The 72,089-nt window shown below is 38.4% G+C and overlaps 1 protein-coding gene across 1 annotated transcript; it reads right to left on the bottom strand.

Moving 5' to 3' along the window:
- Positions 1-40,742: 40,742 nt before the first annotated feature.
- NAA11 (N-alpha-acetyltransferase 11, NatA catalytic subunit) lies at positions 40,743-50,066 on the bottom strand. Its single transcript, XM_002716995.5, has 2 exons — positions 49,167-50,066; positions 40,743-41,870 (listed from the first exon to the last, which is right to left on the bottom strand). The coding sequence occupies exons 1-2, from the start codon at positions 49,854-49,856 to the stop codon at positions 41,838-41,840; spliced, it is 723 nt and encodes a 240-aa protein (XP_002717041.4). The 5' UTR covers positions 49,857-50,066; the 3' UTR covers positions 40,743-41,837.
- Positions 50,067-72,089: the final 22,023 nt, after the last annotated feature.

Here is a 72,089-nt window from a genome sequence, read left to right as displayed (position 1 = left end):
TGAGAAAGGAAATATAGCATGATAAGTAGATGTGAAGTGATACTCATAAGTGGTCCTGTTTATAGCTATGGAGATTGAAGTCATGGATTTTGGAGCAATTTTGGAGAATTACTGGAACTTGCAGCTGGATTACTAGAGGATAGATAGGAAAGGAAAGAATTTCTAAATATTTGCTAGAGCAACTAGGTAGACCATCATGCTAGGTATTGATATTTTCAAAAACAAATATTGTAGATCTTAAAGGTTTTGTTTGAGGCATGTTAATGAGATGCTGATTAGAAATTCAAATGAACATATTAATTTTTTAAAAATATTTATTTATTTGAGTCAGAGTTACACAGAGAAGGAGAGGTAGAGAGAGAGAGAGAGAGGTCTTCCATCCGATGGTTCACTCTACAATTGGCTGCAATAGTCGGAGCTGTGCTACTCTGAAACCAAGAACCAGGAGCTTCTTCCAGGTCTCCCACATGGGTGCAGGGGCCCAAAGTCTTGGGCCATCTTCCACTGTTTTCTCAAGTCACAGCAGAGAGCTGGATCGGAAGTGGAGCAGCTGGGACTTGAAGGGGTGCTCATATGGGATGCTGGCACTGCAGGCAGTGGCTTTACCTGCTATGCCACAGTGCTGGCCCCGAAAATATTAATATTGAGAGGTCAATTGAATTGAAAAATCATTTTCAGGTAAAGATCAAGGTTAGAGAAATAAACCTCAGAATCAGTGGAAATGTGGATATTCTCTAAAGCCATGGAATTGTATGAAGTCACTTGTGAGAGGGTGTAGATAGAGAAGAGAAAGATCCCTGGGTCCAAACTCTGAAGCTTTCTAATATTTTATAAAATAAGGAGCCAGCAAAGGAATGGCTAGTGAGGATAAAGGCAAAACCAGTAGAATGAACAGCTGAGAGCTGGACACAGAGAGGCTTTCCTGGAGGACTGAATGGCTTAGCTATGTTCAGTGTGGCTGAGAAGTCTATCAGGAGGAGACCAGGAGTGCTACTGTTGGACAGAAAACATACAAATTGTTGGCAATCACAATGTGCAATCTCAGTGGATGGTGTTACAAAAAAACTGCTGAAATAGGTTGAGAAAATGAAAGGTGGCACAGGGAGGCAGAGACTGTAAACAACCTTTTCAATAAATTTTGCTGTGAAGGAAGTAGTACAATGTGGTAGTAGACATTAGAATGTCAAGGAGACCGTTTTCTTCTTTTTTATTAGGTATTTATTTATTTGAAAGACAGAGAAAGAGAGATGGGGGAAAGGGGAAGAGACAGAGAAAAAAAAGAGAGATTGATCTATCTTCCACTGTTGGTTCACTCACATCATGTCCACAGCACTCAGGGCAAGGCCAGGAGCCTGGACATCCATCCAGGTCTCCCACATGGGTGAAAAGGTCCCAAGTAGTTGGGTCATTAATTGCCACCTTCTCAGACATATTAGCAGGTAGCTGGACCTGAAGAAGAGAAGCTGGGATTTGAACTGGCACTCAATATGGGATGCTGGCATCACAAGCAGTAGCTTAACCCACTGTGCTACAATGCCAGCCCTAAGGAAACTTTTTAAAAATGCACAGATCCAAAGTTTCTTTTGATGCTGAGAATAATCCAGCGGAGAAGCAAAATTGGTAATGCATTGCAAGTAGAGTTATAATTGCAGGTAGAAGATTTTTTACGGAGTCTGAGGTGTGGTATAGGATAAATTGGAGACTTGGGATTTAATAGGAAGGGTGCATCTTCCATTTAACCAGGCAGGACAGTGGAGATTACACCTAGAGATACTTGGTAGATTTAGTGTTGGGAAGATGAGGGAACTTCTGTTTAATTGTGTCTATTTTAATTAGAAAATCTAAAGCAAGATTGCAAGTATGGATGCCTTGGAAAGCAATGGAATAAATTACATACACACACACACAAAGAAAATCACCAAGAAGATATGCAAACTTCATAGGATATATATGGACAAGACTTAGCAGAGCCAGTTCATGCCATTTCATGCATCTGTGATAAAAAGTGGCCTCACTCTCTATGGATGCCATTGAAATGGGAGAAATTGGGGAAAGGGATATATAATTTTGCTAAATCTAAAAAAGGCATTTTAGCAAACTGGTAACAGTGATATATTTCAACTCTTTGTGTAACCAGGGAGCCTATAAATAAATTCTGTGTTACGTTCATTTAATTGGAATGATGATTTTCACTTACTTATCCATCCACAGTACCTGAAACAGAGTACAGGTAATGTTTGTTAAATGAATGAATGATTTTGGGGATTTGGAAAACAAGAAATAAAGTTTTTCTAGGATGGTTGGCATGGTACATAAAGGTAATAAAGCTTTAACAAATGTAATGTTTGTCTTTATATTTAGAAACAAAGATTCAATTCAGAGAGAGTAAAGCTAAAGCAGCAAACTCTTAAGAAATCTACCTCAGTTTATATTCAGCTTTGAAAACTACTAACCATAGTGATTTGAAATGTAGTGTAGGCTTAATCCTACACTACAACTCCATATTTCTTTTGGAGCAGAAGAATCCCACCAGAGTCAATAGAAAACCACAGTCCTTGTGTAATGGAAGCTAAGATGAATCAGTAGAAAGGAGCCTCATCAACAAAATATCTTTCTGTTTAGTTCTTAAATAGAATCCTGAGTGCCATAAGTTTTCATTTTTGTATCCCTATCAGTCAAGTCTGATTCAAGAGTATCAGACTTATTATATGGAAAAAATCTGGTTAATTACATAGGTAACAGCATCTAACAACCTATGGTAGTTATTGTGGTTTCTAGAAGAATGATGAATGTATTTAGGACTGTTCAGCTTGAATAGTAAAGTGTTTGTTAGGACATAGGTGACTAGTTCAGCAAATTCTCTGAAAGAGTGCCTGTGAACGTTTTAATAGAGTGCATTTAGATCAGTTGGATATCACACTGATAGCTTTGCAGCATTGGGCAGAGCCAGTAGATGGTGGTCTTAAATTGCAAGTTGCTTTTACACTAAGCCATGTCAGAAAGTGAGATAGCTAATGCTTTCCACAAAACGTCAAAATTCCCTTTTCTATTCATCAGACGCTATATATTGGAAGAAGGTGGCCCAGGAGAGCATTCTGAGGCAACATGTTAATTGTTCATTTTCTAAAAGCACAATTCTCTTGAAATACACACAGACAATTCATCATGGTACTTTAAAAATTCTGCAGTCCTTTTACCAGAATTCAATATAAATGGCTTTGTCTATTGCTTTTCTTTAAAAACATAAGAAAGTTTAAATTTCTGACTTTTAATACTATCTATTAGAATTCTGAAACAACAGTGCCAACTCTGAGCTGCAGTGGGGAACTAAGGTAAGGAAGTCATCCACTTAACATTCCCTATTGTTAAATGTGCTTTTGAGACTCAATTGGAAGAGCATTACAATGCCTTGTAATTATGTAGCCTGACTAGAATTAAAGCCTTTAGAAATTAATTTTGAGTTGAAATATTAAATTAAGTAGAATGTTTTATCATAATGGCATAATTTAAAACTAACTAAAAATAGCATTAATAATAATCATGATCACTCTCCGTTCATTAAAAGAAGAGATGTAGCACTAAATTATTGAATGATCAAATTTACGGTGCCTAAGTTAGTAAAGATTTTGTAATAGTGTAAATCATGCTACATGATTTCTGTCCAGTGACTATAGCAAATTAGTCACTATAGTAAATTTTAAAGGGTGTTAATAATACAAACACTCCAGTGTTGGAAGCTTTGGTAGAATGCTACTACATGCGTGCTTGAACATTCAAATATTCCAGTTTTCCTCTTAACACTTTATTATATAACTGCCATGGGTAGTAGCAGGGATGGACAATTACACCTGGAACAAAAGAAAAGGGTAAGCCTTTTATTTTTATAGGCCAACGATTTATGAGAAGTGATTTCTGCTTCCCAACATTAACCTTCGTCCTCTTTCTGTTCAACAGTCTTCTGATTTTCCTCTGAAATTGTACTGTCTGTGTTCTAAGCAGAACATATGTTGCCCATTTTCTTTAATAATTATTTGATCAACTCAATTTATGAAAATTCTACAAACCCAAAATAGCAGGGAATCATTTGCTTTTAAGCCTATTTAAAGTCACATATATAGAGATAAATGCACGACTTTCATGATTGAATCAGCTGTACTAATATATGAGTTGTGAAATGGGTATGTCATGTAAAAGCATACACACTAATCTCCTGATCAATGAGAGGGGGGTCGGTGATGGGGGATGATATGTTTATTCTTTGTTTCTTAAGGAAAGATTTTCAGATGTGTTGAAGTGTGTAAATGCTATTTTTTATGTGTAATGGTTTTGAATGCCTTTTTTCTCTTTAATCGCGGATATGACTTTTAGTATCTGATCCATAAAGCTTCACATTTGAGAACCTCTAAACTCACATAAGATGACAGCTTTTTGGGATGTGGGTAACTGTTATGACTCAACCAAATCACCCTTTAAAATTTAATTCTTGAGGTTCAGTGGTCAAATTACTATTTGAGATGCCTGCATCCGGTATCAAAGTGCCTGGTCCTGGCTCATCTGTTCTGATCCAGATTCCTACTAATATGCATCGTGGGAGGTAGTAGGTGATGGCTCAAATATCTGAATCTTGGCCACTCATGTGGAAGACCCAGATGGAGTTCTAGGCTCCTGGCTTCAGCTTGGCTCTGCCCTGGCCTTTGTGGGCATTTGGAAAGTGAGCCAGTTCATGAATCAATCAATCTCTCTCTCTCTCTCTCTCTATATATATATATTTCTATCTAATAAAAATGAAATTAAATAAAAAATTTAAAATAAATTTTAATTCTTTTCTGGTTTAAAAAGTAATGTTGTTTATGAGTATTTTGTAATATAAAGAATACATATTGCACATCTGTTAATATATAATGGAAGTTTTGGGAAATTGTAGGTAAATATGTTACCTCACCAAATTTACCATTATGAATTAACTTCAGAGATTGTCAGAATTACTTTGGCTAAGAATATTAGTTCCGAATAAAATAAACACTCAGTACTTTTCTTTTACTGGCTGTGAGTTTCTCCCATATCTTTAGCATTATCCCCAAATCATTTTGGTGCAAGGAAACACCATGTTGCTGCAGAATCTCATGAAAAATATAGACTGAAAATGGTGTGATGTGAAAGCCCAGTAATGTACGCTCCTTCACAGAGTTGTGAGGTATTGTTACCAACAAGCTAGTTATTAACAGCCAAACATTCTCGATCATTTACTTACACGTTCACATCACTTTATAAACCACTGTGTGAATAAAATCAATGTACTTGGTATATCCATATTCTCAAGCTCACTATGTATCTTAAGATAATTGTGTACATGTATGTTTGTACTGTATCAATTCAACAGCTTGAATATTCAGTATAGAACCACACGTATCATATTGGGACACTTGATTGGACTCAGGAGTCGAACAGACATCTGAAAACATCTATCTGCTCATTAGTATTGTTTCAGTGACTCCTTTGGCTTTTATATAACTCAGGGAATAGGAAATCATAACATCATAAATAGTGTTAATCTGGAACTATCGATGTAGCCAGAGCAATTTTAAGCCAATAATTTCTCATTAGGCTAATGCTTGTAAAGTTTCTTATCCAAAGAAGTTTTTTTTTTCATTTTTCTTCTTTTGACTATTCAGTGGCCAATGAGGTGTAATAAGTTTTAGCAAATTGGAGTCGAGGTCTCTTAGGTTAGCTTTATTCTTCGCTGTAAATTACAGCAGCTTTATAACTGCTTAACACAGCTCTTGAATCAAGAAATGTCACACCTGAATTTTTCTGTTCAGGTTGAATGGCAGGAGAGAGAGAGAGAGAGCGAGCGAGCGAGAGCTCCTGGAATTCAGGATTAAATCTGCTGCTCTCAGATTCACAAACAGATTTATATTTTAACTGTTGGGCAGCTGAAGTGACAATCAAGCAGAATCTTCATAGACTAGCATCCTTTCCCATTTTGCCCCACTTTTCAGATTATAGTTTGACAGATTTTAAAATCTGAATTGCACCCTGTGTACCATTTGTATTGATGCTAACTTGGACTCTGGATCTTGTTTCAGGTATTTCATGTCCAAAACAATAAAGTGTGACTTCAATTACTTGCCTCTCATACTTCCCAGTTGTTATTTTAAGCACAGTAAAGTCAGTCAGAGCTGAGGGAAGGCTTCACATTTATTAGGCAGCAGCCTTGTAGAAGGAGACATGTGACCATAAAAAGGAAACTTATGGAGAAGTATCTCTTCCCCTAGCAGTTTTCAGTAGGTCAACAAATGGGAATTGTTTGCTGTTTTACCGCTTTCCTCCTTGACAGTTTATTAAGAATGTGGTGGGTTTTTTTCAGACTGGATTAGCAAAAACAGAAAAGTAATTAATACATAAAGTACCAAATATGAAATATTACTCTGCACAGAGGCATTTCACACTTCATTGATTTCATGAGTAGACCAGAGGTGGCAGAACAATAATTAATATGTTGTAAGGGAAAAATTATTATGCAAGGTCAGCAGCATTTGAAGACTTTACAAAGAAGACGAATTAAAAGGTAGTCAGAAACTATTTCTTAACTCGGGCTTTAAATTGAGTTTTAAGTGACTATATAGATTTTATATGAGAAGTTAGAATTTTTCATCTGTTGGTAAAATTATACCCTGTGTATGCAAATATAATGTATATCAATATATCAACATTTTAGGGAAAATATGATTATACTATGTATAGGTATATGATATTCTATGTATAGGTATGACTGGATTTATCTTATATATATGGATATCATGACTTGCATTCTGAATTTGTAATGAAATTCAAAATTCAAGCAAAATCCCTTTTATATGACCAACCAGTATATATTTTATGAGAAAAATAATTTAAATTGCAGAAAAACAGAAACAAAAACACTAAAGTGAATCATCTATAACCGACAATCCTACTATGCTAATACAAAGATGTTAATGTTTTTGGTGTATATCCAAAAATATTATCTTTTCCTTATGAAATATTTTTAATGGGATACTGTAGTATTGTTTGTCCAGTGCGCTTTATCTCTGATTAAATGATTATTTCCTCCTATCATTGAACATTTTCCAGCAATATTTTTAATGGTTACATAATGCTCTACTGTTGTTTCATAATATATTTAAGCAATCCTCTGTGGATAGACAAACAAATGGTTTCTGACTTTTAACAACTTGCAGTGAACATCACTGGTGCTGTATCTTGATCATGCCCTTTGGACACATCTCTAGAAAATAGGATTCTGATTGTTTATACATAAATTGCCAAATTGTCCTCTGGAAAGGTCATCTTAGTTCATTACCAACACAGTGTCTGTTTCAAATTTACTCTCAGTTGTGATTACAAAGCTCTTCTTTGTTCTTATGTCATGTATTAAGTAATGGATTTTCCAGGATTAAGTGAAGATGATTGAGAGAAAAATCTCTTGAAATAATTTCAAAGCAAAATATTTCTAGATGGGGTGGAAATTTGGCACACAATTAAGTTGCTGCTTGGGATGCCTGCATCTCCTATCAAGGATTTCTGGTTCAAGTCCTATTCCTCTGTTTCCAATACAGCTTCTTGATAATGCAGTCCTGGGAGGCAGCAGATGATGGCTAAAGTACATGGTCCATACTACCCATGTAGAAGATTCAGATTTCAATTCAATAAAATGAAAATAAATAAAATTAAAGATTTATGTATTTATTTAAATGCACAGTTACAGAGAGAGGGAAAGGGAGAGGGAGAGAGAGAGAGACAATCTTCCATCTGCTGGTTTACCCTCCAAATGGCTACAACAACCAGTGCCAGGCCAGACTAATGCTAGGAGCTTCTTCCGGTCTCCCATGTGGGTGGCAGGAGTCCAAGCAGTTGGGCCATCTTCTTCTGCTTTCCCAAGTGCATTAGCAGGGATCTGAATTGGAAGTGGAGCAGTATCCCAAATGGGATATCGGTGTCACAGGTTGTAGTTTAACCCTCTATGCCACGATTCCAACCCCTAAAACAAATAGAAATAAAAAAACATTTCTAGCGACCGTCTTAAGACAAAAATAAGCAACACCACTTAGTACTGTATTTTTATCCCAAATAGTAAACTACTGATCACTGTTATATACTATATATAAGTGATAACTTGTCACCAGTTCTGTGCACTTTACCTTAATCTTCTGATTCTTTATCTTCAGAATTGCCATGTGAAATACATTTTTGAATTTTGTTTAGAATAGGAAACCAAGAATTCAAATAATTCATAAATTGTCCAAAGTTGTACAACGAGTTGATGGGAGCTTAGATTTGAATCCAGAGCACTGTGAATCACAAGATCCTATTGCAGCTACTAGAAGGGTTTTAATCTTGTGATTCTGAAAATGTCATACCTCACAATAGCATGCATAGTGGCTTATGTGTGTTTTCAACAACAACCTTTCTCAACATAATACCATTGAAGGTGTCTGCTTGGAGAAATCATAGATTTTTAACATCTGGGCTTGGGTCATAAACAGTGGGTCTCTCGCTGCTCAAACATGAGGGCTCAGGAGGCTGCAGGTCAGCAGAGGAGGCTCTCATCCTCCCTCAGTGCATATGGCTCTTGGGATAAACAGCAACTCCCAGCCCTCTTCTTGTCTCGTGACTTCTCACATACTTGAGTTGGTATGGTAGGATGACTTTCTTGTTAACCTCCTTATTTTTGGGTGAGTGTGAGATGATATAAAGATGCAAAAGGCCAGAAAACCGAGAGCAGGTGTAATGTTGGATTTTCCCTGCAAGTTTCTATGGCCCATGACTTCACGGTGTGAAGTTGGACCAGAGGGAAGTGTGATGTTTCTTTGGAGACACAGTCGTGGGAGGTCCGGGAGGGGAAGGGGAAAGATCGGTTCCAGACCATATTCAACCCCAAACATAGTGGGACTTGGTGCAGGCAAAGGAAGAGGGCACTCTCTGTTCTGGACTTGGAGCTCGACAAAGTACCCAAGCGGGGCCAGCAATTGCCTCGCTGTGGCGTTCCAGTCACATCCTGAGTCTCTGTCCTACTCATTACAAATCTTTATCCTTTCCTCTCCCTCTGCTCCCTCTCTCATCAGCAGGCTAAAGAGAGGGATGCATCTCTCACTTAAGCTTGGGGCTTTTTGGCATGGAGCTTGATTGTCTCGGTTTCCTCTTGGCAGATTTAAATTGTTAGAGAAATGAAACTCGTTTGAAAACAGTAGGCCCTGGCAGGCACTCTCCGCGGCATTGCCCAGGACTCCAGGAACAGTTGTCGCCTTGCTGCATGGCATTTGTCTAGGTTGGGTTTGATCTTACTCTCAGATTCCATATGGCAAGAAGAAATTCAGTTTTAAAGGTTTGAGCATTTATGATGGTGGGGATTGAGATCAGAAGCTTAAGTGGGAGACAGGTTACTGCATTTGGAGTTTGCAGTGTTGTGAGGGTTTTTTTTTTTTTTTGTAATACTGAAATTAAGATTTAATAAAGATGAGAGATTAAAATTTTTATTTGCAAAAAACTGAAATAAATTTAAAGGGATTTTTTCTTTCCTCTGAGTATAAAAGTGTATTTGACCATTGTGCACTTAATTTTCAAATCGTTCCACCATTATGGAAGTATAAGAATACTGACAACTAATGTGTATGTATGTTGTTTTAGAAACTAAAAGAACATTCACATATATTACTCAGTTTGAAAAGCAATTTTACTGTAAATAGGAAAACAATCTCAAATTGTATTATTTCCAGCAATATTAATGCTAACATAATCAAATTATTGCATTTCTTGATTTACTTTGTATATGTGTAACATTTTTCAAAAAACACTAGTAAAATGTAATATGCTCAGTTGTTCTAGTGTCAGGTTCTAGCATATTTACAAATGTGACTTCTAATAGCATAGAGTAATTGTAAGTAATTGGAGCAACAATACCCCTGGGAAAACAAGGTGAGATAGATAGATAGATAGATAAACAAAACAAATATGCAACAAAACCATATATAAAATGCAAAATATGAGCTGTCATTTTGTCTTTCAAATTAATAAATCTTAAAAAATGTGAAAACTTGCAAGTTTATAAATATGCATAGGAAAACCTAGGGCCAGTATTGAGGTACAGTGGGTTAAGACTGCAACATGGGTGCCTGTTTGAGTCTCAGCTACTCCACTTCTGGTCTAGCTTCCTGCTAATGTGGGCTCCAGCCACCCAAGTGGGAGTTCAGGATGGAGTTTCTAGCTCCTGGCTTCAACCTGGCACAGCCCTGGCTGTTGTGGTCATTTGGTGAGTAAACTTATGGACTGAACATTTCTCTCGTTTGCTCTTCTTTTTAATTAAATAAATCAATATTTTCAAAAATCAGAAAACTTACAAGGTCATAGATGTGCAATATTTTAAAAATCAATTTCTAGTAAACTCAACCCTGCTCCTTGATTATGTAATTAACATGTCATCTTTTTTCCTCTTGTATCACCATGTGAGTATGGAAGTGAACACTGCAAATCTGGAGTTGTGAACATAGAGTGCATTTCAGAGTCATAAATTGGGTATACTTCTCCAAAGAATACCTGAAATCTCAGGAATAGCAGTGTTTTCAACCACTAAGTTTCATGTCTACTACTTCTGTTTCTTTTGATCCTTCCACCCACTATCATTCCTCTTTGGCATGCAGTCTGTCCTCATTTCAGAATCTCAGAAAAGCAAACACTAGATACCCTTTTAATAAAAGAATATGCATAGTGGTGCATAACAAACTATTAATGAAAACTTTCTCTGTTTAGTAGTTCATGGAGTTAAAAATCAGTTGTCACTTAACACCACAAACCTGATTTTTGACCTGTGTTTATTCCTTACAGACATGACTAACTACTCCAGCTAACCCAGGTTCTGCAAAAGCTCAGACAGAGTAGGACTAAACCCAGGTAGGGGACCAATCTGGTGCAATCTAACCATTTGCAACTTTCCGCACTTCTTATGATTGTGTATAAAGGACCTGCTGTTGAATGAGGGATTAGACCGATTCCAATTATTGAGGCTTTTTAACTTTGCAGATGTCAAACCTGTTCATTTCCAGAGCAAGGTTTTTCCAGATGGGAATTAGAAAGCAAGATTTGACAAAATCTGCTTCTCCATTACTCAACACAATGGAGTATTACAGTAACTCTTCCGTTTCTGCTAATCCATTCATTTCAGGTTTGATTTACCTTTTTTGCCCTGTTCTTAAAATCTCTGTAGCTTTATAGGATTATATGTTACTATATTCAGGTTTTGAATGAATCATACTGTATGCATTTAATATGATTTCTCTGATTCCAAAGCCAGGATTAACCTGTTGTTTTGATTTAAAAGATATTATGTTCAGATATCATGTTGAGTGTTAAATTCCCCTAGTTATCTACTACTATACATCTTTTAAAATGGGTAAAATAAATTGTATTTGTTGAATGTATTGATGGAATAAAAAGAAAAAGAAAACATAGTTGTATAAAAAATTCAAAATGTTAATACTTAGTATAAACTACTGTGAAAGTACAGTGAAAATCTCCTTAGTACTGAATTCTACATTACCTCTGTTGACAACTTGCTAAGTTGAGACTACTGAAGCTGACCTCATTTCAGTTTTTGTTTATTTTCATTTGATTTGAAAGGCTAAGAGACAGAGAGAAGCAGAGACAGAGACAGAGACAAAGTCCTAACTCTGCTGATTCTTTCTGCAAATGCCTGAAACAGTTGGGGTTGCACCAAGCCAATGCTAGGAGTTGTGAACTCAATCTGGATCTCCTAGTGGGTATTAAGAATCCAACTTGAGCCCTCACCTGCTGCTTCCCAGGGTATCTATTATCAGGAAGCTGGAGTCAGGCGTAACGATTGGATTTGAATCTCTGCACTCTGGTATGGAATGCAGGCATCTCAAATGACATTTGGATCTCTGTGCAAAATGGCCACCCCAGTATACTTCATTTGAACCATGGTAAAGAATAAGTTTTGTGACTGGTAAGGCCATGAATATTGGGTGTAAAAAAGTTGGTTGATTTAATACTTAGAAATCACAGGGAAAGACTGCTCTTTTCTCCTGTGATGCTGACTTTTCTTAACTCTACTGAGACACTATGGGAAGTAGGAAGATGCAGAAGGGATTCTCATATTATTTGAGGGAATAAAAATCTAATAATATCAAAATCTTGGAGATGCTTAGAATTAGACACACGCCATTCTAAACGTTTACATATATCAACTCAACTAATTCTCACAATGGCCTTAGAAAGTTGATACCACTATTTTCATCATCATGTAGATAAGGAATGGGAGACACAGGAAGGTGAGGAAAATTGCTCAAGCATAAATGGGTGGTAGAACCATGGTCCAAATTTGGGAAATCTGGATGCAACTGATGCTCTAAACCACTCTACTCACTGTGTTTATAAAGTCGTACAACTAGTCGTTTGTCAACCCAGAAATTATATCAAATAAATACAACTCAATCAAATGAGAATAGATAAAGACCAAATGAGGAATTGGATAAACAGCTGGTCTATGTTTCTTTCCTGCACAAACTCTCTTTATAAAAGTAGAAATTTCAGATATGAGTTTCACTGCACACCAGCTGCTGAGCCCATTTCTAGTACAGCTCATCTGCTAAGCTTATGAGCCTGTGAATCATAAACCTTTTGGACATACTACTGTGTAGTCTCCTTTTGATCACACTGTACACATGAGGGAAAGAAATATAGAATATGGAATACTCTGGTTGTGCATACCACATTCAAATAATTTGCCAGTACTTGTGGAAGGCACGTACTGATTGTCTAAATCAGAGTTTGCGGAAGATATAGAAGTTTATATATACTTATATATACTTTGCTATAAACAAGAATAGGGACAACGAACATCCAAACTGAATTTTGGCATGTTGAAAAAATTGTTTATATACATGTCTATTTGCAAACTAGCAACTATTTATTAAAATCAATGTCTTTTAGTCTTTGAAATTTCTGCTATTTACTAGGAAGACCAATTTCTTTTGTTTTGTTTGTTTGGTGGCTTTGTTGAAATCATTATGTATGACCATATATCCAGTTTCTTCCAGAGAAGTCCAACATTACTTTCTATCCCTAATGAAAGAGGATATCCCTAAGCATTTTGGTATATCTGAGAATAAAAATGAAGCTATAAATGAAAAATAGCAGTTCATATTTTTTTCTAGGAATATATAGTTTGCATATACATGTTTATATTTTCAACTAGATTCTAAATTCTTCAAAACAAAGCATATTGACTATTTTTGTATAATTTACCCCTCACCTCCCTCTCCCCCATATGATGACTTAAGTGATATGGATATAGTAGATGCTTAATAAATATTTGCCATGTGAATAAATTGCTTTCCATTACTGAAGCTGATTTTGGAATTAGGTTTTAAAGTGTGAAAGGACTCAGAAAGAATATACATAATAGACAAGGTTTGAAACAGGGTCTGAATGTAAATCAAGCATCTGTGTCAAGTGCCTGATTTTGAAATTGCAAACTGCAGTTGACTGTAAAGCAAATAGGCATGTCAGTGCATCTCATCCTGCTGAAGAAGCTCAAAAGGTAGAATGAAAAAGAAGAGGTGAAGTCAGCATTTGCTTTCTGGCCACATGCTCTGCCTTTCAAGCCCTGACTGAGCTACAGCATAAGGTGTGAAACTAGGACAAATGTTCCAAGTTCTTAAAACTGAGTATTTTATTTAACTTCATCTTGCTTAGGAAATCTGTTTTGGGATTTGAGTCTTTTGAGAGAGATGGGTGACTAGGGGATGTTTAGGTTGTTAAATAGAAACAAGAAAACTGCATGATCTTTGACAACAAAAGCCCAAACAAATGGTGGCATAGAGTAGTAGCTTTGATTGTGGAGATCATAACCACAGTACAGTGTTTGGTTCCAGACACACAAGGAAAGACTCTTGGATAAGAACACTAAGGAGTTGGTTTCCTGTCCCAAATCATTATCTCCCCAATGTTAAATACTGGAAATTTATTTTGTACCAATTTTATAATTTTCTAGGATAAATTCAAAATTTGTAAGGATTGGGAAATACGCAGTATAGTCAAAACAGGTGACAAGGGCAGAGGCAGGAGAGAAAATGTTTGAAATAGTAGACAATCTATTTGTGGTATAAATAACCTTCAAATGCAAAAGATCTTTCTTGCTCAATGAAAAAAGACAGCTTAGAAAAACTAGGTAGCCAAGAATGAAATATTATATCTCTCATAATATTTTCTATTTCCATCATTGATAAAATAATGCAGAACAGATTGATTATAAACATGAACTCTACTTATTGATTAGCATAAAATACATAATTTGTCCCTCTACTCTGAGAGTTCTGTTCCTCTGAGAGATAACAAGCATTGAAATTATTCAATTAGATGAAGCCTCTAGTTGCTTTTAGTCAATTTATAGTTAATATTAAGAGATGTATTCTTAAATGTCACATTTAAAAGAAAACCCATTTTTTGCTATTAAATGTCTTTTCTTAACCAAATTTCCTCCTTCTATCACTAGCCCATTTTGTGTAATTCTGTGCTGAAATAAAAGTAGCTCACATATATTGAGCCCTGTAGTACCTGATAGGGAATCTTTCTAAATTCCTATGTTAACTCATTTAATCTTCATAATAATGTTCAGAGAAATGCAATTATCTCCATTTTAGATAGAGGAAATTCAGGCACAGAAAAGTTAAGCAACTTGCCCAGGTTTTGCACTTTATAAGCTGTAAGGCCAGGCTTCATTTTGCGGAGGTCATCCTTTTAACCAAGGTGCCATTCCTTGACAGAGAGGACAATGTTTGTTCATCTTCGTATTCTCACACCTTACCTGGTATCTAGTATTTCACTTAGAAAGCATTTGTAAAACAGAAAATGCATTAAGCTTTAGACTGTACATCCCTTCATTTTTTTTTAAGATTTATTTATTTATTTTTTGAAAGGCAGAGTTACAGAGAGGCAGGTCCACTCTGCAAATAGCTGCAATAGCCAGAGCTGGGCTGATCTGAAGCCAGGAGCCAGGAGCTTCTTCCCGGTGCCTCACACGGGTTCAGGGTCCCAAGGACTTGGGCCATCTTCTACTGCTTTTCTAGGCCATAGCAGAGAGCTGGATCAGAAGTGGAGCAGCTTGGACCTGAACCAGCACCCACCTGGGATGCTGGCACTGCAGACAGCAGCCTTACCCACTACACCACAGCACCAGCCCCCCCCATCCCTTCATTTATCCTCCCAATTCTATAGACAGATCCTCATCTGTCCCTCTTTATCTAAGTAAAAGCTCCTCATTAATGTCACTATTTAGTTGATGCCAGTTGCAAGTACAATTTTAACCTTTTCATTCTCTTGCTCAAAAAAATCTATAGGGGCCGGTGCTGTGGCATAGCAGGTAAAGCCACTGCTTGCAGTGCCAGCATCCCACATGGGTGTTGGTTTAAGTCTCTCAGCTGCTCCACTTCCAACCCAGCTCTCTGCTATTCCTGGGAAATCAGTAGAAGATGGCCCCTGCACCCATGTGGGAGACCCAGAAGAAGCTCCTAGCTCGGATCAGCGCAGCTCTGGTGATTGCAGCCATCTGGGGAGTGAACCAGAGGATGGAAGACCTCTCTCCTCTGCCTCTCTGAGGCTCTCAGAGGCTCTGCCCCTGCCTCTCTGCTCTCTGTAACTCTGCATTTCAAATAAATAAATTAATCTTAAAAATCTATAGATTCCAAATACTTATCTCTTATGTCTGGCATTCAAGATTCTCTATGCTTTGTCCAATCCTACTTTGCTTTTATCTCCTACAGCCCTGAACATATTCAGTGGGCCAAATTGTACTACTCACTGTTGTCATAGAATGTCTTATGATTTGATAGTTGTTGTATGTTTTCCCTCTGCTATTAGGTGCTCCTGAGAGCCTCATCTGACTCACACCTGTGATTAAGGCTATTAATTTATCAAGGTGTGAATCAAATGTTATCACTTTAGTAATGCTCTCCACTGATTTTACTTGACCATATTTCCTCCCTCATTTGAACACAAGTGGTACATTACCACATTCTGCTCTATATTAAATGCCTTTTCCTTTTCCTTCTTGCTAGGTTATACATCTCTTGAGAGAGGATTATATCTTACTCCTCTTTATTAATATGTGACAGTAGGACACACAAGGAAAACCATGGATAAACTGTCTGGCTTCCACCAAATAATCAACATTTTCAATTCTTCTAATGACTATTTTGAGAAAATGTGCTATCAGAGAGTGAAACTTTAGAGCAAGAAGGGCAGCTCTTGGAATGATTTCATTTACCTGCCATATTTTACCACTAAGAAAATGGAGGCATGGGTGGGTCTTTGGCAGAGTGGTTAAAATGCCATTTGGGACATATGCATATCATATAGAAGTGCTTGTGTTCAAGTCCCAGATCCACCCTGCATTCCTGGTTCTGGCTAATACAGACCCTGGGAGGCAGTGGTTAAGGCTCAAATAGTTGGATTTCTGCTACAGATTTGGAAAATCTGAATTGAGTTTCCAGCTACATGCTTTAACCTGGCCCAGCCTTGGCTACTGTGAATATTTGGGGAGTGAATCAATTGATGGGAGACATGATTATTCTCTCTCTCTCTTTTCCCCTCCACACCTTTCAAATAAGCAAAATAAATAAATAAAAATTTTGAAAACAAGGCTTGAGGAAGTTGAGAGCTTCAGAGTGCCAATGGCTAAGCTCCATGATGCCTGTGCTTAGTCCTATGCCATTACTCCCATATTTAATGCTGTCTCATCACATTTCTGAAGGTGGAGAGATTGTTTATAGGAGAAAGGACTTTGTAAATTTCCAGTTTACATAGACTGTCTTCACAGACCCTTTAATGATTTGTCCAGCAGAGTAAGAGTATTAAGACCTCAATGTCGTAACTATAGTTTGACTTTTTTTTTACAGTCTTTTTTTATTTGAAGGGCAGAGAGAGAGAAAAAATCAGAGACAGAGTTTTTAAAAGAAATTTATTAATATATTAGATCCTCAGGGTCATAGCAAATACACGATAATTACTACAACAATTCTAATCAATTCTTATGTTAATGTGATATTAATACAAAGAGAACAACAATGTTGTTCTTAAGTAAAATTCCGAGACCATATTGATATTTTCCTTCCTCCCTCCTTCCCTCCCTTGGTCTCCATCTCCCTCACTCCATCACCCCTTCCCTCCTCCCCTCCCTTCTCTCATCTTTCCCCCTTTCCTTCCCCTCCTCTTCCCTCCCCTCCCTCTCCTCCCTTCCCCTCCCCTCCCTTTCCTCCTCTCCCCTCCCCTCCCTTCCCTCCTCTCCCCTTCCCTCCCTCCCCTCTCCTCCCCTCCCCTCCCCTTCCCCTCCCCTTCCCCTCCCCTTCCCCTCCCCTTCCCCTCCCCTTCCTTCCTCTACCCTCCCCTCCCCTCCCTCTTTCCCCCTCCATCCTTCCTTGCTTCCTTCATTCATTTCATCTTCCCTTCCTTCCTCCGTCATTCCTTTTATAATTTTGAAATGATATATCTTTCATTTATGTTATCATCAAAGGATAATCCTCCACTAAGTAAAGAATTCAACAAGTGAAAAGTAAAAAGACCATAGTTCAGCAGGAATATAGCCAAAGGCTATCAACAATAATCAAATGAAAAGATGTCCATTTCACTAATACAGCAAATTTTAAGTAATAACAGGTCAATAAAACTATAGTAGTATATCATTCTTAGTCATTGGTTTGACAAAGATATAAAACAAAGTTTGACAAAACTATATTTGCACATTACTGATACACACAGGCATTTCTTTTGGTTTTGTTATTTGATTCTTTTTTTTTTTTTTAATTTTAGCTCCCTCATATAAAGGAGAAAGTGTGGTATTTGTCTTTCTATGTTGGGCTTTTTTCACACAACATGATGTATTCCAGTTGCACCCATTTTGATGCAAAAACTAGAATTTCATTCTTTTTTAGATGAATAAAGACAGAAAGTGATTAATGCTGGCAAAGATTTGGAGAAAGGGGAACTCTTATACACTACTGGTGGGAAGGAAAATTAGTGCAGCTAATGTGGAAAACAGTATGGAGATTTCTTTAAAAACTAGAAGTAGCCTTGCCATATGATCCAGCAATCCTGCTACTGGGTATATACCCAAAAGACATAAACACATTTTATAATTTTTATAATTTTAAATTAATGTCTGGCTAATTGTTATTATAGAGATTGGTTATAAAAGATATGTCCTTATGTGAAATCTTGATTTATACTTTAACTTTTTTCATATGTAGTCTATATAAGTAGATATTACCTCTTCACACCTCAAAAAACCCTAAAAATTAAAAAGAAAAGCTGTCAGATATGCTGAGTAAGTATTCTTCCCCAGTTTATGGTAAAGCAGCTAGAAGGAAGCACTGGCAACTATTTGGATTGTGATATTAGCCAAGTCAGTAGCCATGAGGGTTCTTACTCTCATATTGTAGATAAAAAGACATTCTGCTTCCTCAAGGGAGGGTAACTAGGGGCTGGTGTTTGATGCTGTTGTTAAATTGCCACTCAAAACATCTGCATCCCATATTGGAGTGGTGGTTTCAGGCCAAGCCCTCTGTTTCCAACCCAGCATCCCAATAATGCACTTTCCACGAAAGAGCAGATGATGGCTCAAATACCTGGGTCCCTGATACCCAAGTGGGAGATCTGGATAGAGCCCTCTTCTCCTGGTTTCACCCTTGTCCAGCCAAGGTTGTTGTAGGCATTTGGGAAGTGAATTAGTAGATGCAAGATCTCTGTCTCTGCCTTTTAAATAAAATGAAAATAAATAAGTAATTTTTGAAGAAATTAAACTAAGAGTAACTCTCACTTCTTGATGTAACTCAGCATCCTAGGTATTGCTTCTTGGCCTTTTGACTAAGATCAAGTGTAACATCCTAGGTAAAATTTTATGAGCAATGAGACTGCAAGTGACAAGTTCTAATAAGTCTAAAGTCCATGCTGCAGAACCAGCCACCAATGCCAATGAGCCATGAACTTGATCAGCTTGGTTTCCCCATCTACTTTCAGATGATGGGGATGTGATGGTTTAACATGTTATACTACTAATGATGATACATTGCTAATGATGATCAGTTGTACCTTCTCAAATGAGATATCAATACTAATAGGAACAAGTACTCCCAGGCACTGAATAAGTAAAACTATTTTGAGAAGCTGTGATTATGACATGGAATGACATTGAGATCTGCTTCTTTTGAAGAAAGGAAGAAGAAGATTTTCCCAAGATGTTGCATAAAATGCATGCTGCATTTGTATGTGGAGGAAAAGAATTGGCTGTAGAAGGAGCACTGCAGTGAAATTTGGTTTCAAACCTTGCCCTACATTTTAACCCAGGTTTCAACCTAAAGAGAATTTTGTCTATTTGAGATCTACACTTCTTATAGCAGTGATGCACATACCGCCACAATCTGATCCAACTACCTTGCCACTTCTGTCACTTCTTCCATCCATATTTTCACCTCTTCCAGTAAGAATGTGCTGCTCACTATGCTTAGAACATGCTGATTTCACAGAATCCAGTAAAGATGCATTTATTAATGCCTACCATATGCTTGGAATTTTGCTAAGAACTATTAAATAAGGAAGATGAGAAGGTGCCACTTCGGTACTTTTAAGATTTATTTATTCATTTACTTAAAAGGAAAAACAGAGAGAGGAGAAACAGAGATCTTACCTACACTAAATCACTCCCCAAATGGCCACAACAGCCAGGGCCAGGCCAGGCCAAAGCCAGGAACCAACAACTCCATGTGGCTCTTCAAATGGGTGGCCTGAGCCCAGCTGCCTGAACCGTGGTGCCTTCCTTGCCTTCTCAGGCACATTAGCAGGAAGTTGGATCAGAAGCAGAGTAGCTTGGACTCAAACTGGCAGTCCAAAAGGGAATCCTGGCATCTCAAGAAGCAGCTGCCCCTGTGCCACAACACCAGCCTCTGCTTCTATCCTTAAGTCATTGAAAATCTAGAGGGAAAGAAAAGAAAGTCCACAAATTTCTCTGATATGAAGTAGAGTGAGCAGTGCTGAGCATAAGGTGTTGAAACGCAAATTGAATTTATATAAGGATATCAAAGGAGTTTGTTAAATTGAATGTCTGTGTGCAATTATAATTGAGTTGAGGTCCCAAACAAGTTTTAAATAGGGAATTAATGATCAAGCACATGAGGTAAGCATTTTGAAGGATAAACTGGAGATACACATATTAACATGAGGGAAGCCATATTGTAAGTCAGTTGTAATAGCTGTTCATGTTGGCTATGATAAGGGCCATGAAGGTAATCCCTGGGAGTAGAAGTGAGAGGAAAGGGACAATTTCCAATAACATTGCAATAATATTGCTATTATAGTACAGTGGTCCAGCCTGTGATTCTAGAGTCATACATGGGTTTGCATCCTGTCTCTGCCATTTATTAGCTTTGTCACCTTAAATAAATTAAGAAATTGATCCATGCATCAGCATCTTTATCTATAAAATTAAAGTCATCTTGGCACCCAAGTCACAAATGTGTTTTCGGTTCATATGAAATAATCTTTATAAAGTACCTGGCACAGAGAAAGCACTCATGAATGTTTAACATTATTGTGCATGACTTTTATAGAAGGTGGCTGAAGAATATGGCCGGCATATCCTTTCCTCCAACTGTTTAAAAAATTTTTTCCATTTATCTCTCTACTATTTTGAAATCTACTCACTGCATTTCTTTGGTGAATAATTCCTTCACTAGTCCTGTACTTAGTGATTTTTCTTACCCTAAGTACTTAAAACATTGCTCTCTTGTACTAATCAAAACACTTCTCAATTGTTCCTTTTTGTCATTAATTTTTTCTTATTTAAATTATTTTTTCTTATTTAAATTAATTTATAAATTTCTTAAATGTTTGTGCTACTTACTTTCTTATATATTTATGTGTTTTCACTTAATTTGAAAGAAAGGGAGAAACAAACTACGATCTTTTATCCACTGACTCACTCCCAAACTGCCCACAATGTCCATCCAGGACTGGACCAGACCAAAATTAGGAGCCCAGAACTCCATTGGATCCCATGTACTTGAGCTACCATCTGCCGCCTCCCTTGGTGTGCATTAACAGGAAGCTGAATTCCAAGTGGAGTAGACAGGACTTGGACCAGACACTGTAATGAGATTGGGCATCCCAAATAGCAACTTACTCACTGCTCCAATTGTCCATCTCTAGTGCTATTTATTACATTTCTCCAAAGCACCTGGATAAGTTTGTACATTTGTCCATGTTAAAATTTGTTGGTTAATATGTCAATTCCTATTTATCAGAATTCAAATAAATTGTAACGCAGATTTACTAGAGGGCATGATTTTACTTTAGTCTAATTTCTTGGTACTAGAACCATCTTCTAATCCTCAGCTCAAAGTCTGTAAGAAGACAATGCAATAAGTTAAAAATACCCCTGCATATGATTGTGATAAAGGCTGGATACCAATGGAAAAGTGCAAAATTGCCAGATAAGACTGGAAATCACCAAGGAACCATCTACCCAAGAGACAAGGTAGGAAGTAGCTGACTCTACATATATTCATGACAACTTGCAATAAGTTCTTGAATTTACTTCAGTTTTGTAGGGCAAAGATACCCTTTTCAAGAGTAGTTAGTATTCATTCCATAATTTACTGTATTCTAAATGCAGTTTAAAATTATTTTGTCTGGAATGGGAGACAGTCTTATTTTGAAGAAGCTCTAATTTCTTGTTAAAAATTGAAAATGCTAAGAAACTTCTGTATTGAGTTGGCTTATCTGGCCTTGTATTAGTAGCACTACATCTGTAATTTTACTCAACAATGTATTAGAATATATCTATAGTATAAATGTGTATGTGAGCTATAAGAGCATCAGGAATTTTGCTTTGAAATATGCACTTTTAATATTGATTGATAACCTATGTAATATGTCTTGAAATTCTTTTATAAATGTTAGCTTTTAATAACTTTAATTAGGACTTTTTCACAAAAGATCTAAATCCTTCTTGTAAACATTGAAATCTTTCCTGTTCTCCCCTTACTTCCCTTCCCTCTCTTATCACCCCTCCCTTCCCTTCTTTCCTTTCCTTCTTTCTAAATGTATTGAGTTCCTATTGTGTGACATGTACTGGTAATAATCCTATAAACAAAACGGTTATTCATAGAAAGTGTGACCGACTTATTATTGTTCAGTTTTGGCTTTAAGTGTTTAAATCTAAAAACACCCAAAATCATACTAGGCAGAAAATGAAATGTCATAAGCAGTTGTTTACTAAGGCTAATGTGACAAATTTTAAGTATGTTTTTTACAAAATACTCAAATCCTTCACAACATATCATATTTTAGTTGTGTCATTGAACTGTTGGAAGTTATTTAAATATATGCATATATAATAGAAATATCTATCATATATTTAGTGTATTTATTTGTGTTCATGGAAAATGAAATTAAAAATAAATTTATTTTGGTGCAAAACATTTGTACTTCATGCATAAGAGAAGGATCCTCAAAGTGTTCATGAAAATGTATATTATGAAAAAAAATTTTGGAGCCAAATAATCTTATAATTTCATTTTCCACGAACATTTTGAAGTACTCTTATACACTCACACATACACACATATGTTCATATGTTTATATTTCACATGCTATATGTTTCTTTACCTCATAAAAGTGATTAATATGTGTAACTTCAAAGTAACATGCTTTATTTTATTTTATTAAATATTTATTTATTTAATTTGAAAGGTAACATGACAGAGAGGGTGAAGGGGAGAGACAGGGAGATCTTGTTCACTATTCAAATGGCCACTCCACCCAGGGTTGGGTCTGCCTGAAGCCAAGAGTCCCAAACTTCATTCGAGTCTCCCATGTAGGTGGCAGGGGTCAAAGCACTGGGCCATCATTTGCTGCTTTCCCAGTCACATTAGCAGGGAACAGAATTGGAAGTAGAGCAGTCAGGACTTGAACTGGCACTCTGATAGGTGATGCTGGTGTTGCAAGTGGCATCTTAACCCGCTTAACCAAATGCTTGCCCCAGTAGCATGATTTTGGATTGATATGATCAAGCTCCCTTAAAGTTATACCTATGAGGAAACTGGACTCAACACAACACATGAAGAGACTGGGGAAGGCTGTTTCATGCATATTGTAAGAACTCACCCTAATTTGTGGATGGTCCATTTCTGTTTGAGGGCAAATTAAAAGAGCTTTGTTGAAGGTGTAATACTGAGAGGCCTTAAGGCATTCGGATCTGGCTAAAAAGCCCACAAGACTTTTTCAGACATGGAAAGCCAAGACACTGTGGCAAAAAATGACCTAAATGAAAGATCTCTGTGAGTGAGACCCCAGTGGAAAGAATGGGCCATCAAAGAAGGAGGTACCTTTCTCTGAAAGGAGGAGAGAACTTCCACTTTGATTATGGCCTTGTAAGACCAGAGTTTGTGAACTCAAGAGGCTTCCATAGCCTTGGCAACTCATGACAAGAGCCTCGGGTGATTACTGATGTCATAAATAAGAGTGTCAGTTGTTAAAGAAACAACAGGAGTCACTGTGTACTTACTCCCCATGTAGGATCTCTGTCCTTAATGTGTTGTACTATGCGAACTAACAGTAAAACTAGTATTCAAATAGTACTCCATACTTTGTGTGTCTCTGTGGGTGCAAACTGTTAAAATCTTTACTTAGTATATACTAAGTTGATCTTCTGTATATAAAGATAATTAAAAATGAATCTTGATGAAGAATGGCATGGGATGGGAGAGGAGTGGGAGATGGAATGGTTTGTGGGTAGGAGGGTGGTTATGGGGGGGGAGCCACTATAATACAAAAGTTGTACTTTCAAAATTTATGTTTATTAAATAAAAGTTTTCTGAAAAAAAAATATTGAGAGTCCAGGTCTCCTATGTCAAGGAACAGAGTTGAGTACATGTCCAGAAGATATACATTTCTTTCTACCTCCCCGAGTCTCCCATGTCCCTTACATTGCTCTAAGAAACTGTCATCAGATTGGCAGCAGTGTCTTATGTATCACAGCAGCAGTTGTCTTCATGGACTTTGAATTTGCATTCAGAGCATGCTTTTGGGACTGACTCATATCTTTCTGGATCACTTCCTGCCCAGGACTAGATAGGTCAGCCCAAGCCATGGGCAGTTTGCCTTCAAATGGAGACCATTCCCCAACCATGTGTCAATGATGTGGTGATTAATAATCATTAATAATAAATAAAATCAAACAATATAATTAAATACATTTAAATATCAAACAAACCAAATATTAATTAAACCAAATAATTAAACGATATGGTTGAATAATTGATAATTAATATAATTAATGATAACATGCTGTGAGCATATACTTTACATAGATTTTAAATATGTGTGTAAGAAATCTTGGGAAACAAGGCCATTATTTGCTGTTTTTTAAACAAATGTGTGGTTTACATATTTTCTGAAGTAAATCATTTCAATTGGTATGGTCACATGGCCATCAATGGGCATTCTGAAATCCAGATGGAGCATGTTTTTTATTGAGTAGATTTTGATGTGCCTAAAATTTACTTAGCCACTTGAAAGACTGTTACTGTTTGAACAAGGCTCTTTTCCTAGGCTGTGTTGCTGGGTAGAATGCTGGCACCTGTTTGTTTCATGTGAGTGATGTCCTGGTTTTCAAAGGCTACTTCAGTTCTCTTTCCCCTCTCATTGGATAGGAAGTGAGATAGAGTAACTTTTCACACAAACCTGAAAGCAAGATGTGATTCTTACTTATCCCTCCTTTATAAGGACACTGAAAGTGATAGGAGATTTGGAGAAGACAAAAAGTTGCCATCTTTATTTTTTTTAACTTTTATTTAATGAATATAAATTTCCAAAGTGCAGAATATGGATTACAATGGCTTCCCCCCCATAACGTCCCTCCAACCTGCAACCCTCCCCTTATCCACTCCCTCTCCCCTTCCATTCACATCAAGATTCATTTTCGATTCTTTTTATATACAGAAGATCAGTTTAGCATACATTAAGTAAAGATTTCAACAGTTTGCTCCCACACAGAAACATAAAGTGAAAAATACTGTTTGAGTACTAGTTATAGCATTAAATCTCAATGTACAGCACACTAAGGACAAAGATCCTACATGAGGAGTAAGTGCACAGTGACTCCTGTTGTTGACTTAACAAATTGACACTCTTGTTTATGGCATCAGTAATCGCCCTAGGCTCTTGTCATGAGTCGCCAAGGCTATGGAAGCCCCCTGAGTTCACTGACTCTGATCATATGTAGACAAGGCCATGGTCAAAGTGGAGGTTCTCTCCTCCCTTCAGAGAAAGGTACCTCCTTCTTTGATGACCCATTCTTTCCACTGGGATCTCACTCGCGGAGATCTTTCATTTAGGTTTTTTTTTTTTTTTTTTTTTTTTCCCAGAGTGTCTTGGCTTTCCATGCCTGAAATACTCTCATGGGCATTTCAGCCGGATCTGCATGCCTTAAGGGCTGATTATGAGGCCAGAGTGCTGTTAGGACATTTGCCATTCTATGGGTCTGCTGTGTATCTCACTTCCCATGTTGGATCATTCTCTCCCTTTTTGATTCTATCAGCTAGTATTTGCAGACACTATTTTTGTTTATGTGATCCCTTTGGTTCTTAGCCCTATCATTATGATCAATTGTGAACAGAAATTGATCACTGGGACTAGTGAGATGGCATTGGTACATGCCACCTTGATGGGATTGAATTGGAATCCCCTGGTATGTTTCTAACTCTACCATTTGAGGTAAGTCAGCTTGAGCATGTCCCCAATTGCACATCTCTTCCCTTTCTTATTCCCACTCTTATATTTAACAGTGATCACTTTTCAGTTAAGTTTCAGCACTTAAGAAGAATTGTGTATTGATTACAGTATTCAACCAAAAGTATTAAGTAGAACAAACAAAAAAAATACTAAGAGGGATAACATATTAAGTTGCTCATCAACAGTCAGGGTGAGGGCTGATCAAGTCACCGTTTCTCATAGTGTTCATTTCACTTTAACAGGTTTCCTTTTTGGTGCTCAGTTAGCTGTCACCTATCAAGGAGAACAAGTGGTATTTGTCCCTTTGGGATTGGCTTATTTCACTCAACATAATGTTTTCCAAATTCCTAACAGGGATCACTTTTCAGTTAAAATTTAAACACCTAAGAATAATTGTGTGTAAATCACAGAGTTCAACCAATGGTACTAGAACAAAAAAAATACTAAAATGGATAAAGTATTACATTGTACATCAACCGTCAGGACAAGAGCTGATCAAGTCACTGTTTCTCATAGTGTCCATTTCACTTCAACAAGTTTCCCCCTTGGTGCTCAGTTAGTTGTCGCCAATCAGGGAGAACATATGATATTTGTCCCTTTGGGGCTGGCTTAATTCACTCAGCATGATGTTTTCCAAATTCCTCCATCTTGTTGCAAATGACTGGGTTTCGTTGTTTTTGACTGCTGTATAGTATTCTATAGAGTATATGTCCCAATGTCCCATAATTTCTTTATCCAGTCCACTGTTGACGGGCATTTGGGTTGGTTCCAGGTCTTAGCTATTGTGAATTGAGCTGCAATAAACATTAATGTACAGACTGCTTTTTTGTTTGCCAATTTAAATTCCTTTGGGTAAATTCCAAGGAGTGGGATGGTGGGGTTGAATGGTAGGGTTCTATTCAGGTTTCTGAGGAATCTCCAGACTGACTTCCATAGTAGCTTCACCAGTTTGCATTCCCACCAACAGTGGGTTAGTGTCCCTTTTTCCCCACATCCTCTCCAGCATCTATTGTTGGTAGATTTCTGAATGTGAGCCATTCTCACTGGGGTGAGGTGGAACCTCATTGTGGTTTTGATTTGCATTTCCCTGATTGCTAGTGATCTTGAACATTTTTTCATGTGTCTGTTGGCCATTTGGATTTCCTCTTTTGAAAAATGTCTATTGAGGTCCTTGGCCCATCTCTTAAGTGGGTTGTTTGTTTTGATGTTGTGGAGTTTCTTGATCTCTTTGTAGATTCTGGTTATCAACCCTTTATCAGTTGCATAGTTTGCAAATATGTTTTCCCATTCTGTCGGTTGTCTCTTCACTTTCCTGACTGTTTCTTTTGCAGTACAGAAACTTCTCAATTTGATGCAATCCCAGATGTTAATTTTGGCTTTGACTGCCTGTGCTTCTGGGGTGTTTTCCAAGAAGTCATTGCCGGTACCTATATCTTGCAGGGTTTTTCCAATGCTCTCTAATAATCTGATGGTGTCAGGTCGTAGATTTAAGTCTTTAATCCATGTTGAGTGGATTTTTGTGTAAGGTGAAAGGTAGGGGTCTTGCTTCATGATTCTGCACGTGGAAATCCAATTTTCCCAGCACCATTTATTGAATAGACTGTCCTTACTCCAGGGATTGGTTTTGGATCCTTGATCAAATATGAGTTGGCTGTAGATGTTTGAATTGATTAAAAAGTTGCCATCTTTAATAAGACACCCTCCACTTAGGCCTCTTTCCCTCATTTTCTAGGTGCATTTAAAGAAACTGATAGCATACAGGATTCCATCGATGTTTGTCCTAGTAATTTGCACATTTCTCTTCTTGACATGCCCTTTGAAATTGATTAGCAGGTATCTCTTATATCTCTACTTCACTGCTAAAAACAGATGTTTCTATGGGGAATATGCTTTCATGCTTGATTTACATGGCTATGGCAAGCCCTTTCCAACCCGCCATGTGATTTTTCACTGTGTTTAATAGAGAAGATGGGATGGGAGAAAATTCACAGCCAACATTTAAGCAATTAGGGAATACGGATTTCCATATGCAATCATGGAAATGCTAGGTGTTCATCGCAAGTGTCAGAATTTTTTCTGAACAAGGCAGAGAGGATCAGGGCCTTTCTATCTTCACTTCTTTATCTTTAAACAAGCAAGGAAACTGTAGTATACTAGTTTTCTAGGGCTGTGATAAAAATGTACCACGGATATATGGGCTCAACAACAGAAATCTCTTGTCCTAGTTCTGGAGGCCAGAGTCTAAGAACAAGTAATTGACAGAGAGCTTTTCTAAGGTCTCTCTTCTTGGCTTGCCGATGGATATCTTCCCCCGTATCTTCACAAGGTATTCTCAAACTACATGTATCTGTGTCCTGATCTTTTCTTCTTCTTTTTTTTAAAGATTTATTTGAAAGTCAGAGTTACAGAGAGAGAGAGAGAGGTCTTCCATCTGCTGGGTCACTCCCCAATTGGCCATAGCGGCCAGAGCTGCACCGATCCAAAGACAGGAGCCAGGAGCCTCCTCCAGGTCTCCCACGTGGGTGCAGGGGCCCAAGCACATGAGCCATCTTCTGCTTTCCCAGGCCATGGCAGAGTGTTGGGTCGGGAATGGAGCAGCCGGGACTCGAACTGGCACCCATATGGGATGCTGGCACTGCAGGAGGTGGTTTACCTGCTACACCACAGTGCCAGCCCCCTGATCTTTGTTTTATAAGGGTACCAGTCATACTGAATTAAGACCTCGTTTTATTGACCTCATTTTAACTGAATTATGTTTTAAAAAACTTTCTGTCCAATGCAGTTCTGGTCTGAGTACTAGGGGTTAGAACATCTACATGTAAACTGGGAAGGAGGAAGGAAGTGAAGAAGGGAAGGGCAGACACAATGCAGCACATAATAGGAACCCTCTCGCTTTTAAATAATGGTACTTTAACAAAATAGCATTGTCTCTGGTATTTTAAATGTAATAGAACATGTATGAGACTAAAGGACATCTACATACATAAGTATAAATCTTATTAGCATTTTAATTTTCTTATTGGAAATCCAGTTTCTATGTGCAAGTATTGAGAGTTCTGGAAGACTTTTTTCATTATTGCTTTCCTTATGAAACCAGCTGTTCCATGAACCAGCATATTTTGTTACCTCATCAAGAAGCAGAGGAAGATTATGTTGTGATCAACTTTTGTATGGCAGTAGTCAATGCTTCTCTGATTGTTTGAGCCCTTGTGATTGATTTAATAGGTCTACTTCAGAGCAGTTACTCATCCCTGATATTTGCCCAACTCAAAGCTCCCTGTTATTTATGTAAACGATGCTTTATATTCTGTCCCCGTAGATAAATCCAAGTTGACAGAACTGTTTAAGAGATGAGTGTGCTCCCAATTGGGATTACGGTCACAGTATTTATCTTTATCAACATTCATGTTCCTTCCCTAGTAAATTGGGAGCTTTAGAGGATAAAAAGATATGATCAGGAGAATCTATTTTCTGCTCTAAAATTATGAAACTGCATTTCGGAGGACTGAGCCTCTGGAAAGAAGTCAGAACACAGAGGAAACAGTCTTGAGAACAGATGATTTGTCTTTGAAAAATGAAAACTCTCTAAATCATAGGGAAAATCTTAAACCAAATCCATTCTGATATTCAGAACTTGGAAGATGTTCTTATGTGTAACAGGTTCTGATTTTTTACTTTGACCAGGGGATTTTTATTTTAAATGGTAGAATATGAGCTTTATGTGTTCCTTATGCATGTGGGTGTTAGAAAATCAAAAGTGTGCAAATTAGAAATTAAATTGAGTATAATTTTCCCTCTTTTATAAGAAATCCCTCAAAAGTGTAAAAGGAATGAGAAAAAATAATGCAAACTTGATCTGATAGAACTGGGAGGCATTTGAAAACTCCAACAATAACAACAAAATAGGAAAGGAATATATTATTTCTTTTCCATGGCTATTCAAATTCAGCTTCCAGGTAATATGCCCAGGAGGCAGCAGATGATGGCACAAGTACTTGGTTTCCTTCCACCCACATAGGAGATCTGGATGGAATTCCTGGCTCTTGGCTCAGCCTGGCCCAGCCCTGGTTGTTGCAGGTATTTGGGGAGTATACCAGCCCATGGAAGAGATTTCTCTCTCTTTCTCTCTCACCCCTCTCCCTCCGTCTCTCCCTCTCAGTTTCCTTCTCTGCCACTCAGCTTTTCAAATAAATACAAAAATAAAACTTTCAAAAAAAAGGTAATTTTGAACAAAGATTTCATTTTCTTTATGATAAAAGAGGCTAGAAAAATCTATTTTATTTTTATACTAATAAAATTCTATTTTATTTTTATAATTTCCATTCTATTTAATTTTATACTAATATTTTATTTTTTAAAAAGAAAATTATATTTTATTTTTACACTTAATCTCCATCCAAAAACATTTTACTTCTTTTAGAATGTGAAGGGTATATGCATTCTATATTGTAAATATATGTGTCAAATTTCTTTATGTCCAAATGAATAACCACTATGTCCTAGTTTGATATTTTGCCCCCATGTAACCCCATGGCTATGAAATTATAAATGGGAAGCACCAAGATGATTGTGTTATGAAGGGAAACTAGTACTTTCTCATTCCCTGTAGTCTTTTAAAAGAGAAAAAGAAAAGAAAGAAAAAAAATCTTTCTAATGTATGCTTGCAAACAATTGCAGTCATTTTCCTGGTTGAAGACTAAATTATTGTGCCTTATAGTGTGTATGTCTATGATAAGTAGATTACTATAGATCATTCCAAGAAGAGGTAGAGGGAAGATTGCACTAACATTAGCTTCTCTGGTATTTGCAGGCTGTAAATTTCGTTAAATGATAGATGTAAAGATGGAAGACAGATGGATAGAGGAAAAGACAGAATCCGATACTGGATGAGTTAGTGCTTTAGCTTGTGCTTGAGGGCTGTCTTATTACGGCAGGGCTAGCAAGCTCCAATGTCCCCCACATCCTCCCCCTGAAATGTACCGATTTATATGAAAATTAAGATTACAAATTAAAGCCTGGCTATCCCAGAGTTTTCCAGTTCATCAGCCATCCAATAAAAATGATGTCAAGCCTGTATGCATAATTCCCAGAAGATTACTTTGTCCTTACAGCTAAGCTCTGTCCCTGATATGAAAGATCTCTATCCACTTTTATTGAAATAAAGAACTAACATCATAATCCCAATATTGAAGTATAATCTTCATTATCTCCTGACCCTCTTGAGGTTCCCCCAATCTATATTACTTCAGATTTGGTTTATTTATAATCCTTATGTATTTACTTTTATCGAGATAGGATTAAAAACTTAAAACAAAGCCCTAAAACAATCCTTATGATCTCATGATTGAGTTTCAATTCACCAACAATCAACTAATGTGGTAGACTGAGTTTTTTTTAAGTGGTTCTTATAGTTATATAGCCCAAGCTTGAAAAGACATTAATTGGTCCCCTGAGTCTCTCCATTTCATTACATGAATTATTTCTAATCCAACTGGTTCATGAAATGATGACATTGTCTTCTTTTCCTATTTATTAAAAAAGGTGCTACGTGGGAGAGTAAGAATATATAAACATAGAATCATCCGGAGTAAATTTTATCTATTTTCCTAGGGTGTTTTTTTTTTTTTTTTTTTTTTTTTTTTTTTTGAATCATTGCTGTAGTTAATTACTGGTAAACCACAATCCTCCAGCCTTTTTTTTTCTCCCAAGAACCTTAATGGCCTCTGGCTATGCTTCAGGCTGTTAACTACCAAACTAGTCATTAATGCTAGTCAAGATGATTTCTTGGAGATTATTGCTCATTTATTATTTTTAATAGAGAAAGCAGATTCTGCTTTGCACAAAGAATAAAATAGTATTTTAAGCATTTTTGTTCTTTGAAAAGTATAAATACTTATCAAAACCCTATTGTGCTGAGGCATTTTCAAAGCATTGCATATATTATTCTAGTTGTATTTCCTAAGTGAAAACCTAGTTTTCACTTAGTGCTCAAGATCTCACTGGTAATCATCATGCTTCCTTTTTTTTTTAAGATTTATTTATTTATAACATACTTACACACACACACACACACACACAAAGAGAGAGACAGAGACAGAGACAGAGAGACAGAGAGAGAGATCTTCCATCTGCTAATTCACTACCAGAATGGCCACAGTGACTGGGGCTGGGCCAAGTCACAGCCAGGAGCCAGGAATTCCACCCAGATCTTCCATGTGGGTGGCAGACCCGAGCCTTTGGGCCATCTTCTGCTGCCTTCCAGTGCATTAGCATGGAGTTGCATTGGAAGCAGAGCAGCTAGGTCTTGAACTGGTGCTCCAATACGAGATACCAGTGTTGTAGGCAACAGCTTTACCCACTGGGCCTCAATGCTGGCCCATGCTCTTTTTTTAAATGAATCTTTTTCTATTAAAGAGACAAATCTGTGTTAAAAGATTTGCTATATTCCTTACTTGCTTCTTTTTTTTTTTTTTTTTTTTTTTTTTTTTTTTTATTTTTTTGACAGGCAGAGTGGACAGTGAGAGAGAGAGACAGAGAGAAAGGTCTTCCTTTGCCGTTGGTTCACCCTCCAATGGCCGCCGCGGCCGGCGCGCTGCGGCCGGCGCACCGCGCTGATCCGATGGCAGGAGCCAGGAGCCAGGTGCTTTTCCTGGTCTCCCATGGGGTGCAGGGCCCAAGCACCTGGGCCATCCTCCACTGCACTCCCGGGCCACAGCAGAGGGCTGGCCTGGAAGAGGGGCAACCAGGACAGAATCCGGCGCCCCGACCGGGACTAGAACCTGGTGTGCCGGCGCCGCTAGGCGGAGGATTAGCCTATTGAGCCGCGGCGCCGGCCTTGCTTCTTATTTTTATCTTTTGTGCAAGACATGTTAGGAAAATATTTGGCTTTTAAATTTGAAAACAGGGAGTGAAAATAGTATTTTACCATCAAATTAAATAGCTTTGGAGTGTTTCCTTTTTATTTTTTAAAGATTCATTTACTTATGTGAAAGTTAAAGTTACAGAGACAGAGAAACAGAGAGACAGAGAGAGAGGGAGAGACAGAGACAGAGAGTCAGAGATCAAGAGAGATCCATCTTCCATTAGATGGTTCACTCCCCAAATGGCAGGAATAGCCAGAGCCAGGCCAGGCTGAAGCCAGGTGCCCAGTCTCCCATGTTAATGGCAGGGACCTAAACACTTGGGCCATTTTCTGCTGCTTTCCCAGGCACATTAGCAGAGAGCTGGATTGGAAATTGAACAGTAGGATCTGGAATCAGCACTCATAGGATGCTGGCATGGTTGGCAGCTTAATGCACCATGCCACAGCACCAGCTCAGGGTGTTTTTTTCTTAATATATATGTTTAGTTTGATTGAAAATAAATCTTGTTCTACCACTATTGATGTAAAATAGGATATAGTATCATTTTTATTGGCTCAGTAATTCCTCATCTGTGAAGACTTCTTTTTCATTCATTTATGTTTTCACTTGAGAACCTGTGGTTCCCTGGGTATATTCAGAGGCAGTATAACAAAAAAGAGAGGCGACTGGGTAAATAAACAGCCTATGAGCAGTCAATCATCTTTTACCTAAAGGTTATTCAAAATAAAACCCATCCTGGAATCAGTAGTTTGTGTTTACTCACAAACTAGAAGGAAAATAGCTGAACCAATATTTTATATACCTAATATTCCCGGGATATTGGTCTAGATAATTTACAGAAATTTGTTATTAAACTTTATAGTCTTCATAGCAACCTTACAATTATGTCTATTTTATGAATATGGATATCAAGACTTTGCAACTGTTAAAGATATGGAAGAAGGAACAAAAAAGTGCTGGAGGAAAGGCACAGAACAGAAAGTTTCGGCTTCAAACAAACACATCATTGCTTGCTTGCTTAATCCCATATTTCTTCACTCGCTGATAGACAGGAAATGCCTTCTTCCCTTCTTTGGAAAAACTCTGGCCCAAAATAGTAGGACAATCCATGGAATCTCATTTTAGATTTCTAAGATGGGGGATAAAAATTATGTTGAGGAAATAGGTTTATTCTACCTGAGATTCATTTGAATTAAATGTACTCTTTATAAAGGGAGGCCACCTGTTATCAATAATAAGATATAAATTTGAAAATATTGCTTATTACCAGCTAAGATAGTCTTGATTGATTGAATGCTGGGAAGAAGGAGCAAATGGGGATTAGGGAAGCAAAAAAGTGACATAGGAGTATGGATTTTTGGGGAAGGAATTCTAGGATTGTATACTATTAGCCAAACAGTAATTGAATATTGTGCATCAGGGTTGAATGAAAAACTCATTTATGCCTTTGGCTTAGCCTAGCCCTGTCAGACATAAGACCTTGTGTACCACGTCTCAGAAAAGGTTATAATTCATAAAGCTTTGAATTCCCAGGGATAAGTCTTGTATTACAGAGTGAGTCTAGAAGCTTTACATTATAAGATAAGCCACAATTATGCTTTTTACTCACTAAAGAGAGAAACTTCTGTTTTTTAGCAAAACTGACTAAATGTTCTCAGTCAGAAATGTATTAGTATGCAAAATATTTAAACTCTAATCGCTTCTTGGTCTTTTGGCTAAGATCAAGTGAAACTTACACCATAATCCATAACTTCGTTCTTAATTCAGGGGCGCAATTGTTTTGAAAGCTACTCCCTTTATTGAGTAAATAAAAATCCAGTCACTGATAAAAATGATCCATACTTTGTTTTTGACAAGAGAGCCCAGTATAAATTTGACAAACAATATTTGGCTTTCTAACAGCTGAAATTCCCCCCGCTATACACTGTCATTCCTAAACTGATTTTCTAACTCTGAATTCAAATTTCTATCAAATACTGACAAATGATCATTTCAGGCTATTTCATTGCACTCCAATTAGCCTGTAAAGATTTACTTTTGATTCAGTTGCCATCATTATAAAGCAGGATACATAGAGCTATATGAATATTTCCAAATCACATGCCTCAGGATATAACTAGGTTAGTCCAGAGTGAATGAGTTTAACCATTAGTTAGAGTTAGTGGATGCCACATCCTCTAACTTAGTATAGTCCAGGAAAAGATACCAAAGATGTGCCACCTAACCTGGGTTCCAATTATTGGATATAAGCTAATTTACCTTTTCCAATACTCAATAACTATGAGGTAAAGAATATAATTAAAGAACATGTATGAAATTTGGAAAATAAATCATGGATTATGGCTTTATAAGGGCTACACAGGTATGAATAACTACAATGCATTCAGATTCTGCATCTTCATTTTCTATTAGATATACATTTCTTTTTTTTTTTTAAGATTTATTCAGTTGAAAGGCAAAGATATAGAGAAGGAAAGAGAGACAGAGATCTTCCATCTGCTGGTTCACTCCCCAAATAGCCACAATGACTGGAACTGGGCCAGGCTGAAGTTGGGAGCCAGGAACTTCATTCGGGTCTCCCATATTGGTGCAGAGGCCCAAGCACTTGGGCCATTTTCCACTGCTTTCCCAGGTCAGCAGTGGAGAGCTGGATTGAAAGTAGAGCAACCAGCTGCATATGGGATACAGGCCTGCTAAGCCACAGTGTTGGCGCCTATATTTACATTTCAAAAATGATCTGCTAAACTGAATTTTTATGATGTTTCTTTCTCACCTTTCCCTCATGTTAATCTTGCTGCCACTTTACCAAAAACAACAACAACGACAAAACTTGTCTCATCCACCTAGAATCCATCTTACTAAGTAAGGCACCCAGTCTCAGAATGCAAAAACATCTTGAATACCAAAGAAACAATTAGATAAATGTGTTTCCAGCCAGCACCGCAGCTCACTAGGCTAATCCTCCACCTGCGGCGCTGGCACTCCAGGTTCTAGTCCCAGTCGGGGCGACGGATTCTGTCCCGGTTGTTCCTCTTCCAGTCCAAATCTCTGCTATGGCCCAGGAGGGCAGTGGAGGATGGCCCAAGTCCTTAGGCCCTGCACCCGCATGGTAGACCAGGAGAAGCACCTGGCTCCTGGCTTCGGATCAGCACAGTGTGCCGGCCTTAGTGGCCATCTGGGGAGTGAACCAACAGAAGGAAGACCTTTCTCTGTCTCTCACTCTCACTGTCTATAACTCTACCTGTCGAATAAATCAAACAAACAAAAAGATGCTGCTGGGAACATCTGCAACCCTTATCGGTGTGCCTTGGTTCAAAACCTGGCTCTGCTTCCAATTCTAGCTCCCTGTTAATGTGCACCTGCAGGGGCAGCAACTGATGGCTCAAGTACTTGGGTCCCTGCTATTCACGTGGACCCTGTCTGAATTCTGAGCTCCTGGCTTTGGCTGGTCCAGCCCTGGCTGTTGCATGAATTTAGGGAATAAGTGAATGGAAGAGCTCTGTCAACTTTCTCTCCGCCTCTAAAATAAAGTTTTGAGTATGTGAACACTTTTGTCACATTTGTGTGTGTATATGACTTCATGTAAATGGGATAATGAGTACAGTTTTACATTAACATTCTATTACATAAAATTGTTCAAGTTTTAGAGAGCAAAAGATAAACAACTTTTATTAAGGCCAGCTTTTCTTTTCAAAAAAGTTGATTTGCTGCATTCACAGGAATTCACTCCCTTTAGTACCTCATTCTTTAAATAGCCACACACACACACACACACACACACACACACGTTTGTCATTGCCAACATAGTTGCTTTTTTTAATAGATTCTATGAAATACTGATTTGTTTTTCTGAGAGGGGAAAAATTATTTCATTTTGCACTGCTTTAAACTTGGGGATTAAAAATACTTTTAAAAAAAGTTAGCAATAATATTTACATGTCTTTTTATAAACTATAATGCAATTTTCTTATACTACCTCATTACATAATAACCCTGAGGGCATGGAAATTTTATCTCTGTTTTCTCAGTGAGGAAATTGATGTGCCAGAGGATCTAGGTGGAATTAACTCAAACTAGGAGTAAAACCTAAAACTCTGAGGTCTGCCATTTCCCCACTCTATTAAACTACTCCTTGTGAGTTACTGAACTTGCTAAGGACTGTGTTCTCTAGGTGAGCTTTTATATATGCAGTTGCAGTGATGACCCCACCCCAGAGGTGAAAAACCTATTTTAACGGGAAAGCGACATACGCGTGATTTATAATGAAAGGGCTCTTTGCCCCAGGACCTCACAAAATCTAATTCCCACGCCCATATATGGAAACATAGTGTTTAAATTTCCCTTCAAGGGTAACTCAGAGAAATGATCTGTGTCTCAAAATTTGCAAGCAGCATTCATGTCATGGAAAAAGTATAAAGGACCTTAATGAGCCCATCGGTCTGTTTCATTGGCTTTTGGCTGAGTATGGCATTGATGAGAGTTCTAACTCAGAATGCCCAAACTGTGATGGGGTACAAGGGGCTAATGATACATGAGTAGAAAGAAGGGAATGTGGCTCCAGACTTACCAGGTATCTGGTCCCTAATGGGACATCGTAGTATTTTGTTGATGTTGTTCTAGAAACAAATGAGGAAAATTGCATAGTATGCTTTTATGTGTTCTCACTCTTCATGCTTGTGCTATATAACAGTTACCACATTGTAGCTACTGTTTGCTTGAAAAAAAGCAGGCAGGGGGACTAATAATGACACAAAAATAATGTTCCCAAATAAAACGCATGATATATTATTTATATAAAATATATATACAATCACATCAAATGTTTACATACATAAAATTTTGCTTTTAAATTAGAGTTTTATGTTCACAGAGAATGAGTAGAAAGCAGAGTTCCTGTGCACCGCTCAACCCCTCTTATGTTTTACTATGAACCAAAGTTTTGTTATATTTTCTTGAATTTTTTGCTTGGTCTGATGAATCAATTTAAATCTGGTATATTACTATGGTAAGAGCTCCCTTCATATTGTGAAGATTCAAAGTCTTATACTTACCAGGGTAAGTATACTGTGTAAAACAATTACAGGTCTGTTAAAAATATAGGACTAAGTTTGTAAATTTGAGCCAAAGTCAAAGAAGCTGCATTTTTAAAAAGATTTATTTATTTATTTGAAAGTTAGAGTTACACAGACAGAGAAGGAGAGGCAGGGAGGGAGGGAGGGAGGGAGGGAGGGAGGGAGAGAGAGGGAGAGGGAGAGAGAGAGAGAGGGAGGGAGGGAGGGAGGGAGAGAGAGAGAGAGAAAGAGTGAGTTTTTGATCCACTGGTTCACGCCCCAGTTGGCTGCAATGGCCGGAGCAGCACCGATCTGAAGCCAGGAGCCAGGACCTTCTTCCCAGTCTCTCCTGTAGGTGCAGGGGCCCAAGGAATTGGGCCATCTTCTACTGCTTTCCCAGGCCACAGCAGTGAGCTGGATCGGAAGTGGAGCAGCTGAGACTCAAACCGGTGCCCATATGGGATGCCAGCACTGCAGGCAGTGGCTTTACCTGCTACACCGCAGTGATGGCCCCAATAAACTGCATTTTTAACATAGCACCCAGTGATTCTGATGCCATAGGGCATAGGAACTATACTCTGAAAAACAATGAGCTAGGAATTATTTTCCCTGAACGGAATTAGCTCTGTTGAATGTGTTTTCCATATCACCTCTAACCATATAAAGGTCTGGTATTCCTTAAAATTAAAAAAGTTACAATAAAAAAGGACTCATTGGTCCTTTCCAAATCTTGTCAATTGTCAGCATGAAAAATAATTTCCATGTGAAGGGGTAATTTTTTGACCAAAGCACACAATAAAATGGAAGAAGTGAAATTCACTTCTATAGAAGCCAAAGATGAGGAGAAATTAGTGTATCAAAGCATCCCTGTGTAAGATGTAATGTTAATTACTGGCAATACATTTCAAACACACACTGTATACATAAACTTCTTTTATTGTATTCTGATGAAACATGTCTGGAATGACACAACTAAAGACAAACAATTTGTGTGAGCATGTATTTAAGAATGGGATTATAGCTTATTTAAAGTCTAATCCAAACTAACCCAAAGGCTAGTGACAAGTGTTTCAGACTGCAGAGCCAAGGCTGGAGATGAGCATTAAGACCATTCCTAATCAAAGTGTGGTTCTTGTACCAGCAACCATTAGTATTAACTAGGAACTACTTAGAAATGCATTCAAGAGATTGGCGCTGTGGTGTGGCAGGTTAAGCCATGGCCTGCAATGCCATCATCCTATATGGGCACCAGTTTGAGTCCTGGCTACTCCACTTCTGATCTAGCTCCCAGCTAATGTGCCTATGAAGGCAGCAGAAGATGGCCTAAGTACTTGGGCCCCTGTATCTACGTGGGAGACCTAGAAGCAGCTCCTGGCTTAGGCCTAGCCCAGCCCTCATTCTGGAGAGTGAACCAGCAGATGGAAGATCTCTGTGTCTCTCCGTCTCTGTAATTCTGCCTTTCAAATAAAATAAACAAATCTTTCAAAAAAAAAAAAAAAAAAAGGAAAGAAATGTACTTGGGCTCTACTCCAGACCTACTGAAATCAAGTCTGAGTTAACATTATCACTCCATACGACTTAACTGCATGTAAAAACTGGAGAAAAGTTCCTTTCGGCTATTTGAGAATCTTGATACCTTCTAAAGTTTCTTGGCTTGAGTTTAAATCCCAGCACTTGTTTCCCCTCAGCATCTACATCCATACCCCACTATGTTTAATTTCAGATGATCATATCTTGCTCTTATCTCTAAAGGGAAAATCACTCTCACATAACTCACAGGCTTTATTCACAACTTTCTCTCCTCCACCAAAAAAAAAAAAATTGCATCCTGTTGATTAATATCTTTAAATAATTTGATAACAAACTTGGGCCCACTAAGCAGTTTCTTTAAAACGCAAGAGAATGAAGAGTACGTTATGAAGCACCCTTTATGGCTAGTGCAAATGTATTCACACTGGTAACTATTCTACATTTTTATTTCAGAGGCTTGCTTTGGTCTGTCTGGGATTATCCTTAAGTTTAAAGCAGCCAGCCCATTCAGAAAAACAATTTACCCTGTATAAAAAGAACAACACTATTACAAAAAGCAGCTCTAAAGGCTCCCACAATTTCACTGTTGCAAAAAAAAAAAATCACTGCTGCTGTTAATTCACCATTATTACCTTGGAACCACTTGGGAACATGCTAATTTGCACCCAAAGCAATACTAATATTACTACTTACACTATATAAATAGGCATATTCAAACTAGGTGGGCTGCTAATAATCTGCTTTCTGGTATGAGACTGGGTAAAGAAATATAATGATAATGAAGAAACGTAGTCAATGGTTTTAGTAAATAACATTGCAAAAGTTAGATATATCATTTCTTATTTTCCAGTTGCTCCATCTTCTATCATCAAGTTAGTAGAGACACTCAATGTGCAGTTGCTGGAAAGAAATCACTCAGGTAAGCTGAGGCTACTCCTTCTGTTTCTCCATCTGCTGAGCTGTTAACACAAAGACATATTGACAAGGGCTCAAGGAAAACATGGAATATTTCATCAGTAAGATTATGCTGCTCTAGAGACAGATGTTAGAAAGCTGTAATATTTAAAAATAAAGAGATAAACACATACTTGAGGGGAAAGAATGAAATAATTTTGGAGTTGAGAGGAAATTTTAAAAAAAAGGAAAGAAGGAAAAGATAGATGAGAGGTTTGTGTTGGCACACAACATGGCAAATCCTTCTTATGTAGGGGGGGAAATAAAACCTTTCCATCCGCCCCAGGCAATCATTTAACATTAAGCAGACATTCTCAGGGTGTGTAGGGGTGGATTTGTAGGAAGTGCTTAGCAGGGCTGATTATGATTACAGAGAACAGACTGATGTCATCAGATGGTTAATGTCATGGCTTTGAATTAAATACATATGTAGTAGTTTTCATAAAAACGTAAACATGGAAATCAGTACATTGTTTACTAATCCACAGTGAACATGAAAACAACACTTAGTAATGGTAACTCGATTTATCTGATGACTTTCACTGCAGAGATCACAGCACTGTGTTTTCACTTATTTTTACTGGAGAAAAAATAATAGAAGGTGATTATAAGTTTTACAGCTATTTTCAACCCACACAGATTCTACATATTGAGTCAACATGTAACATTCCTAAACAATAGGTTTTGCCTTTTACTGATATTTTAAAGTTTTTTAAATAAAATACAAAGAATAGTAATAGTGAAGCAGAAAGAATTTCAGGTTTGAATTCACACAGATTTGGGTTCCTATCTTGGATGTTTACTTTTCTTCTCTGGCCTTCAGTTTCCTCATCTGCACAAGAATAAAAATATCTACCTACAGGGTTGTGGAAGGACTAAATATAAGAGCACTAGCAATATGCTTGAACATCACAGGTACTCTACAAATGACTAGCTACATCATGAAAAATAAACACAACACAACAAAAAATTTGACACAAACAAGGAGGTTAGAAATTCAATTTAATTATTGGTTATCCTTTTCTTAAAATCTCCAAGTTCTGATTGCACAGCAGAAGCCCTAACTTAGCACCTTCTCCCTCGGGAAGGGGAAGGAGAATACCTCCTTAAGAAAGAGGAGGATGGGATAAATGGGGAGTTTCCAGAGAAAGGAAGAGGAAATAGGACACTTCTGCCATATAAGATGAGGGAGGGGGCATGAGGTCTGACTTGATGATCCTGATTACTCCCTCAGTGATGAACATCGAGATAAATAATGGCAAAAACTGAAAGCTAGGGAGCGTTAAGAGTTCACCCTGCTACCTGTTCAGCGTTCTAGGAGGAGACAACCTTGCAGGATAACCACACACAACACAGGACTACTACAAACAGGAAAGAATGGTGGCATGGTGTGAGCAGGCCAAGGAAGGTTCTCTAATAGCCGGCTTCAAACTTCCTTGGCTGCTGTGCAGCAGGCTCTTCTGTCCAGGTTTTCCTTCATGATCCCAGTACAGTATATGGACAGTTGTTGAGCGTTGAGATTGAGAAGTCATTTGAGTCACTGTGGGATGATGACCCCAATGCAGATGCTGGAGAGCAGACAGACTAAGCTGGGGTCCAAGGATTAGATGTGGCTGAAACATGAGGGCCTGCAGATCTGTTGAGGAGAAGAAAATAAGTGAGCAAGGAAGGGTTATGGGCTCTGATACTTTGGAAAGAAAAGAAGCTTTGAAAAAACCAATGACAGACTTCAGCAGCACATCAGTAAGGAACCCCATAACCAATCTGGACCACATAAATCAACATGGAAATCAGTGAGATTTCTTATGACAGGGTGGATCTAGAGCTCTCTCCTGTCACTGCTATGAAGACACATGCACCCTTCCTGGTGCCTGCAGGCCGCTGCTGATGACAGAAAGGAGAGGAGGAACCCAGAAAGACAGCAATTTATCCCAAAGAACTTATTTTAAACCTACAGAAACTTAAAATTCTAAATGATCCAAGGAAATTTATTTCAATTCTAAAGAAATGAAGGATCTCTTTAACTCTTGATAAGTTAGATGAAATGTGTCCAATTCTATATATCATATTTTCTTTCTGTGAGTCTTGGAAAAGAAACCAAAATACCCATTATGTCTCTTTAGTCATCATTTGAAGTACCTTAATTACATCAGGGGTAATTGGAAATAATGCATATGTTATTTTCTCCCATTTCTTTTTTTTCCCATTTATCTTATGTCTTTTGTTTGTTTGTTTGTTATAGTGGAACAGGAATAAAATGTGGAACAATAGGTCAGAAAGACTTGTCAGCATTACCTTTTCCCATTTGCTATGAACACTGCTCATATATGCAAAAGATTGTTGTATAAAAAACAATTTTATAAAGCTGTTTTAGTTAACTTAGTTAATATCATTTGATAATTTTAAGAAATTGAGATTTAAAAGTGCAATAACATTGTAATAAATGCTCTATAATAGTTTAAGGTGTAGATACTTTCCAAAAAGATTTCCATTTGAATATAAACATTACAGATGTAATTGCTTGACTTACTGAAATTTTTACAACTATAGTTTTATAAAGGTGTCATCTATTACTATTTAAAATATCCTTATAAACATAAGGTAGATCTGTATGGCTTTACTTAAAGAAATCTTATTTTACTCTGAAGACATTAAGCTACAGCAATGGTGTTGGCAGAATATTTTCACAAAGGCTTTTGCTCTGGACATCTGAAACACTGCCCATTCCCAGAACTTTTTAAATATCTTATCTTCCTTCCCTCATCCACCAAAAAGTTCATTAGATTTCATTTTTTTTTTTTTTTGTTTGTTTTGACAGGTAGAGTTATAGACAGTGAGAGAAGAGACAGACAGAGAGAAAGGTCTTCCTTCCACTGGTTCACTCCCCAAATGGCCGCCACGGCCGGCACTGTGCCGATCTGAAGCCAGGAGCCAGGTGCTTCTTCCTGTTCTCCCATGCAGGTGCAGGGGGCCAAGCACTCGGGCCATGCACTGTGCCCTCCTGGGCCACAGCAGAGAGCTGGACTGGAAGAGGAGCAACCAGGACTAGAACCCGGCACCCATATGGGGAGCTACGCTGCAGGTGGAGGATTAACCAAGTGAGCCACGGTGCCGGCCCCATTAGATGTTATATATTGGGCATAGAGAAAGTATAGAATTTAGGACAAATCTCTGCTTTTATCCATTACTTCTGACAAAATTAGTATTTCAGTCACCCTAAATGTACATCATGCTCTGATTGGAATGTGATACTGTTAGTGATTATAAATAATTCGACAATGCATCTATCTGATTAGTAGTTCAAAACAACATTTTATTTCTTTCCAACCCCCTCTTAATCTACATTGAATACAGATGCATTTGAAATCTATGGTTTCTGGCATATCTGGGGTAAGGTTATACTAGGAATTCACCAGACCTGTCAGTCTCTAACTTTCTTCCATATTTCATTATATCATTCCAGTTATAATTAGTTGTCTGGTAAAATTAAGAACAGTCTATTTCAGTGAATGCTCATGTGAACATTTAACAACTTTTTGTTAAAATGACAGCTTAGCGACAGGAAGAATAAACCAGGAAGGGAGAGTTACTGAAGTAACCTTAGTTAACTCAATATTGCCAGCTCAACTGAAAATGCTAAGCTTTTGTGTTTCTTCTTTTTTGTTATTAATCATCCAGCACATATTTTTTGTCAGGAGATGAGCAGCAGTTTGATAGCATTGCTGCCTCAAGCAGCATGTTTTGAACTGACCTGTCTTCATTGCCATGGCTCCCCAGAAACTTCGCCTTTGAGGAGCGTTGATGCCGCTGAATGCTTTGACATTCAGCTTGTCAGTGAAAGCTATTTTAATCATTAAGATGCATCTCCCTTCCAAGATTGCAAACTGTTGCTCATGTACAACATTCTATCATCTGAGTACTGTGGAGAAAAAAAGAAACTGAATAGTTACTACGGATTATATTAAGGGCTAAAATTTACAAAATGTTTTTAACTCTGGGAGGAGTTGTGCTCAGCAGTTTACACGGACTGTCCTGTTCAACACTCAGGATCATGGAGTCTGACTGTTGAGTTTGTATCCCTTCTCTACTCACTCTCTGTATCACACAGCTCTTTCTGTGACACGATTTCCTCATCTGTAAAATGGAGTAACAGTACCTCCCTCCCAGAGATATTAGGAGGATTAAATGCAACAACACTTTATAGAGAGTTCTTGAAATTGCACCTGCCACACTGTGAGTTCTCGTCATGTTCCTAGAAATTTTTAGTACCATTTTTCATGAAGGCACCCAATTCTCCTTCACCAGTTGTCCTACTCATACATCATTCAAACTTTAACTGTCTTGGTTCTCCAGTGGAGATAAGGAAAAATGACAATGATATCTTTCAGGACATTTTCTGTAGGAGGGAGCACCATAATTGTGACAGGATAATACTTTTGAAGTATGGACCTTTTTAATTTTTTCTTGTTCTTTCTTTCTTCACCTTAGCTTCTCCCCCACCCCTCAGGCAGGTGGGCAAATGAGATGGAGGTGCAGCTTCAGACATTTTTGGGGACTTCAGAGTAGAGGCATAATTTCTTCAAGCCTTTTACAAGAGGGACAGTGGCAGCACGGTGGGCAAATCTTGTAGTTTCTATGTGCAGGTTTGTGCAAGAGCAGAAGGAATATGTGTCATGTGTTTGTGCAGTTACCCCCAGGGAGCCTGACAACAATTCCTGGTGCCACAGCATGGAGGGGGAGTTGCAGAAAGATCCAGTGCTCCTAGCTGGGTACAGAGGCAGAACTTCTCATAGTCTAGAGCACTACTGGCATGTTTCACATTATGGCAGAAACCATGTAGGCCAAAACAAAGGTTACCAACACACCTTCCTTACCCTCCCGGGCACAAACTGAATTATATTTCCTAGCCTCCACTGCAGTTAGTTGAGGAAATGGGACCGCCTGTTAAAATCCCTAGAAACCTCTATGTGCAGTTACTTGCTGACCGCTGTATGTCAACCAGTGGAGGGCACGTGATTCTAGGAAAGGAAGTCAGGGATTCTTAACTTGCGACCCATTTAATAATATTTAGGAGAACCATGACCTTGGATTCGGAAAAAAACAATTCTGTAGCCCAGTTACTGAACTTCCACTGGGGATTCAGTAGCATCCCTCTCTAGTCCTTAGGCTTCTGAGCCCTCACCACTCCTATCCCTGTATCCCCATCCCACCCAACTGCTCACCTTCTCTGCCCTCCCTTGTTACCTTATCCTATTGTAGCAATATGTTGGCTCTGGGGACTCCACTCTCTCTGCTCCTTGGGTGAGGCAAGTCAGGTCAATGGCTTGCTTCCTGCTGTCACTGAGGATTTACATCCATATAGAATACGGCAGAGGAATGGCAGACAGACCCTAACTACTGTCTAAGGGATCGCTGATGATTACGATAAGAAACTAGTTAAGGCATTTAAGAAGAAATTTGCCTGCAATGGCACTATAATTGAGCATCCAGGATATAGCAAAGAATTCAGCTACTGATGGCCAATGTAAGACTACACACCAGGCTAAGGATGATCAGCTGAAGGCTCACAGCTTTTAAGTGCTTATGATGCATTGAATCTTAAGTGTGGATTTCCTTCCAATGAATAGAATTTCCTGTATGTCACTTGTCACAAATGTAAAGGCCTCACAGCTTATTTTTACATAATGTCTTTGACTTGGACTAGTGTAACTTCTTCATGTAATAAGCTGAAAGGTGCCATGCAAAAATTTACAATAAAAACAACCAAAAAACAATGCTGTATTTTCACCAACCTCAAATTGAAATTTAGCATTTCTTTCAATTAGGTATGTAGGCACCAAATGCACAGTACTATTAGCAATACTTGCAACTTTGTCACCAATAAAAATCACAGTGATTCATGTTAAATTACTGCAGTTTTATTGGAGGAATCTCAAATATCATTTATACTCAAATATGTACCCCTGCTACCAAAATGGGATGAAACATGGCTGAATGTGTCAGAGATATAAAGAGGTCTCTGGTTGGAATATACCCAGACATGAATAATGAGGACCACAAATTAGCTACAGCCATGGAAGGTGTTTTAGCAGTTAACCTACATGGAAACTGGCTGACAGTATAGGAAATATCTCCTTCATCTTAGATATAAATCTCAATTACAGTAACATAACAAAACAGCTCAATTATTCTTGAATTAGTACAATGATATTTATAATTGCCATATAATAATTTTCATAGCTATTATCTCTCTCTCACTTCTTTGGTGGAAGTTATTGTGTTTCCCACAGCAGATGTTAAGAACCTTTGAATTCATCCAACTTATATATCTAAATATATATAGTTTATATACAGTTGCATAACTTTAATTACCCCTGTTCTCAGCTAGAGCTTAACACTGAAGAATAGATGAGATCAATATTGTATAAATCCTGCTATTCAGGAATTTCAAAATTAACAATTAAAAACAAACTGCTGATTTAAATAATCCTAACAGAGAGTCCAGGATTTAAGACAGGTGTAAATCTTATAAAACTTCTATCAAGGCATTATATTTTAATTTTATCTTACCTTTTAGATTGTTTTGCTGCCTTTATATTAACCTTACATCAAAGCAACCAATCATTGTGAATCCTTCAGGTTAGTAAAAGTCAGATTCAAAGACTCCTTGGAGGACAGACTATTTCTGACCCCCAAGGATTCACTAATGCATCCAGATTTTTTTAACCTATGGAACTAAAAATGAATGACAATAGAATGAGGTTAGTGTTCCATACAGTTTGGGTTTCAGTTGTTTTTTTTTTTTTTTTTTTTTTTTAATCAGGCTGAGTGGACAATGAGAGAGAGAGACAGAGAGAAAGGTCTTCCTTTTCCGTTGGTTCAGCTCCCAGTGGCCACTGCAGCTGGTGCACCGTGCAGGAGCCAGGTGCTTCTCCTGGTCTCCCATGCAGGTGCAGGGCCCAAGTACTTGTGTCATCATCCACTGCACTCCCGGGCCACAGCAGAGAGCTGGACTGGAAGAGGGGCAACCAGGACAGAATCCGGCACCCAGACCGAGACTAGAACCCGGTGTGCCGGCACTGCAGGCGGAGTATTAGCCTATTGAGCCTTGGCGCCAGCCTGGTTTTCAGTATTAAAATATATAAAAATACTAGTACAATCCATTGATTCTTAAATGGTATAATATGCATATAAACAACAGCCTCTCCTGATCTGTGTACCCAGCTCCAGGCCTGATGCCTGGCAAATAACAAATTTTAAGAGTAAATTAATAAAATAACAATTTTCAGTACATGGAGTATATGTCACTCATGACTGGACTTCAATGGTAAGGTGACTAGAATAGTTAAAGCTTCCAAATTGCCAATGGCTCACTGACCCTTTAAATTTTTAAAGTGATACAGAGTTATTTGATGGAAGAAATAGTGTGGGATTATTACAATTGAGCACGTTTCTAAGATATTAGTCTTTTAAAATTATTTTCAGTTTTCTTAGTATTTTTACTAGTGTGTACTAGGAGTAATTGTTTTTGCTCTTTAACATTTCATGTTAATTTCCAAAAATTCAAAAGAGTAAATAATAGCATAAAGAACTCTCTAAGTACCCATTTCCAAACATCTACATGTTGACTGCCATTCTTATTTTACTTCCCCTCCCCTAAGCTTTTTTTCTGGTGTGTGTGTGTTGGAATATTTTCAAACAAATCCTAGTTATCAAATTCTTTCAGCTATAATTACTTCAATATATGTCGCTAAAGGATGTGGACATTTTATAACATAATACCATTTAGCATACCTAAACAAATTAACAGTTCCTCAATAGAATACAGCCCCTGCTCAAATTTTTCCTGATTATCTCAAAAGTGTCTTATAATGGTTTATCTGAATCAGAATCTAAATGTTCAAAACAGTTAAGTTTGATTCATATTATCTGTAAAGTTTATTTCAGTAGAAAATTCTTCCTTTTTTTTAAGATTTTTTATTTATTTATTTGACAGGTAGAGTTATAGACAGTGAGACAGAGAGAAAGGTCTTCCTTCTGTTGGTTCACTCCCCAAATGGCGGCCACGGCCGGCGCTGCGCTGATCCGAAGGCAGGAGCCAGGTGCTTCTCCTGGTCTCCCATGTGGGTGCAGAGGCCCAAGGACCTGGGCCATCCTCCACTGACCTCTCATGCCACAGCAGAGAGCTGGACTGGAAGAGGAGCCACCGGGACTAGAACCCGGCGCCCTTATAGGATGCCGGCGCTGCAGGTGGATTAACCTAGTGCACCGCTGCGCCGGCCCCAAATTCTTCCTTTTTTAATGAAACCAGAACATTTGTCCTGTAGAAATCTCTCCATTCTGGATTTGGCTGATTGAATCATGATATGTGACTTAATGGATCCCTCTATTTTCTATAAAAATGGTGCTTAGAGCTGACACACCATTGTCTTTTGGCAAGAATTATTCATTGGGGGTAATGTGCACTTATTACACTAGGAGGCACATATTTGTCTCTTATTCTAGTGCTGTTAAGATTGACAACTGACTGCAAGTGTTGTCAATCTAACCCATCATTACAAAGTGTTCCAGCTTTGACCTAATAGTATTAGCTACTGATGACTGTTGGCGCATCTATTATTTCATCAAGAGTTGCAAAACGGTGATTTTCTAATGATATCATTCTGTCTCACTTATTAACTCATACCAAAAAAGCAGAATAAATGTTTCTTTTACTGGACTTTCAGCTTCCGAGTGGATGTCCTATTAACTCCAACAGTGAGCAAAGAGTCTTCCCCAAACCCAGCCTACGCTGCTCCCTGAGACCCCCGGTTGTTGTTACTGTGAAACCTAGCAGGGCTGGAATGGAATAGGATAGGATGGGACTGGGCAGCCCCAGGTGTGGGGCAGGGAGTTCTGGATGGGGAAACAGTGGTCAGAGAGGAGCCCATACCTCAGGCAGGCTCCAGGAGGTGGAACTGAAGTCCTCCGCGCTGCTCTGGACGTCAGTGCTGGGTTCCTTGCTGCCGCTGCCACCGACAGCAGCAGCCGCGTTCTCCTGCTGGCAGGCGTCTGCCGACCCAGGAAGCACGCTGTCCTGGCTCTCCTGGCTCTCCGTGGAGCAGAGCAGCACACACCCGCCCTTCTCCTTCGGCTCCGGCTGCTGTCTGAGCACGTCTGCCATCTGCGAGAGATCCCGCTTCATAGCGTAGGCATCTTCCCCATCGGCATAGTATTTGGGTTCCACCTCACTAACCTGAAAGTTGAGGGTGTCAGAGTAGAGGTGCAAGGCCGCGCGGTTACTCTTCCGGACGTGCAGGGACACGTACTTGGCGCTAAAGCTCTCTATCATGGCCCGGGAGGCCTGGTCCATTAACTTCTGGGCCAGGCCGAGGCGCCGGTGCGAGCGCTTCACGGCCAGAGAGGTGATGTGTCCATGCGGGACATCGTCTGGATCCTCCTCCATTTTGGCCAGGACGTAGCCCACAATCTTCCCGTCCTCGTCCTCGGCGATGTAGGAGAGCTGCGGCCAGGAAAGGCCATGGTAGAAATAGTATTTCATCTGGTAGTTCTCAGGCAGGCAGAGCAGGTTGCAGTGCTGCATGTTCATCAGGTCGTCCGGCCGGGCGTTGCGGATATTCATGGTGGCAGCGCGTGAGAACGGGGGCGAGGCGCACAAGCCCAAGCCCAAGCCAACACCGTTTGCCTCTGCGCCTTCAGTTCACCGGGGCCGCAGCCGCAGAGCTGGCGGCGTGGAGGTGGGATGGCGGGAAGGCGGGAGGACCAGGCGCCGGAAGGGGTGGTGCTAAGCCCTGGCTTCCGGAAATGCAGCCAATGAGGCTTCCTCTTTATTGTGCGTGCGCGTGCACCTCCGAGTGCGGGGGTAGGGAGCGTGGAGTGCTTGAGCAGCTCCTTGGTTTCAAAGATGGTGTTTGGCCTGTTGGGGTCATTACTTTTATATTTGTTTCAGCGTTAGCTTTTTATTGTGCATCTCTCGGTATACATACTGAACTAACGCATGTAATGAAGTTGGTGCAAAAACCAGAACATTGCCAGACCTCTCGTCTGCTTCAGTATGGCGCACCGCATGCCTCCAAAGTACCTGCCACACGGACTCCTAGGGGACTGGCTAAATGAAATACTGCATGCGTTCTTTGTTTTCAGGTTTTGTCTTTTCACTCTCCGAGTTCCATCCACCTCGCTGTGTAGAGTTGAGGTGCTTCATACTTTTGTTGTTTGATTTTTCACTGCCCAAATATACTGTGGTTTGCTCATCCGTTGTATTAGTGATTCCTGTTTATGCTGTTTCCAGTTTGAGAATAGTGTGAATACCTAAGCGTTCCAAACACACCGTTTGTTGACACATGCGTGTATTTACCTAGGATTAGAATTACTCTATCAGAGACCATCATGATGTTCAGCTTTTGTAAATATTAAGGAGTTTTCCGAAGCATGTAGTTGCTTTGAATTCTCATCAGCATTTGGTCTTTTCTCACTTTTTTTTTTTTTTTTTTTGCCCTTCTTGTGTGTGTATGAAAGTATTACCTAATTACCTATTTTGCATTTCTTTGATGGCTAGCAAAGTTGACCATCTTTTTACATACTTAGATTTGTTAGTCATTCAATGTCTTTTGTGAAGTGGCTGCTCAAATCTTTTACTCATTTTTGTATTGGGTTGTGCCTTTTGCTCATTAATTTTATGTATATATATAAATACACACTGGATATAAATCTTTTGTTACATATTTATAATTAATATCATCTAATGGCTTTTTCCTCTCTTAATGCTGATTTTTAACACCAAGTATAAATTTTATTTGATTTAGTGTTACAGAGAGAGAGGGAGAGACAGAGAGATCCGCCATCTGCTGTTTCACTTTCCAGATAGCTACAAAGACTCAGACTGGGCCAGGTCAGAGCTAGGAGCCAGGAGCCAGGAGTTTCATCTGAATCTCCCACATGTGTGTTAGGGGTCCAATCACTTGAACCATCTTCCACTGCTTTTTCTAGGCCCTTAGGAGGGAGCTGGACTGGAAGTGGAGCAGCTGGGACTTGAAGTGGCAACTATATGGGGTGCTGACATCACAGGCAGCAGCTTTACCCACTACCCCATAATGCCACCCCCCAAGTATAAATTTTAATATGACCCATTTGTCCATTTTTGAAATTTTATGGTTAATATTTTTTGTGTCCTGTTTAGGAAATCTTTGCCTATTTTACTAACAAAGTAGAGGTGGTATTCTATTTATTCCCAAAAGTATTATTCTGCATTTTATATTTTGATATTCAGCTCTTTGAAATTTATTTTTGTGTATGTTGTAAGGAAGCAATTCAGTTAGTTTGTCCTATGTAGATAGACAATTCATTTAGCATAATTTTTTTGGGGAAAAATCTTCACTGCACCACATTGCTAACATTGTGACAAATCCTAAATTCCATTTCTAGATACATTAAAATTCTAATACCATCTTTGGAATGCAAGGGCTGGAAGGAAGTTCTGTTTTATTAGCACTATTTGCACATAAGCTGACTGTACATCCTACAATTATCTCTATGTCTTGTATGATCTTCCATACCAGATTCCCAGCACAGCTGCAAACTCAGAAACTAATATTTATTCTGTTGTAATTACGTTAGCCCCTTTTAATTCACAGGAGATATATTCTAAGCCTCCAGCGAATGCCTGAAACCATGGGATTCCAAAGAGTACTGAACTCTATGTATACCATCTTCCCTTCATAAATGCATAAATATGATAGAGTTTAATTTATAAATTTGTCACAATAAGAAATTAACAACAGCAATAATAAAATACACTATACCTTAGCCAAAAGGCTGATAAGCAATCACAACAATAATAAAATAGAATAATTATAATAGTATATAATAAAAATGTGTGCTTTGGGATTGTTATTAACTAAAATAGGGGTTAAGCGCAAGCTCTGTAATGTTGTGACAGTCAATCTGATAATCAATAACATTACTAAATGACTAATAGGTAGCGCATACAGCATAGATAATGCTGGACAAATGGATATTAACATCTCAGGTACAGAACACATAAGATTGTATCACACTTCTTAGAATAGTGCACAATTTAAAACTCACATTTGCTTATTTGCAGAATTTTGAATTTCTTATTTTCCGACAGATTGACCATGGGTGACTGAAACCACAGAAATAAAAACTGGGTAAGGAGGAACTACTATGTATCATTATACAGATAATTGATATCAGATATATCAATTATGTATATATAATATGTGAGCAGCACTACCGCTAATGTGTACACTCTTAAGAGCCATCTGATTTGTGAAACATAGCTTGAATAGCCACCATTTCTTTTGTAATTTTATAGTTTTCTGTTTTCATTAAAACATTTTGAAGATTTAAGATAGCTGTTTAAGTTCCTTGGTGGCTTGATAGTCTGTACTTTGGAAAAATTATTTCCTAGTGTTATTCCCGTTCAGAAATTTCTCTTCTATGTTGTACTTCACACCATGGACAGGGCTGTGTCCTTAGAAGTGATATAGTTCTAAAAGCATGGTCCATACGAAGTATTTGCTTGACTCTCCTCTGTTATAGTCTCCTGAAAAGATCACCTAGATTACCAAAACTTGAATAAATCAGAATAAAAATATTTTACATTCAGCCCAGTTAAATTATAGATATTATATCATCATATAGAACAATTGTTGTCCTAATGCTCAAGAACACTAGTACCAGTAGCTGAGTAGTATGCTTGACATATTCCACAGTGGGCAGGGTACCAAAATCAACTGCATCAAGCATGGTTTTTAATATAATTAATCTTTACACATATGTAAACACAGAAGGCATATGATGACAATTCCACTGTCAAGGAAGAAGGATCTACCAGATACAATGATGAGAGCAGCTATGGTGAAAAATAGAGCAACTAGTTTTATTCTGATAAGCCCTTTTTCCTTGACAGAAAAGTTACTTTTTACTTGAATTTTCATTTCAGTTGCACTAAAAAAAGGATCCAAGAGTAAAGACTCAAACTTTAAGATGATATTAGCAATAAATAGCACTTGATTTGCCTCTGCTACTGGGATCAAATGTAAACCTTCTCTGATGAATAATAAAGAACCTGTAAGTTCTGTGCCATAGATAAGCGCTTCTTATCAGAGTTTGTTGGTAGGCCACTTTTATCATAAATGAAAAATCTTCGCAATCTTCTTTAATACTTTGCAATAATTTAAGATAAAATGATCTGAGACATAAAGACAGTATTATAAATGAGAGATTCTGGAGTTCAAGCCAGGTTTAATGTTGCCTCATTTATATTTTATGGGGAGAAAGCCCCTATGTGCCTCGTGGTTATAAATCTCATGCTTATAAAAATCTGAAGACAAAACATATGATCATTCGAGTCTGGTTTCTACAAGATTTTCAGTCAGTTGCTTTTCAACCTTTTATTTGCCTCAACCTACAATATATTACTACTGATTCTAAGTAATACTAAAGTGTCCCTGAGTTGATAATCTCTATATGCTGCTTTCACCATATGACTTATAAACTTTGCTTCCTTCTTGTTATTAATCAATGAGTTTATTTAAAATCTTAAGAAGATATTTTAAATAGCTTTATATCTCCTTTGCCTAATCATTATATCAAGTTTAGTGCAAGAATATATTACATGGGGCCAGCGCTGTGGTACAGCGGGTAAAGCCACTGCCTTCAGTACCAGCATCTCATATGTGGGCCAGTTCGAGACCCAGCTGCTCCACTTCCGATCCAGCTCTCTGCAATGGCCTGGGAAAGAAGTAGAAGATGGCCCAACGTGCCTGGGCCCCTGCATCCTCGTGGGAGACCCAGAAGAAGCTCCTGGCTCCTGGATTCTGGTTTCGGGCTTCAGATAGGCCCAGCTCCCGCAGTTTTAGCCATTTGGAGAGTGAACCTATAGATGGAAGACTTTCTCTCTCTCTCTCTTTCCCTCTCTCTCTCTCCTTCTCTCTCTGTCTCTCCTCTCTAACTCTGCCTTTCAAATAAATAAAAAAAAAAACAAATACTTTTTAAAGATTTATTTATTTATTTGAAAGTCAGAGTTACACAGAGAGAGGCAGAGAAAGAGAGAGAGGTCTTCCATGCGATGGTTCACTCTCCCCAGTTGGCCACAACAGCCAGAGCTGCACCGATCTGAAGCCAGGAGCCAGGAGCTTCCTCCAGGTCTCCCATGCGGGTGCAGGGGCTCAAGGACTTGGGCCATCTTCTACTGCTTTCCCAGGCCATAGCAGAGAGCTGGATTGGAAGTGGAGCAGCTGGGTCTCAAACCGGCGCCCATATGGGATGCTAGCACTTCAGGCCAGGGTGTTAACCAGCCTCGCCACAGCGTTGGCCCCAATAAAAAACAAATATTAAAAAAATAATTATATATTATGAGAAAAAATATGTAAAATTTCTTACACACTTTGAGCAGCTTTCCTTCATCTGTATGAGTAGATGATTTTTGTAAGTGACACTGACAATGACAGTAAACCATTTTTTTTATCTTTACTAGGATTTTTAAAGTGATAGGGTTGAAAAATAAGGAAGACACAAAACATCAACCAATTTAGAAAAATTAAAAGCATACTGGCTGGTGCCATGGCTCACTTGGATAATTCTCCACCTGCAGCACCAGCACCCTGGGTTCTAGTCCCAGTTGGGGTGCTGGGTACTAGTTCCAGTTGCTCCTCTTCCAGTCCAGCTCTCTGCTGTGGCCAGGGAAGGCAGTGGAGGATGGCCCAAGTGCTTGGGTCCCTGCACCTGCATGGGAGACTAGGAGGAAGCACCTGGCTCCTGGCTTTGGACTGGCGCAGCGCTGGCCATAGTGGCCATTAGGGGAGTGAACCAACGGAAGGAAGACCTTTCTCTCTGTCTCTCTCTCACTGTCTATAACTCTCTCTCTGTCTCTCTCTCTCACTGTTTAAATCTGCCTGTCAAAAAAAAAAAAAAGCATACTAGCTATTTTTCTGTTTTGTTGTTGTTGTTTTACTATCATGTCTTTCATCTGCCTTTATCATTCCATGGGCCATGAAACCAATGAAGCATCCACACAAATGTGGGGACCCACAAAAATTTTGGAAGAAGGGGCACCTTATTCATCAGCATGCCCTTTTTTTCTTTGATTCCACTTAATCTGTCTGAGGGCTCATTTTAGAGTAAGGAATCAACAAAGGGAACTAGCTGCACCCTGAGGAGAATATGCAGTCATTTTGACTATAGTTGCAGCCAAACTTTGCACAGTGAAGATGCTTAGAGAAGAACATGGTTTACAACAACTATACTATAGAGGAACTGTGCGACATATGAAAAACTGCCAATGAATGGACAAAAAGATATTTTAATACCTGGAGGTGATAAGTTCTGTTTCTTTTCTCCACTGTCATGAGTAACACCAAAGTTCATAAATTTGGTCATCTTTGTAAGCTAGGACAGATAGCAAAGAATTTTCTATACCCTTATGTTACTTCGTATTCCCAAACCACTTTTTTATGGAAGTGCTACTGCAGGCATATCTACATATTTAGGAGATCATAAGATCATAATTTTGAAAAATGTTTTGAAGTTAACAATGGATTTGCACAATGTACAGTGGCTATAAGACAGTCTGGAAACTCTTATTGTATTACAAGAGAAAAAAAAGAAACCAGGTTTAATATGAGCCAATGGCAAACAGAATAATACAAAAGCTAACATTAGAATGTGATTCTGCCTTTAGCAGTGCTCTATGTGCTGAATAGCTATGGGCAGAGATGTGGTTAGACCAAAGAAGAGGGAGCCTCAATCAGAACTGCAAGTGCCGGAAAGGGGACAAATCAGCCTGAGTAAGAAAGGTAGAATGAACTCATTTTAAGCAATGGGATCATTCTTTGCCTTCATGAATCTCTGTTGATGTAGAAAATAATTCCTTTTTCTTCATAGCAAAAGATAAATAGGCCTATGATTGTCAAGAAAATTTTATACTGGGTCTGGCTATAAGGTTTGATAAAAGGAAAAGGCCTCCTTGGCTTGTGATGAAAGGAAAAGGTTTAGTTAAGGTTAGTTTAAATTGGATTCCAAAGAAAATTCAGATTTTAAGCATATCCAATATGCTATGTCAGCAGCAGTGGGCAGACATTTGTGAAATTGGGTGAGCTTTGGAACCCTGAGAATGGTTTTCATCCTAGATTATTATCTTATCTCCTGTGGGTATAAATATATAATATTCTAAATATGAACCTGAAACAGGCATAGCCATTTGTCTTCTGGTTTGTGTAACACAGAAAGTCTACTCAAGAAGCAAGAGTTAGCAGTCCTATCTTCCAGAGATGGAGTGACTAATATAGGGTCATCAATATCTTGAATATTGACAGTTTCCAGTAGATGAAGTGTTATCTAAATCCTGTTCCAAAATTCGGAAAGTTCTTTATAGCCACAGTGAATTTGTTCCAGTGTGAACTGGAGGTCTGTATGGCTCTTGAGTTGTACTGGAAAATAAAATAGATTAAAAAGTTACTTCTATAAAATGTCTAGTAGCTTCTGTGATGCAAGATAGCAAAGGGATGGATTTGGAAATCACAGGAAAGGAAGATAATACTGTAGAGTGTCTTGCTTGAAGATCTTTAAAATCCTGATTATTTCTGCTGTTTCCACATTGCCAACTGGATGGAAATGTAAGGCATTAGTTTCAAGAAGTATCCCAGGTGATTCAGTGTTGAGATTGATCCAGAAATACAGACTTGATTCCAAGATTGGTATATAAGCAGTCATTGTAATGAGTGTTGTTGGGTATGGGAAAAGAGCCTGGGCATGCTTTAGAGAGACACAGCATTTGCTTTGCTTCTTATTATCTTTTTCAGATTTCACTCAAATGTCACATATTATGTGAAGTCTTCTCTGATTCTTTTCCAGCTGGAGAAATGAATTGTTTCCTTATTTGTATGCAACTCCCACTGTTATCTATGTTATCTGTGTATCTTATGCTTTATTCTTAATTCTTTCCCTGTGTTTCTTGGGGACTTGGCCCTGCCTTTTGAAAATAGTTGTTTTTCTGGGGACTAGCAAATTGCACAATGCATAGTAGGTCTTAACTGAATGCTTATGGAATGAATACACCATTGGAGATATAAATATATTAAGACATCCAAACATTTTTTCTTTATGAAGTCCAAATAAATTATATGATTATAGTGCATATTTTTGTGTAATGTTATCCATTATTATTGCTTAAAGTATGTAATGAGAAAATATGATGGTACTTATACTATATCACTTTCTATACTTAGCAATATTTTCACTAACCAACTACATTATCTACCAAATGTTACAATGTCTAGGCTACTCAGAGATTTGTAGATCACTTTCATTATCTAACAGGAAAGTAAAATGGACATATTTTATAATCAGTTTACAGCTCTAAATTTCTCTTTTATTCCTTGGGAAGTAAGCTGGTTATTATTGGTTGTATTTTTGACCCCTTAACCTGAAAACTATGTTTGTCAGATTTGCAAGCTGGATTTCTGGTAGATTTGGTCAATGGGATATCATGGTGCTAGAAATAGGAAAAAGAAAGGATGGAAAAAGCCAGAGTATTTAACTCCCACTAGAACATCTTCAGGGCACCTTGCAGTAGCAGATGGTTTCCTAAATGATGCTAGTTCCCTACTAAATTGACCTTTACTGAGTTCTAGCTTCTCCCAGGCCACCCTGGCTTCTAGTCTCTGGTGATAAGATTTTCTCTCTTTATCTCCCAGCCCTAGAAGTGATTGCTTTGTTGGCTTCTCAGCTCTTCCATCACTCTTTAAGTATGTATTGAATTTCCTCAATTTAAATACATAGATTGATTTCCTACCTGGCCTCTGACTGATAGAAGAATAACAATAATTGACTGGATGACATTTTAAAAAAATGTATATGTTTGAAAGGCAGAGTGGGGGATGGAGAGAGAGCGATCATTCATCTGCTGGTCCACTCCCACATCCCCTGAAACAGCTTGGACCAGCTTGAGGCCAGGAGCCTGGACTCCACCTGAATCTCCCACACATGTTAGGGCCAGACTACTTGACCCATCCTCTGCCCTTTCCCAGGATGCACATTAACAGGAAGTTACATTGGAAGCTGTCGCTCCCCCTCTTCGTGGAGGAGCAACACAGGACCCTGCGTTGTTCTTTCGTCTGCTCGGCCCTCCCCGGGTTTGCTGCTGGTTCTTCCCGGGTTGGCTACTATCCCTTCCACCTCCGTGGAAGGGCAGTTCCCCCTGGCCACATTCCCCACTTCCGCAGGGGAGCGGCACACCGCCGGCCGGTTCTCTCGGGGGCTGCACGGGTTCCCTTAGATGTTCCCCATAGATGTTCCTGGTGCATGCCGTCTCTCTCCTCCTTTATAGTCCTCCTCCGCCAATCCTAACTCGGCTGCCCACACGCCGAGTACGCTGCTCTCCTCCAATCAGGAGCAAGTCCTACAGTTTATTAGTTGAACTGGAGGCAGCTGGGTAGAAGCTGTTTTCTCCTCTCCCAGCGCCATATTGTAGGAGAGCAGATGCATAGAATAAGTCTTAATTCCAGTAACAGTCTAGTCCGAGCTGCTCCCCACAGAGGAGAGCAGATGCATAGAATAAGTCTTAATTCCAGTAACTCAGTCTAGTCTGAGCTGCTCCCCACAGAAGCACAAAATAGTATTTGAATGGGCACTTTGATGGAGGATATGGGTATTCTTAGTGGCATCTTAAAATGCTATTCCACAACACACACCCTGAATTGACTACATTTTAAGTGTAAATTGAAATGTTGTAATTACTTTCCCAGTTCAGCACATGGATCCCAAATACTTGAGCATTAATGAATGATGTAATAGGTCAAATATTCAGAAATAGTCATGAATTCACTGCTGGGTCTGAGGAAGAAAGAATGTACAGAATTCCTGATGGCAGAGGTATCATAATCCTGTTCAGTCACCTTCAGATTGTTTCCACGTAAGAGCCCCACAGATCTCACATGCCATTAGGGAGTCAATGACTACAAGGCATATAGAGGCGGAACACACTGGCAGTTAGTATTATGTCATGAGGATTTGTATGAAATCTCATAAACATTATTACATGGGAATATGTGTGGAGTTTAGAGTGTCAGTGGACAGTGAGTGATTAAGAGGGACTAGCAGCTATAGCTAAAGAGATCAGGTGGCATTAAGAAATCATGTTGGGCACTTGAGAAAAAAAACTTGACTTCCATTCATGGCTCAGTAACTTATGTATGATCTTGGACAGACCACATAACTTCATGTCCCCTCCCTTTTTTCCTATAGGGGCTGAATATATATATATATATATACACACATACACACATTTATATACATACATACATATGTATATATACACTTACATGTGTGTATGAAATAAATATATATGAAATATATATATTATAATATATTTGTATTAACTCTGATATTTTATTTTAATATTCATTAATTTTTCTTTATTTTAAGTGCAGAGCAACAGAGAGAGATCTTCCATCCACTGGTTCATTTCCTTTTTTAAAAAACATATTTGAAAGAGTTATGGGGAGGGGGAAGAGAAAGACAGAAAGTTCTTCTATACACTGATTCACTCCCCAAACACTTGATCCATCATCTGCTGCTTTTCCCAGGCCATTAGCAGGGAACTGGATTGGGAGTGAAAGAGCTGGGACAGGAACTGGCATCCATACAGGATGCTGGTGTTGCAGGCTGCTGTGTCACAACACTAGCCCCACTAGTTCATTTCTAAAAAGCCTACAGCAGCTGAGGATGAGCCAGACTGAAGCCAGGAGCCAGGAGCCAGGAATTCAATCTGGGTCCCTCACACGGGTGGCAGGGATTACAGTACTGCTGCCTCTCAGAAAAATTAACAGGAAACTTGATTGGAAATAGAGGCATGAGGCCGGCATCATGGCTCACTTGGCTAATCCTCTGCTTGCGGCGCCGGCACCCCAGGTTCTAGTCCCGGTTGGGGCGTCAGATTCTGTCCCGATTGCTCCTCTTCCAGTCCAGCTCTCTGCTGTGGCCCGGGAAGGCAGTGGAGGATGGCCCAAGTGCTTGGGCTCCTGCACCGCATAGGAGACCAGGAGGAAGCACCTGGCTTCTGGCTTCAGATAGGCACAGTGTGCCGGCCGCGGCGGCCATTGGAGGGTGAACCAACGGCAAAGGAAGACCTTTCTCTCTGTGTCTCTCTCTCTCTCACTGTCCACTCTGCCTGTCAAGAAAAAAACAAACAAACAAACAAAACAAAACAAAAAAAAAACACATGTCCATGCCTTCTACTTTGTTCTCATAATGAAATGGAATAATGTATAAGAGAACATTATATATAAACATAATCATTTAATAGAAGAAATCGTCTTGAAGATGGATACATTGATGAGAACACCGGCTGAATGTCCCTCTCTCCCCACCACTGCAGCCATAACTGCAGTGAAGGTCGGTATCCTGTTTCATCCAGTTGCTGTGCGTGAGCACAAAGGCTTCCACAAATCCCACTCAAACCCAAAATGGCACCCACCCTTTCTCAGTCAGGCAGCAGGCACTATTGTGGGAAAGTTGAGGCGAGATAAACATGCCCCCTCTACTTCTACTGGTTCCTTGAGCAACTGCTAGCCCCCAGGACTCCAGTCTGGACTCACACCATGTTCTCCCTCCAGCTATATCACCACTGGTTGCTGCAGTCCAGTCTCATCTCTGTCTCCAAGCTGCTGCCTGTTCTACCTCTGCTGCTGCTGTTATGTGTTGTGTCCATGTTCACACTGTGCGTCTACACCCTCCACACAGGTCCATAGCATTTCTCTTCCTCTTGTAGGATTTCCAGTGTGGTTTCCTCTACAATTCTCCCCTGAGAGTGCACTTCCTACACTTTTTTTTTTTTTTTTTTTACTATTTATCCCTAGCCTAGTGCAGTATGATGCCATTCCCTAATCTGTCATCATGGAAATCTCTGAAGAAATAACTGTGAATGTGTTTTGAAATAAGTGGATTAAGAAAAGAAACTACAGACTGACAAAAGGGCATGGGAACAGTAGTATTTAGCTTTGGAAAGGTTTAAAAAAAAGAAAAAAAATCTCATGCTTTCCTTGAAATCCTGCAGTATATTCCATTCCATTTTCAGTTATTAAGACCAATCTTCTTTAAAACTCAATTGCCAGATTTTATTCTGTGGGCCCTTTGGACATGACCAAATGTCCTAATCTAATAGGAAGTCCAGTGATTAAGTCAGAGAAATAAAATCACTTGAGAAATTAGTGATAGAATTTTAGAGAGAGAGAGTGTAGGACACTGAACTCCTACGTAAATTCCTTTTCGTTTCCTGGTGGACAGCTAATTGCCCACATTTAGAAATGCTCTTTCTTTATAATCTCCATTTTGCATGTTCTTTGTCACTTTGATTGTTGACTTAATTATTTTATGTGCATGCCCCAGAATTCAGATGTTTAAAAAGTGAATTATTTCTCAAACTCAAGAAGTTAATAAACCTTTTCAATGATTGTTTATGAAAAATTCTAATTTTTTTTAGTGGCTCCATCAAAAATGATTTTTTAGACAACTATTCCAAATATAGTTTCATGGCTGGGTTGAACCACATGATGTTTTGGAATTTTCTGGTTATAAAATTCTGTATTAGTCTACACAGATGAATTTTGTTGCTGTTGGGGTAGGCTAGTGGGTGTCAAAATGGAAAAGATGAGATGACATAGTGCTTTGGTATTAAGTGAGAATTCACCAAGTGAAAATAATTTCCTCTATCCTTACAGCAATTGACTGTGAACATTTTTACATAGAAAGGGGAAAATTGAAGAAATATTTTTTCCTCAATGTTAGTGATAATTATTTATAACCAATTGTTTTCTATCATTTTTTGAGCCACACCAGTAAGCTATATAGTAACACCCTGCCTATACCCATTTCTGTGTCTCTATGACTAGAATTAATGTGCAAAATAGAAAAATGACAAAAAAGTCTAGCAGTTTGGAGACACACAGTGGTCCTTGGTAGTTGATTATGAGAATTAAGCTTTGGACATTCCGATGGAGCAGTACTTTGTTCAAAGTGATGAGAACACAAGATGCCTGCATATGTCTATTCAAAGTTACTGCAAAGTGTTTTCTTGTCTTAAGTCTAGTTCAGAGAATTTTCAGTAGTCTTATTGAAGAACTGGTGTTGGAGAAGCAGAACTAAATCTGGAGAATTGGTGTAAACATGCAGAAATGCCTTGCTCTTTCAATAGTTCATCAAGAATACAGATTTGATGGAATTTCTCAGGGTTCTTACTAAGTTAAAGCCACTGACTCAAGGAGAACTCAACACCATTCACTGTATATATGAAGGGCTGGCATCATGGCACAGCAGTTAATCCACTGCTTTGGACTCCAGTATCCATATCCAAATGCTGGTTTGAGTCTAAGCTACTTGGCTTGCTTGCTTGCTTTTTTTTTTTTTTTAAAGACTTATTTATTTATTTAAAAGGCAAAAATGAGAGAGAGAGAATAATCTTCCATCTGCTGGTTTACTCCTCAAAAGGCTGCAATGGCCAGTGCTGGGCCAATCCGAAGCCAGAAGCCAGGAGCTTCTTCTGGGTCTACTATGTGGGTGCAGAGCCCCAAGGACTTGGCCCATCATCAGCTGCTTTCCCAGGCTCATTAGCAGGTATCTGGATTGGAAGTGGAGCAGCTGGGACTTGAACGAGTGCCTATATGGGATGCCAGCATTGCAGGTGGCAGCTTTACCCACTATGCCACAGTGCCAGCCCCCACTATTTTGCTTTCAATCCAGCTTTTTGCTGATATGTTCAGGAAAGCGGTGGAAAGTAGACTAAGTATTTGCATGTCTGGTACCCATGTGGGAGACCAGGAATGGAGTACCTGGTTCCTGGCTTTGGCCTGGCCAAGCCGAGGTTATTGCAGCAATTTGAGATGTAAACCAGCAGATGAAAGAGTTCTCCGTCTCTGTCTCTGTCTCTGTCTCTCTCTCTTCCTCTGTTGTTCTGTCTTTTTTTTTTAAACTTTTTTAACTTTTATTTAATAAATATAAATTTCCAAAGTACAGCTTATGGATTACAATGCCTTCCCCCACCCATTAACTTCCCTCCCACCCACAACCCTCCCATCTCCTGCTTCTTCTCCCATTCCATTCGCATCAGGATTCATTTTCAATTATCTTTATGTACAGAAGATCAATTTGGCAACTAACTTTATAAAGAGAAAAGTTTATTTAATTCACAGTTTGGGAGGTTCAAGTCCAAGATCAGATGACCACATTGGTTTGGCCTCTGATGAGGGTGGTACAATGGTCAAGTATCTGCAGAAGAGTCATGTGGTGAGCCAGGAAGTAAAGTGGCTGGGCCCAAACTCAGGTTTCTCTAACTCCCTCTCCCCAGATCTTCCTTCTGAGTGCAGAATTCCAATGACCTATGGAATAAGCCCACTTCCTAGACACTGTAGTTACATAGTTGGGCTGATTCCACCCTTTTAGTACCATTGATTCATGACTTTGGGATTTAAACTTCTTGCATGAATTTGGGGGCTAAATCATGTTGCAACCATGGCAGAGGGGAACTTCTTTAAGAACAGGGCTTGGGGCCGGCACCGTGGCACAATAGGTTAATCCTCCGCCTGTGGCACCAGCATCCCATGTGGGCACTGGTTTGAGTCCTGGCTGCCCCTCTTCCAGTCTAGCTCTCTGCTATGGCCTGGGAAAGCAGTAGAAGATGGCCCAAGTCCTTGGGCCTCTGCACCCACGTGGGAGACCAGGAAAAAGTGCCTTGGTCCTGTCTTTTAAATAAATGAATGAATCTTTTTTTTTTTTTTTTTTTTTGACAGGCAGAGTGGACAGTGAGAGAGAGAGACAGAGAGAAAGGTCTTCCTTTTCCATTGGTTCACCCCACAATGGTCACTGCGGCCGGCACGCTACAGCTGTCGCACTGTGCTGATCCGAAGCCAGGAGCCAGGTGCCTCTCCTGGTCTCCAGGCAGGTGCAGGGCCCAAGCACTTGGGCCATCCTCCACTGCACTCCCGGGCCACAGCAGAGGAAGCAACTGGGACAGAATCCGGCACCCCGACCGGGACTAGAATCCTGGTGTGCCGGCACCACAGGCGGAGGATTAGCCTTTTGAGCTGCAGCGCTGGCCTAAATAAATCTTTTTTTAATGTATGAGTAAAACAGCTCAATATTATGGACACCAGGTGACTATTTCAACTGGATAAATATTTTCCACAATCATGTTGCTAGTCAAGCACTAATTTGTCATTCACTTTCTAATTAATTCAAAAAATATAAAGGGTTTTAAAATTTCTCACTCTCCACATTTTTTTTCACCTGTATCTTTCTCTTTCACTGTCATTAATTCTCTCAGCTTTACTTCCCCAGCACAGCACAGACTGAACATGCAAAGCATAGGACACAGAAGAAGAAAGATGACACTTGCGTCACTAGGCTCCTGGCTCACTTTGCTAATCTTCCTCAACTGCTGTCACTAAATAGAGTGAATAGATGGCTACTACCATGGCTGCTACTGCTGTGGCTGTGTTTAAATGCATTCTGAGAGCCTTACATAATTTTTATTCCACTTGATGAACTTATTACCCAATATATAATTTAGGAAGACAAAAGATTAACTTCCTGGACTTTGAAACCTTTTTTTATAGGTGAAATATATCTTCTATGTAAACCAATGTATATAACATATAGACAGAGTTTAAAAATAATAAAATAATCTTGCTCATCATACTCAATACTTAACTAAGAAAGAAGCTAAAACCAATACCTTTGAAAAATCTTTTATAATCCTTTCTAACATCTTTCTCCTTGGAAGTAATTCATATCCTGATTTGCATATAAAACATCTCTTATGTATGTATGTACTTAAGAAATTACACTGGTGTGTACTCCAGGGTATAGAAATATTAGGTGCCATCTTGGAATTCTGCCTACCACAAAATTTTGCATATGAATGTTCCTGATTATTTCTCTTATCTATTTTGCTATAATCATATAACTTCTTACGTGCTTTTTAACTCTACAAAGTTTAGTTGAACATTTTACAATATGATTTTATTATACTTAGCCACCATTAAGATATAAGAATTTGTTTTGTATGCATCCTCACCAATAATTAGAATTTACATTTGAATACATTTTTATAACTTTCCTTAGTAGAGCTTTGTCCATCATTTCTTAGATTCACTCCTAGATATCTTATTTTTATGGATACTATAATTTAAAAATTATAGTTTCTAAAAATTTTTTGCTGAAAATTTTGAATATTAATATCATATTCAGCGGATTCACTAAATTATCTTGTTACTTTTAATAACTTATATGGAAATCTGTTTTGGATTTCCTAAGTAGATAAATGTATCACTTAATTAATAATGACTGCTGCTTTTTCCTTTTCTACCCCTATGTTTTACATGAATTTTTCATGTCGTATTGAGCTGTCTGGGTTCTCCAGTACAAAATGAAGTAGAAGTACTGGTAAGAAAGACCTCTGTGGTGGTTGTTGGGGTGTACCAGCTTAAGCTGTAGCTTGGGAAACGACATCTCCAATCAGAAAGCCTGATTTGAGTTCTGGCTCTGCTGCTTTTGAACAACTTCCTGCTAATGCTCCTGGGAGGCAGCAGATGATGACCCAAGTATTTGGGTTCCTGCCACACACATGGAGGCCTGGATGGGTTCCTGGATCCTGGCTTTGGCCTGGACCAACGCTGACTGTTGCAAGCATTTAGGGAGTGAACCAATGGGTAAAAGATTCTCTTTCTTTCTCTCTCTCTCTCTTTCTCTCTCTCTCTGTCTCTTCCTCTCCCTCTCTAGTTCTTTCATTCTGCTTTTTAAATCAGCATATCTTTAAAACCAAGAATTAAGCTTTCTGACGTTAGAGGTGAATCTTTCAATGTTTTGCTGTTGAATATGGTGTTTTATTATGTTTTGTATGGATATCCTTTATCAGGTTCCTGTCGTTGTCTTCAGAAATTGATCTGAAATTTCATAGGAATTCTAATCAAAACCTCAATATGAAAAAATAAAAGAACAAGAAAGATACCACAGAGAAGAAAAAGAAAAATACCTAGAGACATATCCTACCCAGATAACAAAAGTAATCAGGGATAAAGAAGGCCATTTATTCATGATAAAGGGTCAATTCACTACTGGAAAAATAATTTTAAAAGCTTTATACAGCCAATAGCCTCACTTCAATATACAACATGAAGCAAAACAAACAAACAAAAGAAAACAAACAAAACTGAGCATAACTACATGGACAAATCCTCAAGTCCATCTGGATATTTCAGTATCTTGTTCTCAATAACTGATAGAATATGTGAGCAGAAAATAAGTGAAAATACGCTTGAACAACACTACAACCAACTTCACTTAAATCTGTAGGAGAGTTTACGCTAAACAGCAAAATCCACAGTGCATGTGGTATGGTTACCCATATAGGTAAAGTTCTGGGCTATCAAATAAGTCAATAAGTTCGAGGTGATTCAAATTGTCCAATGTATTTTATCTGTCAATGATGGAATTCAATTATAAATCAGCAACAGAAAATATTGTAAAAGACGCAAATATTGTAAAAATATACAACACACTTCCAAATAACCTATGCTTCAAAGAACTCACAAGGGCAATTAGTGTTTTAAACTGCATAGAGGAAAATATTAAAAAAAAAACAACAAGAGATATCACTGATATTTAAACATTAAATCCAGTGATATATTGAGAGGTGCTTGTTTTGTTGTGATTTATAGCTTTAATACATATTACATGTAAACTTTGACTTATACAAAAATACCCAATTAAAAGATAAATGAATGCTAGAAATAAACACATGGAAAAGATTTGCTCAAGGAAGTATTTTTGGATCTATATATCCATGTGATAGGATTCTAACTTTAAAGAAAAGAGGATATTAAACCTTTGACTCCCTTATATGGAGTCATTTGGTTAATTTTTGTTTCTTCAAAAATCATTTAAGTTCGGATAACCTTACAATATGCAACATTCCATGCTTGTTGCACATGCGGGTTCTCCGTGGTCTTTGTCAGAGGATAGAAAATGAACATGTGTGCTCCATGCCATTGCTTGTATCATTAGCCATCAAAAAAAAAAAAAAAATCCACAGCATCTGCAATTCCCTGTTTTAATTAGATCCTGAGGTAATGGCTGCAGCTGAGCCATTTATTGCTTCTGTAAATGAGAGCCAGTAGAGGGAAGATGTTTTTCCTACCGCCACGTCTGAAAGGGGAATATGATGGTAACAGCGTAGGTGGGATGACTCGAGTGAGGAACTTTGCCTGACCTCTGATATAATAGAAGCATGAGGGGATAGCATGTTCAGCATCTATAGTGAGGGACATAGGTATGGCAACAGACACCAGGCTGTGACATAAAAGCAGCAAACACCCAGATGTCACTAGAGTCACCAAAAAAGGACAATATCAACAAAATGACAGTAACTGATCAGTTTTTATCTTAGTAAAGTGAAAAATACTTCCATTTTTGAAAACCGTATTTTAACTTAATCTCTAGATATTTTAGGGGTTTGTGTGTGTGCATATGTGTAGAAAATTTTCCTGAAATATTTGATACCATACACATTGAATTATTATTAATTTACCTGATTTTTCTTTCAAATTAGCAGTTAGAGGTTTTCATCACCAATGATAATTTAAAATTATTTATTTATTAATACAAATTGCATTTCAATTCAAACTATGTATAGTCGTCAAATACATACACTTTTCTCAGACAACTAGTTATCATGAACAAATTGATTGCTCAAAATCATTATGTACCTTTTCCTACATCTTGAAGGTTAAAGCTTAAATAATTCTTCCTTTCCCCTCAATATTGACAAACCTCATTATTTTTAGAATAAAAACTTGCTTTTTAGGAAAAAATAATATCAGCAATTACATAGATTTTTATTACTGTTATCTACAAAACAGGCCTTCTAAAACTTTTTATTATTGTCTATAGCTCACAAAAATGAGGTTTTCATAATATTAAATGGTGCTAGAAAAGCATGTCAGATTTATAAAACCATTTGTTTCTACAAAGCTGTATGAGTGGAAGGCTTTTGGAGAGGGTTGGCTTAGAGCACTTCATTATTTTGAATGTTGGATTAATGTTCACAGTTTTCCGTTGCTCACTTTTATGTGGGGGTTGGTCTGAAGCGCAGTATATTATGCAATGGTTTTGTCATGTATCAGTGATGATATTAACAGTGTAATGCTAAACAGGTTCTGAGGAAATGAGGAAGGAAAAAAATGACTTACTATATTTACCCTGAAACAAGATTCAATCTGCCACTGTATTTAATGCTATATTTTTCATTATCTCACAAGCATATGTTGAAACCGCTACAGATGATGAAGTTAGCTGCTGGGCAGAGTTATCATCAGTGCTTTCCATCTTTATTTTAATAAGAGGAATGAGCAAATTGTTTGTGACCTTTGTCAAGGGCTTCGTGGAAGACAAGAAACCTAACTACAAAATCACTAGCCTGGAGCTGTACTGAATATTCAATAGCACCTTTCCTAGAATAAAATGTCTCATAACAAAGCCATTGTTTCTGATGGAGCGCTGTCTCAAACAAAAAGGTCTGGAATCTAAGGGGAAAATATACTTCCTTTTTTTTTCTTCAAAAATGTTACATGTAACATACCATTGGCTAGTGGTCATTTTCTATTTGTGGGGAAAACACGTGTTGTTAAGGTTAGTGCCTGCCTAAAGATAATGCCTGCTACTTAGAACCCTGGAACCTTGGTTAACTTGGCACATTTATAAAACAAAGCCCCCTGCTTCAAGTAGAATCACATGGTCTAATAGCAATGTCTTTTGAGTTCTTAACTACTGATGTTGTTCTAAGCGCTTTACTCAGTTATTTCATATAATGCTTTCTCTAGAGGTAAATCCTGTGTTCACATATGTTTCACAGATTGGTAAACTGGGCAGCAAAAGGCAAAGTAAAATTTATATAAGTCACCTAGCCAAAGTTGAAGCTTTTTTTTTTTTTTAATGAAAGTAACCTGGGTGACAAGTTACTGCTCCATAGAGAAGGGGACTGGCACTCCAAAACTGCCGTCTTCGGGAATGATTTCAGATAACTGATGCATCTGGTATTTCTGACTGTTAAAAAGGTGCTATGGCTTGAGCAAGACTTGGCTCCCCAAACACATGCAGATGTTAAACTCTGAAGTCTTCTGTGAACTGTTGATGGATTGAGCATGGAGGCTGATCTATTCATGACAGCTGAGCGCCAGGCCTTGGTGGAAGGAGTTTGAATCACTGGAGGCTTGTCGCAGAAGACAGTTCTCACACAAGCATTGGTTAGGCTGTGCTCAGCCCAGCTGCTCTCTCTGCCTCCTGGCTCACCACGTAGCTGTTCCTTCTCACCTGCTCTGCCACTGCCTCCTCCACCAAGCACCACGTGATGGGGGCTTCCTGGTGCTGGAACAGCAAACCTTCAAATCGTAAGCTGAAATAAATCTCTTCTCTCTCAAGAAGCTCTCTTGGGTGTTTTAATTAAAATGAGGAAAAGTTGGGTAATACAAAAGTGGAGACAGGCTGTGAGAAGTCCTTGGAGTCTGTGGTGTAAATCTAATTATCTTACTAAAGTAGAAGAACAGGAAATAGCCTATGTTTCCTGTAGGAAGATGGAATTTTGCTCCTGAAGTTTATATATCTCTGGCTTGAAATATTTTAGCCATATATGTTATACTATCTGTAGACCAATATGTTTCAGATGCCATTCACTTTATTGCCCTCCCACAAGCTAGACATAAAAGAGCACCTGCTAAGCTAAGACAGGCAGGCGCTTGCAAGTTCAAGGCCCTCATTCTTAAATGGAAAATGGCAAACACTCACTGACTTGTAACCCTGGGTATGGAACAGATCAATCAACAGTGAAGTGGAAATGAACTTCCACAATAGGCTCGTGCCTGTCATTTACAGGAAGATCACTGAAAATAATACAACTAACACATGAGAACTTTTGGTCTTTTGTGCTCACTTCCTCAATTTTATTTTACTGTTACATAAAGTTTTCCCTTCACAGTGGTATACTTTTCTAAAACTTCTATAATTATTCATAAATATAAAGATAGGATTGATTAGAAAAAAAATCAGTTCCTTATTTTAAGGTCCCATTGTTACTTACAAGCAATTTTAGAATCTTGAGTGGAAACAAATATTCCACAGTAGTGATGCATTAAGTAATCTTTCTTTAGACAGATGCTACACAAAATGTGGTTAGCCCAACTGGTGATGATATCCAAACTGTTTGCTCTAGTCCATCATGTGCTAAGGTGCTTGCCCTAGAATGTAAGTCAACACATTGCTTATTTCTTGAGAATGTCTTGTAATGGAAAGAAAAATGTGGCTGAACCAAAGTGTATTTCTGATATAGCTGATTTACATTCTTGGACTGACACTTTGAGTGGGGCTGATGCAGACCACTTTCAAGCTAGACTTCACAATTCAAAACTGTGTTTCCTGCTGGAATCGTCTGCTACAAGCATTGGCCCTATTGCCTTCATTATGCCCACTTAGTCTCTATCTTTCTCAAAACTTTCGTAAGAACATTAGGCAAACTTCACAAACACTTCTCAATGTCCTTATTTTCTTATGTGGAATACAAGGCCCAGTGTTTTCATATTTCTTAATAAGCACATTATCAGTTGTTGAGGTTTTAGAGTGAAGAACTCTGAACCAGAAGTCTTAAGATGTGACTTGGTTTCTCCTTACACTAAATGATCATAGATGGCTCACTCAATCTCCTTGTAGCTTTATTTAAGAAAACAGAAACAAAAATAAACAGTGTCCATTTATAACAAGTCATAGTAATTTTCTGTTTTAATATATTCGCATGAATCACTATTTTAAAATTGAATAAATGCCTCAATACTATCATTTTATAGACATCCCCCTTTCTTTCATTATTAAACAGGAATATTTCAAGAGCAATATTATGAACCAGTGCCTCGAGTTTGCCCAAATTAAATGACTAAAGCCCCTGACACTGAATTTTAATCATATAATTTTATGTACGTGCATCTGTTAGTTGAAAAATTGAATATACACTGTCAAAATTTTTTAAACTGAAAGCTGTTTTGTAACATATTTTAAATGAAAAAATGGAATACAGTGTTATTCTCTTAGCTTGTTTCATTCTTGTTTGTTTTTTTTTTAGCTTCAGCAAAGAATTCCTGTCACAACATTAAAGAAATATGGACAGTCTTCAGCGATGCAATTGATAATGAACAAATATGAAAATAAAACCATGGTTAATCATAAAAGACATATTGAGAAAGGCAAATTAGGACTTGGAAATGAGAGAAATCAGCAAGTAGTCACTTATTAAGAGTTACATGTTGGAACAAAGCTGTCAGTCCAACCTGGCAATCCTTTAAGCCCTGACATTAAAATAATACAGGTCCACTGTACTGGATTAGCTTTGAATGGACTGACTTAATGTGAACATTACACGCCTTTTCAAATCTGAGATCAGCCTTTACTGATAACTAGTCAGTTTTGATTTGATGGTAACTCTTAGGTGCTACTCATGAGTTTTTGTATCAGTGTCCTCATTCCTGGGAACATAAGCATGGAAGAGCAGGGTAAACAGCTGTGGGAGGTGAACTGGCTACAGAGGAGGCACACCCATGTGCTTTGCCTTGGGCTAATGGGCAGGACTTGAGTAAATGTGATGGAAAGTTTCTCTGTGCATTTGCTATCAGTTTATGTTGGTTGACTTCAATGCAATAGTGGCTGCTGTAAGAAGTATGCAAAGAAAAGTGCACCTTTTGAGGAGAGTAATATTGATATCCCTTACACTTGGCATAAAAATTTTTTGAGAGAAGGAATG

This window comes from Oryctolagus cuniculus, chromosome 8 (genome assembly GCF_051225735.1).
Source record: "Oryctolagus cuniculus isolate XC-2025 breed Fujian yellow rabbit chromosome 8, ASM5122573v1, whole genome shotgun sequence".
NCBI lineage: Eukaryota > Metazoa > Chordata > Mammalia > Lagomorpha > Leporidae > Oryctolagus > Oryctolagus cuniculus.
This window is presented reverse-complemented; position numbering and strand designations above follow the sequence as displayed.

Bases quoted from the DNA above. Each gene is read 5' to 3' on its own strand.
- NAA11 (XM_002716995.5), bottom strand. From the start codon at position 49,856: ATGAATATCCGCAACGCCCGGCCGGACGACCTGATGAACATGCAGCAC. The intron at 41,871-49,166 runs GTATGGGCTCCT...TCTCCTCAACAG, and splicing joins CCTCCTGGAGCCTGCCTGAG to ATCTGCAGGCCCTCATGTTT.